Raw genomic sequence first — 72089 nt, 5'->3', positions numbered from 1 at the left:
TATAAAACCATAAGCCAATGATGTGTAAAACACTAAAACTAGCAGTTTAAGATTTATATCATAGGCTACACGACATACTATAACGTTAAACCTACCCAAGCATCATACGATAACGTATTCAAATTTTTAAAACTTATTATGTTTCCACTTTTCATACCAAGAATTGAGGCTTGAGTATGGCCCGACCTTTCATTACTTATTTTCTACAGACAAAACGCTATACCCACAAGAGATTTCCGACCCATTTTATCAAATTGCCCTTTCATTCTCAAGGCTGAGCCTACCGACACATCCCAAGTTAAGTGTGTTTTCTTTTATATTATCTCATATTATTAGTAGTTTGAAAAACCAATTTCCGATAAATATCATCATCTCCCACTTTAACGCAAAAACTAAATTCAAGGGACATTTTTTTAAACATTTTTCAATTTCTTTTAAACAACATCAATTTAAACTACGACTCAAATATCATATCCCCACATTTAAATTTTGCATTGTCCTCAATGCAAGGATAAGGATGACTTAAATAAAAATAAAATTAAAAATAAAGTCGGACTACAAAAAACTAAAAATCAAAAACAAAAAAAAAACAAAATAAAAAGTTAACAAGCTAGATAAAAGAAAAGACTTAGCTGGTAATATGCGCATGAAATATGATGTCAAAGTCTTCTTCCATGAATGCCCTCCAACTACGAATGTGCTCAGCAAATAGTAACTCCTTCTCTCACACACGAACATAAGCAACAAAACAAAACAAACATATCTAAAATATGTAGATTATCAAGCCGATATATGTTATGCAATTAAAGTGCTTCAATCAACCTACAAATAACACCTGAATAATTAGCAGCAAATAATAATGAACATAAAGTATACGGCTCCACTGCTCATTCCTCACACTTATCTGTTTCAATATATTCTTCCTTGGGGATCGTCTCTCTAGCTCATTCAATATCTCCTTTACCTAGAAAAACTCAAAATCACAAAACAAAGAAGAACTACAAAAAACTACGTTAGTGACTCAAAGAAAAAGAAAATAGAGATAAAAATAAAATATATAAACTCTACACTTGAGTTTTCACTCAAGAACCCATGCTATGCGAATCACGTGGCGGACCGAGTGGAGCTTCCTCCACCTCGGTAGAACTCCAATGCCCTCAAAGATATCGAATCATGATCCGACCATTTATCAACCTTTGTCTTCTTCTTTCTAACTCCACGAACCTTTTCAAACTTACACTTTCCACCACCTCTTTCTCCAACACATTTTACCATTTCTCGAGAACTAGAAACCTCTCTCCCCCTTTCACACTAAAACTCACCGAACGGGAATCGTCAAGACTAGGACCCATTCCCGAGATAAATGATTCTATCGAATAAACTGGATCACATGGATCGATAAGACCGTCTTGACCACTTTGATGTCTCATGGACTTAGCCAAATAAGTGGCACTATCATCACCGGCTCGAAGAGTGATTTTACCATCAAACACATCAATAACCGCTCTAGCAGTACGTAAAAACGGACGACCCAAAATGATAGGAACTCTCTCGTCGGCCTCCATATCCAAAACAACAAAATCCGCAGGAAAAACCAGATTATCAACCTTAACAAGCAAATTCTCCATGACACCCCTCGGATACCTAATAGAACGATCGGATAAAGACAACGTCATACGAGTAGGGGTGAGCTCTCCTAGGCCCAACTTTTCATACAAAGAATGTGGCATGAGGTTTAAGCTAGCTCCAAGATCGGCCAATGCTTGACACGTTGTGTCACTTCCGAAAAGACATGGAATGGTAAAAACATCGGGGTCGGGTAATTTTTCTGGTACTTTATTAAGAACTACTGCAAAACACTCTCCATTAAGCGGTACAGTCGATAGCTCCTCCAACTTATCCTTTCTTTTAAGAAGGTCTTTCAAAAATTTGAAGTATTTAGGCATATGCTGGAGGACTTCAACGAACAGGAGGTTAACATTCAGTTGGCTAAATACATTGAGAAAATGCCCGTAATCTTTCATATACTGTTGATGTTTTAGACGGGCGGGATACGGGACATAAGTAGGGTCAATGATGTGTGGTGGTGGCCGGACTCCAACCGGCTTCTTCTTAACTTGTGGCTCAATAATTGGTGTTGTACCTTGTGACTTACCCGGTTCTTCTACCTCTTTCTCTTCATCCATCAATTCATCGCCCCCATCTTTCTCAACTTCACTACTAACTACCTCCGGACCAAAAACCCTACCACTACGAGTGGAGATGGCTTTCAATTGATCAGCCGGATTAGTTTGAGGAATACCCGAAAACTGACCTGGGGTCCTTACTTCTAAACGACGAGCAATATCACCAACAGTCCTTTGAATATAAAGAATAGCAGATTGTTGATTCTTAAAAAGTAGATGATGTGTGTAGCTTGGTCTCTCTCCAGGATTTGCTTCATCATCTCTTCCAATCGTCCAATTCCACCACTCGAATCCTTCACATTATTTTAAACGTTAGTACTATTAGTATTATTATCATTAAAATACTGACCTTGTCCTATGCATAAGAATTTTAAAATCCGGGTGGTGCGCCTAACGGACGCTAGTTAGAATTATTCTGATTCGGGTTCTTGTAGGTGTTCCAACTCTGATTATTATTGCTGTAATTATTGGGAAACCTATTCTTACCAGCAACGAAATCGACCTGTTGATTCATCACCGGGCACTCCAACGTACCATGTCCACCTCTACAAAACTCACACCTGTCCACCTTGGCCTTAAGCTCCTTAACCTCTCGAGTTAGTGATTCCAAAGCAGCAGCCACACTAGTATCCAGATTAACCTGGTGTACACCTCGAGCGGATGAGGATGTACTTCTAACGAGAGTGGAATTCCCGCGATGTGGCACTTTGGCATAATCGGATTGAGCAAAGCTCTCAAACAACTTGTTACATTCGGTGACATTCTTCCTTGCCAGTATACTTCCTCCCGCGGCCGTGTCGAAATGAACCTGGGTTTCGTAATTCAGCCCGTTGTAAAATTTCTCCACGAGAGCCCATGGTGTGAGCCCATTCTATGAGCATCAAGCTAGCATGTTTAGAAAACGCTCCCAAGCATGACAATATTGCTCTCCCGGTTCCATGTGAAAAGAATGAATTTGATCACGAAAGATAGCCGCTTTAGCCGGTGGGAAGTATCTCTTGATAAATGCAGAACGTAGTGCTTCACAAGTGGTGAACGTGCCAGGTGGCTGAGTGTCAAGCCAAGTAGCTTCTTTACCTGCAAGTGAAAACGGAAACAAATGAAAGAAAATAGCATCTTCGGTAGCACCTTGTAAATTAAAAGTTTTAAGAACGTGGTAAAGTCGGTTAATGTGAGCCGGTGCATCCTCATCATCCCACCCCGTGAACTGATTAGTTTGAACAATATTGTTCATGACGTATGACGGAATCTGCCCCGAGTTGGGATTGTCGATCTGTGGAACAACGATGCATGATTGGTTCCCGGTTAAGCCGTCGAAGGCTTGAGCAGTAATTGTCCTTTCGTCGGCCATATGAACTTCTGGTTGGCTTCTCGGACTTTCTGGTGGTGAACTGGGTGGAGATGATTTTTGTGACGAACTAGCCTCGGACTTCAACGGAGAAAATTCAAGATCAGCCAGTGGTGGTTCTTGCGAACGAAGATGTGGCATAAACCTGAAAAACGCAAAAGACCAAGTGAGTAGACTCGAATACTTAAAAAAACAAAAATAAACTAAAAATTAAATTAGACTCCTACGACTCAAACAAAAATAAAACAAATAGCACGTATGTAGCAGATAAGTCCAAGTAAAGCTAATAACGCATTTGCTAAGAGTCCCCGACAACGGCGCCAAAAAACTTGATGTGCTAAAAACAGTCAATTAAATATCAACTAAATAAAACAAGTAATAAAAAACTAGACCTAAGACTCAACTACACAAAACACCGGCAAGTGAATCGATCAATTGTACTAAGATAAGTAAGTCCGGAATATTGAACCCACATGACTCTAAAAATTACGTTAATTAGCTAATTAAACTCTACTTACGACATGACTATTTATTATTAATGGTTTAAGTGGGTTATTAAACTAATATTAAACTAAGAAAATAAATAACAAGTAAACGAGAAACAAGCAATCAAACACAAGATCGAAACCAATAAGAGAAGGAGTCTACCTAGGTAAGAATCCTATGCATCAACAATCATTAAGCAATGGACAAATAACCTGATATGGAAAATGATTTCTAAACATATTCATCTAACAAACCCTAAAGGACCATTGACCGAATCAAACGACATCCCAAAGAATAATATTAGATTATTAAGCAATCAGTTATATTTATTTCCTCACAATTATCAAATAGGGTTAATTAATAGTATCTAAAGCAAGAAATCTCACGAAAAATTAAGCCCTAGATAACTTGATAAGCTAAACACGACATCATGAACAAGGATCAACACAATAAGCAAGAATATTGTCACTAATCTATCCTAGTATGCGATTGACCAAGACACATGAACAACTCCTCACCTTACAGCTATTGGAATTTAGCAAAACATTCAAAATCCTAATCAACGATTAACAAGCTTCTATGATCTAATAGACCTATTCAATCACAATAATCAAAACACAAAGTAATGATTAAACATGAACCCTAATATCTAAAGAACACGATCAATAGAAAACAAGATCCATGTGAAGCAATAGTTAATAATCAATCAAGATAACAAACATTCATATGCATCATGAAAACAAAATCAAGTCTTTACTATTAAATTAACAAAACCATAATCAAAACATTAGTCCAAAGCAAAAATCAAGAGTCAAACATGTTCGTCAAACCTAGGTAGACATGAAGTCTAGCCTAGCATAGTCATAATTAAAGATAAATAACTAAACCAAAGAACAAAGAGTAAAATCATAAAAGATGATGAACAAGAACAATGAAAAAGAACGAAAGAACCCATCTTAATCAACCCTTGAACACCCGTATGAAAGCTTGTTTATCGTCTTTGATTCCTAGCTTCAAAACTCCTCCAAAACCTTATTATTCTCTCCCAAAATCGGGTGCAATACTTCTTATTTCGTTTAGGTTTGCAATCATTAAGTTTATATAACGAGAAACGGGCTTGGAATTGCAAAAAACAGTTGACCAGTAGATCTAGGCGCTGCACGACCAGGCCTGGCTACCCCCGTCGCGCGGAGCGGCGTGTGCTAGGGAGAAACCACGAAATTTTCTTGTTGTTTATTGCTTGTTCATGTTAGATCTCTTCCTTGACTCTGAAGCAACGACAAGAATCTTCTGGAACTTCTTTTCCTTGACTTAAAAATCATCATCTACATGAAAACAAATCAAAACACTAAGTGGAGTAATCATGTAATCAATAACGAGCAAAACGAACTTAAACTTCACATGAAATGATAGAAAGAATTAGATTTAACATTCAAGACACCAACCGATATAAAACACGACAACCATAAAAAAAACTTGACTCAAAACCTTATTTAATAAAAGATAAACGAAACACGAACTAAACTGAACTCAAGACATTAAATAAACATAACCTTACAAGGGATTCGAGATGTATAAATAGATGTATATCACCAGGAATAGTGGATTACGTTAGTAAGTGCTTACCTTGTTTGCAAGTTAAGGCCGAACATTAGAAGCCTTATGGAAAGATGCAGATTGCAGCCTTTGGAGATACCTGAATGGAAATGGGAACACATCGCCATGGATTTCATAACTAAGCTACCTCATATAGCTAAGCATCATGATGCCATCTGTGTGATTGTGTACCATTTGACCAAAAGTGCTCACTTTCTGCCTATACGAGAGGCCATCTCGTCAGAAACGTTAGCAAGTTTGTTCATCAAAGAGGTTGTATGTAAGGCCCCGTTACCGGTAGCCCTACTTTAGCGTCGGATTTACTCATAAACACAGTTCTTCAAATCAGAGTTTATTAAAACTTTTCGCGGAATATAAAACATCAATCATTTGTTACAAAACATTAAATCTTTTCTTTGATACCATAACACAAAACTTTATATTTAAAACATCTTTACTTCTTTCTTCAGATGCCAGCCGTTCAATCCATGCCGTGTGTCATCCTCATGCTAACTCTATAATCAGCTCACCTGCGTGCATACTAAAAGTCAGCTACGCTGAGTGAGTTCTAGTTAATCGAACGCCATACAATACATACACATACACACATATCCGTAGATACATACCCATACTTCACTAGTTACCCTTCTGTTCTACATACATACTTGGTACCATACATACATACATATCTACAATCACTAACCTCAGTCTACCGAGAGTACGTTCATAGTTCACCGTCTATACCTGTACTCAAGGTCGTGAACACGTATAAGGTTCGCAGTCCTTACCTATGTTCACCATTTATGGTACGTACAAGGATCGCGGTCCTTCCCTATACCATAGTACATCCACAACACGTACAAGGTTCGCAGTCCTTCCCTATGTTGCAACCTAATTCATAGCACGTACGAGGTTCGCAGTCCTCCCCTATGCTACAAAATCAGCACGTATAAGGTTCACAGTCCTTTCCTATGCTGAAATACATCCACAACACGTACAAGGTTCGCAGTCCTTCCCTATGTTGCAACCTAATTCATAGCACGTACGAGGTTCGCAGTCCTCCCCTATGCTACAAAATCAGCACGTATAAGGTTCACAGTCGTTTCCTATGCTGAAATACATCCATAACACGTACAAGGTTCGCAGTCCTTCCCTATGTTGCAACCTAATTCATAGCACGTACGAGGTTCGCAGTCCTCCCCTATGCTACAAATACAGCACGTATAAGGTTCACAGTCCTTTCCTATGCTGACGCCTATCTACATTACGTATAAGGTTCGCAGTCCTTATCTACGTTTACATATATCATCTACTTCACGTATAAGGCTCGCAGTCCTTAACTACGCCATCACCAGCCGAGTCTATGTCCGACAGAAGCTAGAGGGATTTGACATCCTAACTTACTATGTCGAACGTAGAACTCACATGCCATTCGTGTACCTATATACACATACTTACATTATAACATAAGAACACTCTAGGCATTCTTTACCTCATTCATTTAACAACCATACCCCTTGTCGTTACGTGCAATATCCGAAGATCGTTCACGCCCCGACAAGTATTCATTTGAAATATTCATACATCTTCGATATATATTATTCGTACCTTTATTTTTAACCTGACAGTACGCGCAATATCCGAAGATCGTTCGCGTACCGACAAACAATCATTCATATCTATCACACATATCACATATGACATACACTTATCACTTAGGATAAATGTATTAACAACACATCGAGTATGCACACAGCCCCGAAAACATAACAAGGAATGGGGCTAGAAACTCACCTGAACACGGTTACGTTCACCGTTAATCGTAATCCCTTTCTTCAGCTGTGCACGGCTGACTGTATAACAAGTACACGTATCAAACAACTATCACTACTCATATCATCTTTCCAGTCTTAACTACTACCCACAACGAACGGGGGTCCGGGGGCAGCGCCCCTGGCAGCGGGGTCTAGGGGCGGCAGCCCCTAGCAGGGTCCAAAGGGCAGAGCCCCTGGCTGGGGTCGAGCTGCCAGGTCAGCTTGGAAAAATTTTATTTCCATTAACTGTCTTAACACATTTTTCATTAGATTTTTAATTTATTTTCTAAACGAACTTGACTTTAGGCGAAGTTAACCCTCGGGCGAACTTAGCTCTAGGCGAAGTTAACCTTAGGCGAACTTAGCTTTAGGCGAAGTTACCAGCTAGGCGAACTTAGCTTTACAGCGAAGTTGCCATCAGGCGAACTTGGCTTCAGGCGAAATTGTCATCAGGCGAACTTGGCCTCAGGCGAAGTTACCAGTTAGGCGAACTTAACTTTACAGCGAAGTTGCCATCAGGCGAACTTAGCTTGCAGGCGAAGTTCATCAGGCGAACTTAGCTTGCAGGCGAAGTTCATCGCTTTGAAGGCGAAGTTGCCCAGTTGCAGGCGAAGTTGTCCAGACCAGCCGCTGTTCGGTTTCTTTCCAGCATTTTGAGCGATTTTAACACCCTTGCTATGGTTCAATATCACCCACTACGCTTCCCGACCATTTTCGGTCGCTTATACACTAAAAAGCTTGGATCTTTAAACTTCAAAGATCAAGAATCATACATTTTTGAGCTTGTTTGGATCTCGTTTAACTTGTTAACACACTAATCGCTCTCTCTCTCTCTCGGATATGCCCGTTCCTCTCTTCGGCCCGGCGGCGGTGTAGATGGTGTGTGTGTTTTTGGAGTGTGTGTGTAGAAAGTAAGGAAATGAAGATATTTTTGGGTTTATGGGATATTTATATCCCTGAAATCCCATGGACCTAAGGCCCATTCTCATTTAACCCGTCTCCATTAATCCAACACTAGCCCGACTCATACCAACTCCTACTCTATTATTTATTTCCTGACAACCCGAGTAAACTTTCCCTCTATTAGTAAGTAATATAATTAATATCACTTTGAAATTTCGGGATGTTACATTGTATCTATGCATGGAGTGCCACTGTCGATTGTGTCTGATAGAGATACTCGATTCACTTCGAGATTCTAGAAGAAGTTCCATGAAGCTATGGGAACGAGATTGAACATTAGTATGGCGTATCATCCTCAAACCGATGGACAGTCTGAAAGGACGATCCAAACCCTTGAGGATATGCTACATGCTTGTGTTTTGGATTTTTGAGGAAGTTGGGATGATTATCTACATCTTGCCGAGTTCTCCTATAACAACAGCTACTATTCAAGTATTGGTATGCCGCCGTTTGAAATGTTATACTGGAGGCGTTGTAGAACTCCAGTTTGTTGGGGAGAGATTGGTCAGAAGAAAATGGGAAGCCTAGAGGTTGTGCAAGAAGCCACTTCAAAGTTTGATCAAATCAAAGCAAGGATGAAGGCCGCTCAAGACCGTCAAAAGTCGTATGCCGATAAGCGTTGATGACCGATTGAGTTTAACGTTGGTGACAATGTGATGCTCAAGGTCTCGCTGTGGAAAGGGATGATTCGTTTTAGAAAGAAGGGAAAGTTGAGTCCAAGGTAAATTGGACCGTTTAAGATAATAAATCATGTGGGTGAAGTAGCTTACAAGCTGGATTTACCCGAGGAGTTAGAAGGAATTCATTCAACCTTCCATGTTTATCATCTGAGGAAATGTCTAGCTGATGACACGTCTTATGTGCCATTGGTGGATATTGAGGTTGATGAACAATTGAACTACATTGAGCAACTGATAGAGATTGTGGATCGCAAGGAAAAACAACTTTGGCACAAGGTTATACCCTTAGTGAAAGTGATATGGAAGAAGAGCAAAGGATCGGACACTACTTGGGAAGCTGAGGATGAGATGCGCAAGTTTTACCCTAATCTGCTTAAGTAATAGTTAGGTTTCGGGGACAAACCTTTTTAAGGAGGGAAGACTTGTAACATCCAAAATTTTAATATTAAATAAAGGAAAGTTATGTTGTGAAACGTGTGCAAATATTTAATTAATGTTAAATATATTAAAGAGTATCGACTCGGGTGGAAAATATGGAATAAGGGATGGGATGGGCCTTAGGTCCATGGGCTTAAGAGAGTAAAAATACTCCCTTAAACCTCCCTAAAACCCTAAATCCCTCATTTCTCTCCATCTTATTCTCTAACCACTCAAAACACACACTTACACCTACACATTCACGGCCGCAAGTCAAGGAGGAGATCCAAGACTAAAAACCAAGATTAAGATTGATAGATCTTGGATAAACAAACAAGATACAAGGTTGTAGTTCATAACCAAGAAAAACCGTAGCTTTAAAACGAGTAAATGTATGTTCTTGATCTTTAAAGCTTATGTTTTTATGAACGGTTAGCCATGGAATTAAACCCTAGAGTAGATCGGGTATAAACGAACCAAAAAGTAGCAAACTTGATGTTAAAATGGACTTAACGAACTTATGGGCATGAACGGCTCGTTTAAAGAAACCCTAGATCTAGTTTTGAACATCTTTAGCCCTAAAGGTTCAAACTTTGTGGTCACTCGGGTCAAGTTTTGGCCGAAAACGGTTAGGGAAACATTTATGGGTTAATACCGAGCCATAGTAAGGTGTTAGGGTTAAAATTGGGTAAAAATAATGATATTAAAGGACCAACCCGTGGCCAAGTATTCAGCTCACTCTCTTACTTTCGATAAACTAGCTTACTTTTGATAAATTCGCTTGCAATTGATAAACTCGCTTTCAATTGATAAACTCGCCTACTTTTATAAACTCGCTTACAAAGACCAGACTCGCTTACATTTCTTGTAATCGCTTACAATATTGAGACTCGCTTACATGTATACTCGCTTACAATGTTCATTAGCTTACAATGTCCATTAGCTTAAAATGTTCATTAGCTTACAATGTCCATTAGCTTACAATATTCATTAGCTTACAATGTGGTCATTAGCTTACAAGGTGGTCATTAGCTTACAATGTGATCATTAGCTTATAATGTGATCATTAGCTTACAATGTGATCATTATAATACAAATGCATTGTGATCATTATAAAACAAGAGCATTAGATTAGACCAGACATAGCCATTTTGGATGAGATATGAACAATATAATTAGGACAAGTACTGATACATGTAATTATTATACAGTCAGCAGAGCTCAATTAAAGAAAGGGATAACGATTAACGAAGAGCGAAACAGGATCCAGTGAGTTTCAAGCCCTAGTTCCTTGTTGTGTTTTCGGGACTGTGTGCATACTCGATGTAATAGTTAATACACTTATCTTAAATGATAAGTGTATGCCATGTATGATTTGTATGTTATTTATGTATATCATAAATGTGAATGAAAGCTTCTCGGTACGTGAACGATCTTCGGATATTGCACGTGTTGACAAGGGAGGTATGTATAAGATAGTTGAATGTGTATGATAGATATATGTACAATATATGAGTATGAATAAATGATTAAAGAAAATATATGTATGTTACGGGTATGTAAAGACAATATGTACGAAGATGAAGAAGTGAGGGATCAGACTCTAATAATATCTGAGATTGAGAAGCAAAAAGGGATCAGACCCTAATAATATCTGAGATAGACAGGAAAGGGATCAGACCCTATAATATCTGAGATAGACAAGGAAAGAGGGATCAGACCCGAATAATATCTTAGATAGAACGGGCAGTAATTATATAGAATGAAAGTAACAAAGTGTGAAGGTATGTATGAAATTATGTAATGAAAGTAAATTAGTAAAGTAATTATTATGTATCTTCGGATGCATAATTGAAGGTAAGTGTATGTATTATATGATGTGTGATTAACTAGAACTCACTCAGCGTAGTTGACTTTTGTTATGCACGCAGGTGAGTACGATGAGACAGATGGCTTGAGCGGGGACACATGGCAGAGGAATAAGAGTTTGGCATCTGAAGACGCATGATGTTTTATATTTAATGTTTTTAATTTTGAAAGACAAGAATGTTTTAAGACATGTTATGAATTATTATTGTAATCTTATGGATGTTTTATATTCCGCGTAAAGTTTTAATTAACTCTTATATTTATGTGTTTATGAGTAAATCCAACATCCGATGTGAGGCACCGGTGACAGGGCCTTACACTTACCTTATGATTATATCATCCAACTTCGAAAGCAATATCGTGCTGATAACGTGTTGTAAAACAACAACCTATTAGCAGCCAACATTCATTGTAGATAAATATAAGAACATTATATCGAGAGTGATAGTATAAAATGATGAACTGGAAGAAGTCTTCTCATTAATTATTTAAGATCAAATACAGGAACTTTCTATTTATAGAGTCATAATATTAATACAAACTTAATGGTAATATGGGGTTAGAATGTGGATAGTCATCAAATCATAATTGTTCATAACATGTTGGGCTTTCTCATGAGCAAAAATACCCCAACACTTACATCATTCCTGTTTGTTATGACCGAGATATGACTCAATCTTTAAAGACCATTCTTCTTGTTAAATCTGAAAAATTAAAAATAAGAATGTTGTTGGTGTTTTGGAATGGATTTTGATGAAGACAAATTATGAACTATTTGTGGTATGATGAATATAATATGTTTGATAATGTATTATCAAAATCCTTATGGTTCTTGAATTAAAGTAAATTAAACACAACAAACAATTCATGAATTTAAGAACTTGTTAAGGTGTTACCAAAAAAAACAAAAGAACGTATGAAGAACATAAATTAAAACTTACTTGTAATAGGAAGAATGTTTCAGGGAGTGAAGTAGAGATTAATGAACAAGAAAATAGTGTACTTATTGTTACGGTAGGATTAAAACCTTAACTTGATGAAGAAGTTTAAAGGTTATCTTGGAGAAAAAGTTTGAATAAAAAGAAAATAATAATAATAATATTAATATTGATAATAAACAAAATATTAAAAGGGAGGTAAATATATTGCCGTCTACTTTCTTGTTTCTTTTTTATTTTATTTTTTATTTTTTTATTTGTGTTATGATAATAATATAATTATGTAAATAGATATTAACTTTTATAAATTGAAGAAAGAATTCTATAATAACAATAATATAGCAAATTGATCTTTCAAGTACTATATATTATAGTATATTATTTCATTTGAAAATAGTATAAAATAACTTTGGCTTTTAAACGGTTCGGGTTTTCGAATTCGAAAATTGACGAATGTTAAACCATACGAGCATGCTATCATTGCGGTAGCCCAAACCATCTTCGCAAAACATGTCCAAAATTCGTTATCATATCCAGACCTACTCAAACCAAACCTACCAAATTCAAATATATTAAGCCCAAAGCTTCCAACCGTAAGCCCAGCGCATCCTAGTTATTCTACCCCAACCAAGCCAAGTGGTTCAAACTCAAGTAAATCAAGCCAATTAGTGTATGCAAGGATACGTGTACATCAATGCAAATGAATTTCTGTTTAGAAATTATGGCACCACTCCACACTAGTCCTTGTGTCTAAGACCTACCTTCCTCGATAAAACAAGCGCCGCGGCCCGCATTTTTTTTCACATTTATTATTTTTTCTTGTTCTTTCCTTTTGAATAATATTTCAATGTACTATCAAGTTTTAAATTTTTTTTAATGAAATTATGTTTGCATTTGATATATCTATTTTCATTTACCATCCTCACGAAGCACCGAACACATTGCTTACACTATCGATAGAGTTATATTTTTTTCTCCTGCTCAACACAATCTAACGGCCTATGAATGACGACCCCAAACGTAATCGTTAATGGAAACCAGGGCCATGTACATGGATATATGCATGATTATCTAATAGGAACTGTAATCTAGGCTACCTATGACCGGATACTTTTGAACCGATTATATGTGCTTAGTTAAGGCATATCTATCTAATAGGAGCCCTATGTACTTATGTTACTTATTTTTTATGAATTATTCCATTTGCGACTTAAATTATCTCAATGCGAGCATTTCAAACTTAAACCCCGGCAGCATTTAAACTCCCCTATAATAACGTTACTAACGTCTTTGCGTAATTATTTCAATTCTCTCCTGATTCTTGACAATTTCTTATGGTTATCATGTCGAATTTTAGTATTTTATGATCCCAATGTTTCACGTATGTAACCTAACTATTACAATTCGTACTACTGTTGACTATATTTTCTTTTGACTTTAATACTCCTTTAATTTATTTCATCTTTCAATATTCTATCTCGAGACACGACATTTAAGCTTGTTCAATTGTTCGTTGGTTATTATAACTTTTGGTGTCACACTATTTATCTCGAATAATTGATTTCAAGAGTTTTATTTATTATTTTCATTAGCCGTTAAAATTTTATTCATCTTTAAATTTAAAATTTTTAACTTGATGTTCAAAAGATTTTCTTATACATGTACGTATGATTTTAACCCACACAATGAAACGAGCCATGCAGACCATACGATGAAATAAGTAATTATGAGTGCATGCGTAGTTACCGACACCTCGCATGGAAGTCATACTGGGAACATTGGTGTGAGGACAACTAAAAGACGAGTGACAAAAAGACAATGGTACAAATGATATATAACATGACAAGATCCTGATGGATAAGCTGCTGGTACATCCTATAAATAAGTAAACTTGTCATATTTGTAGCCTTTTTTGGCTCACTCGAACATTTGTGTTGTTTCGTTTTATTACAATTGTTTGTATATTGGTTTATTCTTATTGTAATATTTCTTTTATTCTAATTTCGGGAGAAATTTCCAAAATGTTGTGAATACTGTAACATTCATCAATTTCCGGACCTGAAATCTCAACCCGTTTAATTTTTTTTATGTTATCATGTTTTTATTCGAACTGTTGTCATTTCATTAAATCAATAAATTTGTTATTTTAGTTAGTTTTTGACCATTTAGTTCAATAGGCGTCATCCCGAATAGTTTAATTATCTCATAAAATATTATAGCTATCGCGCTATTGCAAAAACTACCCTTAACCATGTTCTCTCCTATCTTGATTAACCAACTAATAACTAGGGATCAGTTTGAAATTTGTTTTAAACTATAGTACACTTTTTTTATTTTGTTTTCCTTAACTTGACGACATGATACCCCCCCCCCCCACCCCATCATCAAAATAAAACCTCAAATCAATCCGTAGATCACGGATATGTCAAAGGACCAATTGTGCGTCTAATCACAAACTAACTATGTTAATTTTACAGCTAATTGACTCCGATATTGTAGTATCAAAACCTCACCAGTAAATATGTGTTTAAAATGCAATTAAATTGACCTGCACACTCCCTAATGCATTTCGAATCCAATCCCTAAGACAATTGCAATTAAGAAACAATTATAATTTCATTTTGATTGAAGTTCTTGGTCGTTAACCTTAGAACTTGGTTTCTCCATCGATTCAATATCATAATCGATAATTATATTATGCATTAGTTTCAGATTTAATCGTTTAACGAAAATCCTCTGTCAATTTTTGATTGACAGAGGGTAACCAAGTTTCAATTTGGGATTTCTCGTAGATTAGGGTTTATAAACGGATGGGGATTAATTTGAAATTGTGAATATATATATTTTTCTTTATAACATTTTAACAGGTGAGGCACCGGGCCAAGTGGCTAGTGCCAATTTGGATAAGGCTCGCTACCAGGCAGGGGCGCGCGTTCGAACCCTTCTAGGACCGGTTCATTTTATTTTATTTTATTTATTCATTATTGTTATTATACATATAACTAATATTATTTTATCCATTAAACGGACCAAACCCCATTAGGCTCTCAAAATTTAATTTTCGTTATACGTTTACGCATACACACACACACTAACTTTATAAATTTGTGATTACACGTCGCCGGAGTAAGTCAACACCGTTTGGTTCGAGGGAAATGGCACTTTTATTTTATGTTGTTTATTGGTTACGAATTCGTTCGGGTAGCCATGTCCTTAATCTAGTGGCATGATAAAAAAGACACGTGTACTTGTTTATTGTAAGACCCCACTCCCGGTGCCCTACATTAGCGTTGGATTTACTCATAAACACAGTTCTAAATATCATAGTTAATTAAAATTTTGGCGGAATAATAATAAAATTCAATCATTCATTACAAACGTCAATAACTTGTCCTTTTTAAAACATAACATAAAATGTAGTATCAAACATCATGAAAAATCTTCAGATGCCAGCCTCTTCAATCCTGTCATGTGTTCCCCCACAAGCCAGCTGTCTCAGTCTATTTACCTGTGTACATACTAAAGTCAGCTACGCTGAGTGAGTTCTAGTTAATCAGGCAACATACAATACATTCTTATACTTACATATATACGTATCCGAAGACGCATATTACATACTTAGCATGTTACCTTTCTTTCGTTCGTACATACATACTTTCTTTCTTTCATACTTTCATTCTTTTAGTCTGTGCATTTCATACATAACTAACTATTCGTTTTAAAGAGCATTTCGCCCTATAACCTTCACAGATATTATTAGGGTATGCAACCCTTTAACCTTCGCAGAGTTTAGAAGAGTCTGCAACCCTTTAACCTTCGCATATATTATTAGGGTCTGCAACCCTTTAACCTTCGCATATATTATTCGGTTCTGCAACCCTTTAACCTTTGTAGATATTATTAGGATCTGCAACTCTTTAACCATACATCCCATTTTCCTCATATAACATACTTTTGTACATACTTCTTTCATTACTTACCTTCATACATGCATATTTCATACTAGACATACTACACATTACTTTCCCTGACGATACGTGCAATATCCGAAGATCGTTCACGCACCGAAAAGCATTCATTCATAACATTCATACGTATTATCACATCAATCATCATAGCATACACTTACCATTTAAGTTAAGTGTATTAACATTCACATCGAGTATGCACACAGCACCGAAAAACATGACAAGGAAATGGGGCTAGAAACTCACCTGAACTCGGTTCTTCTCAGTGTTAATGGTAACTCCTTTCTTTAACTGGGCACATCTAACTATATAACGATTACACGTATCAATTAACTATCACTATCCATATCGTATTTCTAATTAATGTAATCCCACAACGAACGAGGGTTCGGGGGCAGCGCCCCTGGCAGCGGGGTGCTAGCGGCGGCAGCCCCTAGCGGGGTCCAAGGTGCAGAGCCCCTAGCTGGGGTCGAGTAACGAATGATCTGATTCGTTATATTAACATAGCGAACGAGTGAGTAACGAATGACCTAATTCACTATCTTAACATAGCGAATGGGTGAGTAATGAATGACCTGATTCGTTGTCTTAACATAGCGAATGGATGAGTAACGAATGATAGCAATTTGTTCAACATGACGAATGGGCATCAGTCTAATCCAACCTTTGACTCAGAGGTAAAAGTCAAAATTGATAAGAACAATAAACAATCAACAGATAGTGGATTTGCAGTTAACACTCAAATCGCAATGAAACAACACGGGTTTGATATCAATGGACTCGCAATATCAGCACCTATAAACCCTAACCATCCAATCATTCAAACATATGGTTTAAATGCTGCGTTTGATCATTGTTTAAACCTGATTCTTCAATCGATTAACCCATCATATGTTAACGAATTTCAGTAAGATTTGTTGCGTTGGATTCGTTTTTACCATTTATACATAGATCTAGGATTACTAAACGAGCCGGACACGTTTTCGTTATAGAACGTACCTTAAACGAGTCAGTTTAATGAACACGATCTAGCTTGGAATAGGTTTTGGCTCGTTACGATGCTCTAACACTAACAAGCTCGTGTTTTCACTTTCGGATCTTGGATCGAGATAAAGGAACGTGTGTATGTTTTTGAAGGTGTAGGCTATAGTGTAGAGATAGATAAAAATTATTTTTACGCATAATGCAGGTTGTTATGTGAAGTGAATTGAAGTGAAGAACTTAGTTTGGACTTTAGGCTAAAAATTATAAAACTTTAAATTTTGTATTAATTTTTTTTATTCGAATTATTTGTGTACGATTTTTAGCTATGACACAGATTATGTTGCACATCGACATGTTTCGCCATAGGTTGGGGTGTGACAGAAGTGGTCCAAAGATCCACCAGGGTCTTCTTTGATAGCCTCCTTGAAGAATCTTCTTTTTAGCTTCTCAAACCCAACCCCTGCTTTGTCATGTATAGGTATAATGGGATCTCTATTAAAACTTGCGTGGAAGGCAGATATGGATATGATGCTAACCCTTATGGGTTTGGCTAAAAGAAACATTAGCGTGAGCTCGTTGGCATGTAGGTTTTGCGGGGAATGAGGCGAAACAAGCTAGAATCATCTCATCTCATGTAATCTCGCCAATTTGATTTGGAAATTCGTTGATGGTTGGTGGCAGATTCCCCCTGTATTTGCTTTCTCGGTGCGGGATCTCCTCAGATCCACGAGTCAAGTAATGTCGGTCAGAAAAAGAAAAAGGTGATTCATGGTATCATTCTCACAACTTGGTGCATTTGGAAGAATCAAAATGAAGCTATCTTCAAAAACAAGTCGCAAACATACATAAAACCATGGAAGTCATTATTCATTAAGTCATATGGCTATCTTTGATCAAATATAGTCATCCCTTAATGAGTTTGATATAATTTCATTGTTTCGTTTGGTTAGTTTATGTTTTTTCCTAACGCCTTGCTAGTGTTTTCTTTAATAAAATTTATCATTTCAGAACAATTAAAAAATAAGAAATTGTAAAACGTCACCATATTATCTTGTGTGTTTTTTAGTCCGCTATAGTAAATGCATTCAAACATAGCTTCATACAATCCAACGAATATCGGTTGTTCATAGAAACATAACTTGCTACAGTCGTTGTGAAGATGTTGATCTACTTTTCAACCTACTGGAATGACTCGTACTCGAAGTGTACTCTTCAAATAATGGTTTCTCTGGGTTCGTATTCGTATGCACAAAAAATGCAGGCTCAGAAGGGATAGGGAGGGTTAGAGATAAGCTACTAAGCATGAGAACAATTGAAGCCATAGTTGGTCTTTCATTTAGGTCTTCTTGAACACATAAGAGACCAATGTGGATACATCGAATCATATCACGCAGAGAATTAGATCTGTCTCTCAATTTAGAATCAACTAAACTTGAAGTCGTTCCATCTCTCCAACTTTTCCATGCCTGGAAGCATCAATTTGCAATATGGGAATTTAATGTTAACAAAAAACTATATGTTTGAACATAAAATAAATAAAATAACTCACACGACTAAGAAGATCTTCAACCACCACCCCGTTCTGAAAAGTGTGGTTCTTCTGCCCCGTTACAATTTCGAGTACTAGCACACCAAAACTAAACACATCTGATTTTACTGAAAACTGACCATGCATTGCGTATTCAGGTGCCATGTATCCACTAGTGCCAAAAAGGTCTTGTCAATTACTAAACATTGTAAAGCAAAATGAAAAAAAAAACATTTTGTTTGTAGGGTGACTTACTATGTTCTAACAATACGATTGGTGTTAGCTTGGGTTTCTTCAGGTGTGAATAACCTTGCCATACCAAAATCTGCTATTTTTGGGTTCATCTGAGAATCCGACAAAATGTTACTAGCTTTCAGGTCTCGATGAATAATCTTTAGTCGTGAATCTTCATGAAGATACAAAAGTCCCTTTGCGACACCTCCTAGAATTTTGTATCTTTGTTCCCATTCAAGAGATGCACGCTTTGTTGGATCTATACATTTAAGATCAAGCATAAGCATATTATCGACGTAATTAGCGTCTATAAATTCATCATCATTCGTTCTATTTTATAGTTCTATGAATAGTTAACATACCGAATATAAACTTATCTAGACTTGCATTTTGTACAAACTCATACATCAAAAGTCGTTCGGACCCTTCTAGGCTAAATCCTAGAAGTCGAACCAAGTTTCGGTGTTGCAACCTCGCAAGTAGCAAAACCTCGTTCTTGAATTCTTGTTCGCCTTGGCCTGAATCTTTAGACAACCTCTTCACTGCTATTTCTTTCCCATTTTGTAACTTACCCTGACAAGTTTAGTTCCAAATTAGATGTTATTGGTCTCATTAATAATAAATAATTGTTTCTAATGTATTTCTTTTACCTTGTAAACCAAACCAAATCCACCTTGACCGAGCTTATTGTTTTCTGAGAAATCATCTGTTGCTGCTCTAATTATACTTGAGCTATATTGCAACGATTCAGCTGTGTTAATTTCCTTGGTATCCCCATCCTCATAAACTAAAATTATCAACATGAATAATAAGAGCTAGAAAACCCAAAATCGTATCAAGATTGTAAGAAATAACTAAATAAATAGCACACACCTAAATTCTCTAACGGGCGTTGTTCCTTCTTTCTTTTTCTTCTCATGAAGACACAAGCGTAAACCACCACAAATATCACAAGACTTAAGGTCGCAACGACAACGATGACTACAATAATCACGGTGTTACTACTATTGCCTGAAAATCTCATAGCATGTTAGTAAAATTGTACATATTCTTGTAACATAATTGAATCTCGGACGTTTCTCAAAAAAAGTTTGAAATTAAAACCCCACCCACCACCACACAAAACTTTTAGTAAAACTGATATGTAGTGTACATCTATTGTTGGCAATGTGTAGTGGGTGTGGGTTAAGGTGAAATTTGGATGTGAAGGGGCGCGAATACCGCCCCCCCCCCCCCCTCACCCCCGGAGATAAGTGAGCGAAATGGGGCTGGGGCGGGGTTTATTTGTCGCCGGATTGTTTGAAAAATAATATTATTATATTAAAATGGCCGTTGCAAAGGTCAAATGTAAAATAATAATAATAATAATTAAAATAATATATATATATATGACGAGTATCATTACAGAACAGTTAAATTATTTAAGAACTTGAAAGAACTCATAAAAACTAACGTTTTTTTATAAAAGTTATTGTATGTTAATGTTAGTTGAGTGTAGCTTTATCATTTTTTATATCTATGTTTATGATTACAATTTTGAAAATTAGTTTTTATACAAATTTATGTTTTGTTTTACACTTATGTAAATTTGTTAGTACATAAATTTTACACATATGTAAACTTGTTATTTATATATGTAATCAAAAATTTTTATATAAAATATGATAAAACTACTCTTAAATAATGTTAATATATAAAAAAAATTAAAAAAAATGTTTGGTTGTGTAGAGTTCCTAAGAGTTCTTAACTTTTTTAGAGTTCTTAAATGATACTAACCCTATATATATATATACATATATATATATATATACATATATATATATATAAACATACACCCTTCTTCTCCATTTTATACACAATTCATACCCAAATTCTTACAAAAAAATTAGCAAAATGAATCCTAGAAACAACCCAAACCAACCGAACTAGACGTTGGAATAACTTCAAATGAAAGAAGACTACGAATCCCTCAAAGCGGAGGGGTTTCACGAGGAAGCCGCATTATTGTTTCAACGACGACGTGAAAAAATGCGCGAATATTACGGACATTAGTATGTTTTTTAGTTATGTGTTTTATTTTTATTTTTTTCTTTAGTTATGTTTTTTTATATTTTTAGTTATGTATTTTTTTTAGTTATGTTTTTTTTAATTTCTTTTTAATTTCAATGCATTTTTTATTAATTATTTAAATAAATTGGTTTTTATTGTTTTGTTTAATTTTAAAAAGAAAATAATAAAAAAAGATACCGTGGGCCCAAGGTGTAGCCCCTACACCATTACACCCCAAAAACAAATTTTCACTCTTTACTAACTGGGCGTCACGTGTCACAATTTGCCCCTATTTGTAGCTTCTCCACTACGTATAGCCTTAGTGAGGTAAATGATCCAAACATTGATTCAACATTTTTATTACTTAAAGAATTGTTATAAATAGTTCTTTTAAATCCAACTTTTAAAGTGTTTTAAATATTTATTCTAAAAATAGTTTAATATCTTATTTTAGTTCTTTATTATTTTGTTAAAATACCCTAATTTATAAATCAACTTATTTGTCTTTCAAAATTTTCTTATTTATTTTATAATTTATCTATATTATCATGAATAGGGTTATTAAAAATATAACGGTTTTATAAACATTCATCTTAAACTTGAATAATGTTAAATGGAAATTAAAAATTGCTGGAAGTAATTTCAGACTCTAAGTCACAAGTCGGTGAACTAGAGGGGCCAAAGATGACAAATCGGTCATAGTTGGTTATATTTCCTAATTATAATATGTTTCCTAATTGTATTGTAATTATAATAGGTAATGTCTTGGCTAGCAAGTTAGGGTTAGTCTATATAAACAAAGTCATGGTTAGACATTATAGAGTGGTGGTGTGAGGTGTAACCGAGTTAGGGTTCATCTAAATGTAACCGACTTAGGGTTTATCAAGAGTCAAACCAAATTAGGGTTTGAGGGTTGTAATCAGTTTTTAGAGTTATATTTTCTGATTAATATAAACGAGAGTTATTCGTTTAATTCGTGTTTGATTATCGATCCGGAACTTGAATTGGTATCAGAGCGGTTGCGCTCTTGGTGTTTAGGTTGCGCTCTTGGTGTTTATCGATCAAAGTCGTGATTGATAAGGAGGAGGCTGAAGACTCAAGACGTCGATCAAAGTCGTGATCGATAAGGAGGGTTCGGTCAAGTTTTGATCGAATAATCAAGGCAAGGATCGGCGATCGAGATAAGGGTTGGTGATAGGCTGAGATTTGGTGATCGGAAGCACCTTCTAGGCGGCAGGACGATTATTCTAGCGGCGAACTCGGCAGAGTTGGGTTCGATCAGTTTTTATATGTATTTGTGATAAAAGGAGTTAAGGGTGGTCACAAAAGTCAAGCGCTAGATTTCTTTTTGGACACTGGTTACGAAAAGGAGAAGAAGCAACGCAAAATAAACATAAAAAGTCCTAGGAGTTATTCTAGTAAGGCTGTTCAAAACCGGATATCCGAAACTGATATCCGAACCTTTCGGATAGTGAAAATTACTATCCGAATCCGAAACTTCGGATATCCGAAACTCGGATATCCGAATATCCGAAAAGGAAATAAAAAAAACTTGATTAAATAATAAAAACCAAATAACACACAATGGCTGGGACGACGACGACGGCTGACTGGCTGGACGATGGCTGGGACGGCAACGGTGGGTGACTGGACGATGGTGGATGGCGACGGTGGCTGGCAACGGTGGTGTTGGATCTGCTGGTGCTGCGTTACTCTAATTTCTTTTTGATTATCATTACAAGCCATAACAATATGAGTTTTAAACAGATACTACTAATATATATGTATAAATCATTACTCTCCTTATGAATTACATTTAGAAAAGAACAACAGTTTCAAACCACTGGTAGGTTACAAAAATTATGAGGGTTGGTGTGTGAGGGATGGACTGATGGAGAGGAGGCGCTCTTATGCCTCTGCTTGTGTTATGTTATTATTGTTATCTAGGGTTTTGAATTAGGTATAATATAAAATAAAATTAAAAAATATTATAATTAAAATACCGGATAATTCGGATATTTCGGATATCCGAAAAATCTGAAAACTGCTATCCGAATCCGAATCCAAATTTTCGGATATCCGGGATTCGGATATCCGAAATTTCGGATAGTTCGGATACGGATAGTCGGATAATTCGGATACGGATTCGGATTCGGATAGTTTTGAACGCCCCTAATTCTAGGTGGTGACGAGGATATCAAAGAAAAAAAACAAAGTTGGTTTATTTTTCTTATTTACTGGTTTAACAAGTTTGGTTTAACCATTAAATTTTGATTGTTTTTGGGTTGAACAAGCGGGTTCAATTCAGAGTTTGTTTTTTATACGGATTGAACGAGTTATGTTCTGACCTAAGGGTTTGATTTGTTGGATCAAACCGGGTGCTCACTAAGAAGAACAAGAAGACTGATGTTCGCTCGATTAGATGACCGGGATTGCAAACAAAGGCGTGGTTATGCGAGTTCATACGACCGAGAGAATGGTTGGGAACAAGGTCATGTAGGTAGTCGAGTTCGGGAGAGCCGGAAGAACATAGTCATGGATCAAGAGGAGTTCCGGGAGATCAAGACCAAGATGGTTGTGAAAGCCGAGATGGTCAAGATCGTGGGTCATATCAAACAGGGCACAAGAGACATGCTCGGAGTTGAAGAACCACTTATCTCGAGTCAGAAATTAGGGGGTGATTGTTGGAAGTATTTTCAGACTCTAAGTCACAAGTCGGTGAACTAGAGGGGCCAAAGATGACAAGTCGGTCATAGTTGGTTATATTTCCTAATTATAATATGTTTCCTAATTGTATTGTAATTGTAATAGGTAATGTTTTGGTTAGCAAGTTAAGGTTAGTCTATATAAACCAAGTCATGGTTAGACATTATAGAGTGGTGGTGTGAGGTGTAACCGACTTAGGGTTCATCTTGAGAAACAAACGAGATGTAACCGAGTTAGGGTTCATCTAGACGTAACCGACTTAGGGTTCATCAAGAGTCAAACCAAGTTAAGAGTCAAACCAAGTTAGGGTTTGAGAATTGTAATCAGTTTTTCGAGTTATATTTTCTGATTAATATAAATGAGAGTTATTCGTTTAATTCGTGTTTGATTATCGATCCGGAACTTGAAAAATGTAATCAAGTTGATAGTAATCATAGTACAAAAAATTAACGACACTCAGAAAAATAGGTTTTGGGTCCGTCCCATGGATACCTGAAGGCGACGGTACTGGTGGTGGCGATGGCTGCGTTGGTGGTGGTGATGGGGATGGTGTTGAAAGATCCACCGTAGTATCAAAGAATCGGGTATCTTCATATCTAATAATGCAACTAGGATAATACACTCTTGCTCCACGTCGACCTTTAGTAATAGCATTGACTGCAATATTCAAGCAACTAAAACACTCATTTTCTGATAAGTCCGGTGTACACTGCATGTAAGCGAAAATCCTCGTCACCCCAGGTCCGGTTATGTTGTTTGATGCATATTTACGAAGCGAGCCCCCACTCGAAGCCTCGGTTCTAAGTTGATCCAATAGTTGGTTCAATGCTTGGTTAAACTGCTCAACGTTGGACGCGTTACTACGGTTAATCAATGATCCTATAAGCCTAGTGTCTGGATCAACTCCCAAAATGGTCACATTAGAGTACCTTAACATGCAATTGTCATACCAACCATTGCACCCTTTTGGTTAGGACAAATCTCTCGTAGTCTAGTACCCGCTTCGTTTATGCAACTCCGGCAATCGGCTGGCTCAACATCACCTCTACATAGGCCGATCACGTTGACCTGATCGGGGTTTGACCAACGGACCGGTTGTAGAATCCGTACCTGATGTTGGTATCAGATGTTAGAGTCGACAACGCATCGTCAAGGTTAGTTTGGTAAATATCGTTTGTTGTGAATTTACCGCTCTCGTCACATGTAGGGAACTCTATATCTTGAGACAACGAAAGACCGATTAAATTTAGGAAGAGGAGAATGAAATATGATTTCTTGGGTACCATAGACATGATGTTGCAAAAATGAAACTTGGATTATAGAAATGAAATGAGAATATGATGCAACTCTATATCTTGGTTTTATTATTGATTTCTTGGTTGACAAATTGATCAATTTTAGACTTTGTCAAATTTTGCAACTCAAATTAAAGTTATATTTGATTATGTGTTTCAACATAATTAGTCAGAATTATGGGTGTCTATAACCTTATAGGTGTCAATTAGCTTTCTTTTTTTTTAATACAAAAATGTTGAAAATAAGACTATGATTAAAAAAATTGCGTGAATGTTTCAAGATGTGATATCCGAGGACGGTGGTATTTAGTCATGTTATTATTATACCATATAAGTTAAATATATTATAACTAATTATATAATTTATATTATCCGACTGAAAAGAAATAAAAGATATATTATCTGATACATGGAATATTATTCAAGAAGAAAGTATCATTAAACACGTTTAGGGTGATGACGAAACGTCGTTAATTAACAAATAACAGCTGAACTAATTGTATAGAAAGATGGTTGATCGATGATGACTTGGTCGCATTTACTCACTCTTCAAGAATACAATAAGAAATAAAAATAATAAAAAGTATTAGAAAAAGTGAAAAGTAATTAACACGACGTGCAGTGACTACACGTCTTAGAGCATTCCCAATGAACCTCATTTACCATTAAATGTTCATACTACAGTAACCTTAATTATGATACGTGTGGTGATCCTCATTTACACTATGATTGTCCATACAAGGATTCTCGCTTTATTTGTTATAGATGCGCTGGTTGTCATATGACTCGTGCATGTCCATATAATCGTACTAACCCTTCTGTGCAGCCAGTGCAAAATTTTTCACAGGGACCTTTTTCGTATTATTTTGATAATTCGTATCATCAACCTCAGCAAAACCAGGAGCAGTGTTATGATCAATTTTCTAAAATTCTCCATGTCCATTTTCATTTCTAAAATTTAGAAAAAACATCTAAATAATCATTTCAACTCATTCCCTATCTTCAAACTCCATCTCAAAATTTTAGTGAAATGATATAGGAAGCCTCCAAATTTAGAGTGTTGACAAACTACTCCATTTCCAACTACCCTTCTATAAATATATATTAGAAATCAATTTATTTTAAAAATGATAATAAAACAAAATAGTTAGGAGTTAAAATTATAAATGAAAGAATGAGAAAAAAAAAATATGAAGATGGTAATGGAGAATGGGTTGAGGAAGGCTATTAGAAATGATGTATAAATTAAAGAAATTATATTTTTTAGTTAAATTTTAAAAACAAAGATAGAGAACCCATTAAAAATGCTCTTAGACTCAATATTAGAAAATTTCAATCTTTTCCTTCACCACATGTACCCCCTTTACAAACATTATGAATACTTAACCGGAACTTTTAATTACATATATCCTTAATATAAAATAATAAAAGAGGTTGCGCATACCTTTTTTAAATAAGCTGAGATTTAAATAAAAAACTCATTGTACATAGAAATTTAAATAATAGTCGAACAACACGGAAATAATATTTATAAAACCACAATAACTTTTTTTAAATCACTTGTTCCGTACTTTGCATAAACAATGTTATTTGATAGATATTGTGCTTAAAACAATGTTGAAAGTGAATTGTGAAAGTTAGAAAGATGGTTGATCGATCAACCATCTTTAAAATGACGGTGTTGGTGGCGGGTGGTGGTGGCGGACATTGGGTGGTGGCGAACGTTGGGTGGTGGTGGTGGTGTTAGAGAGTGATAGTGGTGGGTTGTGGCGGTGGAAGAAGGCGGTGGTGGGTGGCGGACAGTGGTGGTGCTAAACTGTGGCGGCGGCAATGGGTGGTGGGGTGGGCGGTGATGGGTGGTGGACGATGGCGGTGGGGTGGGCGGTGGTGGCAAATAGTGGGTGGTGGTTGTGGTAGCGGACGATGGGTGGGTGGTGGTGGACGATGGTGGTGGGTGGTGGGGTGGGCGATGGTGATGGCGTTTAGTGGGTGGCGGTGGTGGTAGCGGACGGTGGGTGGGTGGTGGTGGATGGAGGTGATGGGTGGTGGTGATGGTGAACGATGGGTGGTGGTGATGGGGGGTAGTAGGTGATGGTGGACAGTGGGTGTTGGTAGGGTGTGGTGCTTTTACCTTCTGCGGACCTTATAAGATCTTAGAAGTGAATAGGCCAAGTCTGCACCAAGAAGAGTTTGTGCAAACGTTTTTTAATGAAACTTCTTTGAAAAAACAAACAATCTATAGATAACAATGTTTGCGCGTGATCTGCACGGCGCGGGCAAAAGAGGCGGCACGAACCTTTTTTAGAAAAACAAACATCACCTAAGTCATCCTTTTTTCATACACAACCTGTACACACCCACGCTTGAAAGTTCAAACCATACATGCTTTCGTTTTCCAGGTGCTATTAATGACAAGGTTTAAATCCTGTTCGTTTTTCTTGGTGTGATTAATGCTGGTTTGAAGGTTTGATTTTGTTTAATCCATGTAAAGCAGTCTTTAGGAGCTTAGAGGGTGAAACAATTTCTTTTCGGGCACGTCAAAAGGTAATAAGGGTGAAAATAAACCAGGTATAAGACCCGCAAAACTAGCGAGACCCATCAGACCTGAACCCGAGAAACTTGTTTTTGATTAAAAACGATCGGTTCCCAGGTCTAGCATGTGGATATAATCAGATCTTGGGGCGCGTCCGGTTTTATAAACAGGTTTGAAGAAAGACCCACCAAACCCGATTATATTTCAAATCAAATAAATTATTTAGTTTTTATAGTAGAAGATTATGATCGGTATCTAGCCCTATAATATATGAAAGTTATTAATTTGATAAACCCATGAACCCTAATGTATAGTAATGTAACTTTGGAAGAAAACAACATATTCTCTATATATTCAAGAAAAGTAATCTAGACGTTGACTTTTAAAAGAAAATGTGAATTTCAAAAGAAGAACTGGCTTTGTTTGTGAATCAATTTGAATTTTTAAATACAGTGATGAGAATTGTAAGAATAATAAGTTGATATTCTAGAGTCAAGTTGATAAATTTCAATATTGATCCAAGTTCTTACAATGAAAGGCTCAAAGATATAATTTGACCAAACTTATGTCAACATATTTGTTAGACCCGTGTAAACGTGGACGGGGACCCGCAAACCCTATTAAGACACGAACCGTATACATATGGTCGGTAATCAGTCACTTGGTCCATGGTTTGTTTCTATTTCATACTCTGTTGTTATACATGCAGGGTTCGGCCGATGTCTAGGGCACGTCTCCGGCATGAGGGCACGTCTCTCCGGCCAAATGATTCCCCGGTAAAAAGAATATTGAAGTGAAAGGAAAAGGTTAAAGTTTTTATAGCATAGAAAATTGTCTGGTGTATTTAGAAAGATGAAGAAGATAAGCTTATGAAAATAAATTATATAAACTAGACCTAGAGAACTATTGACATTGGATAGGTCATTGTTTGATTTAATCTAAATCTCAAAGTAGTCATATTACTATTTTTATATTTTTAAACTTTTAAAGTTTTTTTTTTCTTACTTTATGAAGTATACACTTTTTTTTTAATTAATTTATGATAATTTGTTTTAATTAGATAATTTTGTAATAAAAGTTTTGGTTTAAGCATGATATAATTTAATAGGAATTTGGATTTTGATGATTTAATTTATTGGTGTTAAGTGCTAAATTATTAATCAAGTTATTATTTTATAATTGTTTGTTTTATTTTTCATATTTGTGTTGGGCACTTAAAATTTTGAAGACAGCCCTATAAACAACGGTTGCCAGATGAAGATTTTGTTTATTATTGTCACACCCTCAAAATCCACGAACGGAGTTTTATCGTCAGAGGGTGTGAACTAACAGGATCGGATTCATTAGTTATAATCTAACCATAAAACAAAGTTTCAAAACCATGAAAACGTTTACGAGTAATTAAATGCGGAAGCGTAAAAACCATAGAAATCAATGTTGCGTCACGCAGGACGACTTAAAACCCAATGATAACAGTTTAAAATAAGTTTGCATAATTAAAAGTGTTTCAAGCAATGCATGATCCTAAACCGCGAGCCCGCCTCGGCTACCTGAGAATAACATACTAAAAGTGTCAACACAAGGTTGGTGAGTTCACAAGTTTATATAAAATAAAGCGTTTAGCGTTTGCGTTCAGCGTTTTGCGTTAAACGTTTTGCGTTACAGCGTTTTGCGTTACCAGATAGTGTTATGTCAATTATATATCTATAGGTACCTAGCCTATAAAACAAGTATCACTAAGTGTTCGACACCGAAGCTGACTGTTTATCATTTGCCTTGCCACCAGGTCTATCCCGACCATGGTATGTGTTTAGCCAAGATTACACCCACTCGACCTCCAGTCGAGTTTAGCGTTGGGTGGGGTTTGTCAAACCCAGTAGTACTACTCAACAATGACTCGCTATTATTCAATATTAAACGGTTCGATGTGAATGAAGGACTTTAGTTATTGCGTTTGCCACTTAGTCTTTACAAGTGATATATAATCTATATTAACAAAATCTTAAATGCGTTTTCGGAGTATGTTATCTCCCCCAAGTGAAAAGCGTTTAAAAGTTTAAAAGGGGAAAGTGAAACTCACTGTTTGCGAAGTATTCCCAAAATAATTCACCAAGATGCGCGTTACAGAAAAACTCTCTCTAGCGTTCTAAAACAACAAAGAGATTTTTCTAAGTGTCGGAATATTATCGAGTCTCTAGACCCGGCACATAATACCTATGCAAACAACATGTTTCGTGTTTCGTTTGTGAATCGTGTGTGACTTTAACAAGTGTATTTGTGATACGTTACATGTGTAAGCAATTATTTACGTGTCATGTATTCATAATGTACATCACTAGCAATTACTCCCCGTAAGGGCAATTTGGTCAACACATAACAATTAAATAGCAATTATTTCCTATGAGGGCAATTTGGTCAAATCATGACAATCAATTAGCAATCACGTTGTTTCATGCAACTTTCACAAAGCTCAGCAACTAGTTTCTTAACGACAGAATTCTACTTGAAAAACTAGTCTATCCCACCGATCATAGCATCACAATTAATTTACCAAAAATCATCACAAAAGCATATATGTCTTAGGTTTCCAGAACATATTTTATTATATTTTTATTCCACATAGGTTTCTCACAATAATCAAATCATTACAGCAAACTCATAACAGTCAAATTCATGCGCAACAGAATGTTATTTGAAATTCCCGTTAAACGAAAAATCCAATAAATGCAAGACCACTTGGGTTAGGTTCCTAACTCAATAAGTCAACTTCCAGAAGTGGAACCAACCCAATTGGTCTCGTAGTTCATGAGATATAATATTTACAAAACAACCTAACAGCAGGTCTAACAACTCAGCTTTGCACAACGTTTTTGTAAAATCATAAAAGTTAACTTTTACACGTCCAAAAATTGCAAATTTATATTCTTTAGAAACTAGACTCAATCTAGTTTACTGTAGTATCAATAATCTCAACCAATTTTCACATTTACACCCCGTTACAGTCAATTAAACATCAATAACACAATCTGTCCAGAAACTGTTTGCATCCAAACTTAACATATTAACTATCTATGGACCATCATTCATTCATATAACACTCTAGACTCCATAATCACTATCCATGCACATCAATTACACATTACATACATGATTAGGGTTTTTGTTTGAACTCAAATCAAAGACACAAGCAATTAACATGTAACAATATCCATTCTAGTTATCAAATCATCATCAAATCAACAACAATCATATGAACACATTACACACATAAATCGGCCCCTAGGGTTTTCAATTAACCCATTAAACATCGAAATTAAGTATAAGGGATGCAAGGGATAGTCGTTTATACCTCCTAGCACCTTAATCTTCAATCAAAAGCTTGAAAACTTGGTTGTATGTGTGTGTGTGAATGGCGGCAGCCAAGGGAGCCAAGGGAGAGGGGTTCCGATCGGGGTAGAGGGAGGAGAGAAAGAATGAGTTAGGGTTTAGGTTTATTATTATTAATAATAATAATATGTTACACTCAAGTCCCTCAACTTTCAATTGTTGCTTTTCTAGCTTAACTAACTAGTTCTAGTACATTGAGTTAACGTTTATAACGATGTTATCACACAACACATAAGTCTAACACATAATTATCACATAATTACTGTTTTGACGTTTTTCGTTTATTCACCAATCATTTGCGTCAACTCGTTTGCGTTTCGGTGCAATTCCCGAAAGACTACACATGTAGTAAGTGTTAAGCGTCATTTAAACCCTAGTTTAAATGTAATGAGGTGTGCGTTATAGATTCAGTGATCTTAAGTTTGAATTGACGGAGTTGAGTTAACGGAGTTAACCTGAAATTGACGATTGTCACATTTATGACTTGATTCATTGATTGTTGAATTACTAATCATGTGCGTTACAAAAGTCAATTCCAAACACTATGGAGTTAATATTGTTTGTTTCTGGACATAAAGTGAGGGGTGAGGTGGTGTTACCGATTCAATTCAATGTGTGGTAGTCTCTTAATCTTACTATACTATTAAAATATGCGCACATGGCATCATTCTAGGATGTTCACCTTAATGTCATATCATTTTGAAGTCACATGTTTTCTTTTTTATTCATGTCAAATCATCTCATTCACTGTATAAACTTTAAGATTAAAAACCTTATTAATCATTTTAATCTCTCTCTCTCTCTCTCTCTCTCTATATATATATATATATATATATAGGTTAAGGATCCTAAAAGAACCTTTTGCAAATTGAGAACTTTGACAACCATTTTGGACCACTAAAAGCACCTTTAAAAAAATATTTTAAAAAATCATAAAACAAAAAATAATAAAAATTTAAAAAAAAATAAAAAAACCAAAATTCTTATATTTCATTCCGGTTTTATTAAAAAAATAAAAAAAAACGTTGTATTATACACATATGTATAATTTTATTTAATCTTTAATTACGTAATATACACATATGTACAGCATCATTTATCATAAATTATACACATGTGTACAAAAAAAACATGTAAATGTACATATATGTATATATTATACATATGTGTATATAATTTAGTTAAACCGAGTTTTTTTTAAACCGGGATAATAAAATAAGAATTTTGGTTTTTTTACTTTTTTGATTTTTGTGTTTTATTTTATTTTATGATTTTTTTTTATTTTTGGGTTTTTAGTGGTCCAAAATGGTTCTCATAGTTCTCAATTTTAAAAAGGTTCTCTTATGATCCTAATATATATACTAGTATGTGCCCGCGCGATGCGGCGGCAACAAAAATCTACAACACGTACTTGTTTTCGTTAATTTATCAACCCTTTTGATATATTGTATAGTAATTTTTTGAGTCCATGCTTGTATCAATTCGAGCTTTTAGTATGTTGAGCACAAGTCGATTACGCCATAACAAATACTTTCGACCTCTACAATTATATATATTTTAATTTAATAACCATGTTTTTGTAATAAATAATGCAACACAAATACACAATTTCAGTGGTATCAACTCACGTCCCAGTTATTTTCAATTGAACCTCACTATCCTTATGAATTTTTACCTCAATAAGAACCCAAAAACACGACAACATCAAATTTAAATATGCATCACTAATATGTGAATTACTACAAAATTTGCAATATTGATTCATACATGTCCATTTGAAGTTGTGTAATTACTAATTAGGCATATCCCCATATTGAAACTCTATGTCATCACGTATCAACTAATAGAAAAGGAAAGAACAATTAAGATGGCATATAAGTCTCCTAATCAACACGCATCGTTATGTAACTATCAATTAATTAGAGGATTAACTCACATGGTTTCACAAAAAGAATAGAACATCAGCAAAAATTTGGCAAACAATTACTTTATTAAGCAAAAATGTTTTTTTATGAATAAAGCATTATGAGTATATAACCAACAACCTTATGCAAAAGTCCCAACCAAAATGGCGAGGGTTAAACTACATGTTTCATTCCAGGATAATGTGGAACCTGCTGTGAACAGATAAAGATGGCTGCACGAATAAAAAATTTTATTTCTAAATTACCTTTGTATCAAAACAGGCCTGCAGTCTGATGATAATATGTTATAACTACCCCCTTTTTAGAATACCAAACTGAGTTGTCCCTAAGCCACCATTAAGCTTTAGCACTACACAAGAATCCAACAGACTCTTGGTTTGAGTACCATCTGCAATCTTATTGACTTGTTAATGAAAATAAATAAGAATATAGTATAGATATATAGTCAAAAATCAGCAAAATAATCCAATAAAATGGCAAAGAAATCTAATTCTGCTCAGGAAATAGACCCTCATGAAGTTGAGTGTAGCCATAGAGCACTCATGAAGTTAAGTTTAGATATATGAAAATGTTATGTTGACTGACCTATACAAAAGAGTAATGCAATAAGGATATAGATATGTTTTCACGGGCAAAAATATTTAACATTATAAGTATGTAAAATGGAGGATAAGTTCAATAAGTGTGTCTAATCTGTTATGTTTGCGGGTCCAACCCGACGCGAACCTGAAATTTTGTCACAAACTTGAACACAACCCGGACCCGAAAGTAGTGTTAGACGGGTGCACTCTACCGGTTGACTCGAACACGACCCAAATATTTTTTTGTTTTACATATTAATACTTTAAATATACAATTGTACAATAAAAAAACACATTTATATAAAGACTCATGGTACTTTAAGAATTTATTACAACTGTTAATTACTTCTCAATTTTAAAACGAATTTCTTAACTTTATTTGAAAACAGTCAAAAAGAAAAAGGTTTTGATACCGACCTAACCTTTTTTATGAAAACAGGACCAGATTTCATGCAAGTTTTAAACGAAGTGTAACGACATTTTGGGCCTAACTTTTTAACTCCGTGCCCAAATGATAACCCCAAAAAAATCTAAACCAAACCAAGAAACCAAAACCGGACGAACCCAAAACAAAAAACTGAACCAGATTTGGTAGATTTTGGCTCGGGTAAGAATTCATATCAGTTTCTTATCAATTTTGGCTCAAGGGGCATTTCTGGTAGTTTTGTATTTGGTTTACAAGTTACATATTTGAACAGTTTGGTTGTAAATTATGTTCATTCGTTTATGCTCGTGAGCAGTTAGTTTTTAAATATTAACAAAGGAACACGTTAATTTTTTTAACGAACGAACACAAACAAGAAGCCCTTGTTCTTTTAATTGTTTGTGTTCAATTATTTGTTCAGTTAAAGTTAAACGAATAGATATGATGATGACCCACTTGTGGTCGTTCAGTGCATTTTACAAGCCTAAGAATACATAAAAAAACATATGCATGTGCAAACCTCATAATCATCTCCAACACTCTTGATGTTCACAGTTTAAATTTTATTATGCTTAGCCCAAATAAATCTTTCCATTGTTGTCCATGCTAGCAACAAATTTGGGAAATTAATCAAATTTTTTAACCTGATAATGAGTAGATTTAGTGTATTTATTATTGACGTGTATTGGTGGGCATAATAAAGAGTTGCCTAAAAAAAGAATACAACATACCATTTTCTTCTCTCCAACATAAGAATGAACTGTTTTGATAGAAGAAAACGCCTGCTTGGCTATCTCATCAGAAACCGCATAAGCTTCTTTTAGTTTTGTACACTACCCCCAAAAGCAAGGTTTCCCATCCCTGTGATCTCTTGATGGGCTCACCAGCGAAGCTTGATCGGTTGCCAGTTACAACTGCTATTTCTGAAGTGCTACAGGTTCATGTATTGCGGCTGTTTATGAGTCGACGTGCTGCATATACAAATATAAAATCAAATTATTAAACATTTGATCAAAAATAGTTGGTTACACAAATTATTAAACTCTTACAAAATAAAAAATGAACACTCATACAATCGGTTCGACTTTTTTTAAAAAAAAAATTACACACAAACCGGAACCGAAGCAAAAATTCAGCTTTTACAGGAAACATTAAATCAAATCGTCGATTATTGTTTGGGTTCGGTTATTCGGTTTTTCCGATATGGGTCAGTTTATATAGGTTCATGCACTGGGGGTATTATAAATGGTCAAAACAGGCTAGTGTCTAGGGTAGATTTGATCAGAAATTTTCTTAGCCATTTAGTTAAATTTATAATGTATAATAAACTTACCAATTCTTTGGATGGTGTTGTATCATCTGAAGATCTATGTCTCAAGTAATCACTATGTAAACTGTTACGCTTGGCTAATGCCTCGGTTGTGCCTGAGAATCTAGCTCTAACCTCTAGTCTCACAAAATGGTGATCTAGTGAGTATTGACCTCCGTAGTGTTTCATCGATGAACCTTATTAAATGGTGATTCATGCACCGATTTCAGTTTTAGTTTTTGGTTTCATCTCAGGTCCGTTTCGACTTTTTCAGTTTCCAAATAGCATTAACTTGACCCTAAATTACCCATGTTCCACGTTGGTTCTAATCAAACGGGTCAAATAAAACGTCCAAGCCAACTGGCATAATTAAAACTTTTTAGCCAAATGAGTAGGGGCGTAAAAAAGAATTGTTAAAGCATTTTGATAGGGGCGTTATTCAAGAATTTGCCCTTAATAGTTAACAAACACACCAGGACTCTGTGGGAAGTTTTCGCATAAAACTTGAAAAAAAAATACCATTTCTTTGGATTCCAAAAGAACTTCAGAAATCCGCTTCTCATGCTTTAAAAGAAGTTCTACCAATTTTTATCATAAAATAGAAAATGCTCATTGAGTTGATAAGTAAAACACGTATATTTCGATAGTCAAAGACATACAAAAACAAACAAATGAAAGCCCTAAGCATATACATTTTTTAAACTGTTTTCCCACTCGATGGTCAAATATTTTTTTACCTTCACACAAACATATGTATATGTAAAAAAAATTAAAAACTATTTATAACATGAATATATGAACATAATGTAATTATAAAACTACAAAATTTATTATTTTACATAGACTAATATTTGAGCTTTAGTGTCAACAAGCCAAAAGACCACATAAACAAAAGCCTAACAAGCGAGCCAACAACCCGAGCTTAGCTTGGCTTGGGCTCGGTTAGTTTACAAATTGAGCCACATTTACTCGTCTTGTTGGCAAACCACCCCTAAAAAGACCAGATAAACAAAAGCCTGACAAGCGAGCCAACAACCCAAGCTTAGCTTGGCTTGGGTTCGGTCCGTTTTCTTAACAAACAAACACGAACAAGAAAGCCCGTTTGTTTAATCGTCCATGTCTGATCATTTGTTCGGGTAAGGGTAAAGTCATAGTTATCAAATGCGATAAGCACTCTAAAGCGTTGAGGCTGGGTATATTGCCTAGGCGATAAGCGCAAAAAAAGCGCCCGATTTTAAAAAAAAAAAAGCCACATTAAAAAAACAAAAAATTAAACTTCAAAACCAAAATCCAAAATCCAAAATTCAAAACATGAAGTTGTTCAAAGTACATCATAATAGTTAGACAAACAAAATACCAAAACATAGAAAACCAAAAACTAAAACAACTCAATCATCATCAGTCGTGTCATCAACTTCCACCACAGTACCTTTGGCTTCCTTCACTTGATCATCAGAATCTTCATCAACTAATAAAGTAGAGCGCCTTATACGCTTTGAAGGTCTACCTTTTGAAGTTGAAGGTTTTGAAGATCTCGTCACCCTAACCTCTCCGGCTCTGCTGGCTTCACCCACAACATTCCATGTCAAGTTTTCATCTCCATCAAACACTTGATCTTCATACATCGTTCCTGTAAGCCACTTGTTGCAATCGTCAATTTCATCCAATGAAATCGGGTCATAAGCAGCTTTAGAATCACTTCGATCTTTAAGCGTGTAGTTGTATTTAACATACACAAGATCGTGCAATTTTTGATGTTCTAGAGGATTCCTTTTCTTTGAATGAATCTGTACAAATGTAAATATATATATATATATATATATATATAATAAAATCAATCAAACTTTATTAATAAATTTTAAAGGTTTGATCTTTTACATGCTCGAAGGTGCTCCAATTCCGTTCGCGGCCTGATGCACTGCATGTCAAACTTAGCACTCTAACAGCAAATTGTAGCAAATTCGGGGTTCCTTTCCCGTAAATTTTCCACCATTAAGCTGTTAGAAACATATAATCAAATTCAATACGTATTATATATTTATAAATAAATAAACAAAAGGAAGATAACTTACCGGGTGCAATTTTGTGATGCTGTCTCTTTGCAGCTTCTAAACCAAAAAAACCTTCTTGGTTAATCCATTGAACCAACTCAGCCATGATTAGATCTTGCTTCGCCTTGCTCGGGACAAGCCTGCTGATGCAATCATGCAATCCTAGTGACACTTCTCTATCACTTTCAATCTTCTCATTGTAACAGTAAAATTCAGGATTCAAGTAATAACCAGCTGCGTGTAAGGGATGGTGAAGCTGAGAGTTCCATCTTTTGTCAATTATTTCGGACACAACAAAGTACTCATTAGTGTCTTCTCCCAAACCTTTATCAATTGTAAATATACCCAACAAGAAAAACTCCTTTCTCAATCGTTTTTTTCACCTTTTCAATCTTACCAATATCCTCTAGCATTAGATCCAGACAATGTGCCGCACAAGGTGTCCAAAACAGATTCTTTCTCTTATCCATCAACATTTTTCCTAAAATAATATTATCAAAATATCAAGGTTCATTATAGTTCCTGCCATTAGCAGTAAAATTGCTATACAAATATGGAAAACATATGAAATTAAACTAACTAGCTAGCTTGAAGTTGCTACCATTATCGGTAATAACTTGCACTACATTCTGTTCACCAACTCTCTCCACAAAACTATCCAGAAGTACAAACACTTTTTCTCCTGTCTTCATGTAAGATGATGCATCAACTGATTCCATAAAAACTGTTCCCTTAGCACCATTGACAAGGAAGTTAATAAGTGTTCTTTGTTTTCTATCAGTCCATCAATCAGACATGACAGAACAGCCAAACTTTGACCACTCGGACTTATGCCCTTCAACCCACTCATCCACCTTTTGTACCTCATTCTTTAAGAGAGGAACACGTAGCTCATGGTAACTAGGAGGCTTTAGATGTGGCCCGTAGTTTCCAACAGCGGAAATCATTTCTTTGAAGCTGTCCATATTGGCTACATTAAACGCGATTCCAGCTCGATAAAAAAAGGCAGCAATGGTCTGAATAGTTCTGCCTCGCATCTCTTTGTCACACAAATCATTAATGCTTTTCTGAACTAGTTTTCCTTTTCCTTATTCTGCAAAGTGAACAATATTCATTTAGTAACAGATTATGCAAAGTGAACAATATTCAGAATATTGTTTAACATACCTCGTGTCGTATACCGATCCATTGGGCCCTTGACATTCGGCTTATTCTTCTTGTTTTCTTGTATCTCCATTACCTCGTCATCATCACCATCATCTTCAAGGGCATTCAAGCCTACATTTGTTTTCTTGGCCTTTTGATCCTTCATGTAGGCTTTCAACTCTTGTTTAACATCCTCGGGACAATTTTCACAGTCCTTGACATTTCTGTCACCTCCGATTTGATGTAGTTTAGCTCTAAAAATACCTCCTTTTGTTACCTTTTGGTAGAATTTGCATGTGATGGAGTTCTTGTCATTTTCATTTTGAATGAAATTGTATTTCCAGCCTGGATCTTTTCGGTTGAATTGGGAGGTTGCAACATCAAACTGAGAAGAAGCCATTTGCTGAAACAATAAAAAAGTTATCATAAGATTATAATAAACAAAGAACAAAAAATGCATAGGAAAGAAAGAAATCCGAAAATAGGGGATTAAGAACAAAAATAACCTGTAAATGCTTAGTTTCTTGTTGATTTTGTGTGATATAATCTTGAATATGGAATCCCTTAAATAATGGAGTGTTAGGGACTCTTAGATAATAGGAATGGAATATTAATAGAATTTAATACGCATGGGGGCTTTGGGAGAAATAATACTGCGCATTTAATATCTGTTGCATGCTAGTCGCCATTAATGCGCCTGGCGCTTTAAATGCGCCTAAGCGCAAAAAGTGCTCGCCTTTCATAACTATGGGTAAAGTTGAACAAACGAACAAAAAAATGCTATGTTCGTGTTTACAAGCCTAACTTCAAGCAATGAACATAGGCATGTTGAATTTTAATCTCTTGAAATTCTGAACCTCACCTTCAACAAATAACTGTTAGTTAGTGTGCACCAAAATACTCACCAATCCCCTAAGAAAAGCATCATCTAAAACTTGGCTTATTTGTTGCACCTGTGTGAATAAAAAATGCGTTAATTAAAAGTAATAAAAATATAAAAAAGAAAGTAGTTAAGTTGCTTACATTTTGGAAGAAAGAACTAATCTCCTCTTCAGTAAGGCTTGCTACCACATCTGCAGTTTGTTCCCAACAAATTGCAAGCCAAGCGTGTTCTACCTCTAAACAAATAATACCATGAAGACCGAATATCAATTAGAATTTTATATCTCAAAGAAACATAACACAATGTGAAAAAGTATCAATCTTACTCAACCAACATACATAATTAAATTTTAATAACCACAGCCATATAATGCATACAGCTGGATCTGCCATTGAACTCGTTTCATCACCTTCTAAATCCAAATTTCAAATCGAAAATTAAACACGAATTTCAAATAACTGAACACGATTAACAAAATTTAGGCGTATGTGTACATTCGAATGGACGGAGCTTCACACATCATCGTAAACCCTCATAAATCAATGGGTCACACCATTGACACCTTAGGTTCGTAACATTCAAGGAAGATGCAAAGATGATTGATTTTGGTACTGAGAGAGAGAACGAAGGAAGAGTTTTATGAATCAGAGAGCCTGAGCCTCATAAACTTGAATCAAAGAGCAGTCAGCGTCACGTGTTTGAATTTTGAAATGGGGTGTTAGGGTTTCAAGCTTGTGTTTGAAGCGGGAGTGAGTTTGACTGGGTGAGATTTAAGGGATTTTATGGGCTGTACTGCCTGTACATCTTGCTATAAAAGTTGTAAACTCTTAATTTTAAGAGTTTTGTATAAAATTACTATTGTGTCCTTACTATATGCATTTTAATATAGTGTATATATATATATGTGTGTGTGTGTGTGTGTGTTTCAGATTCCTACCTCCACCATCGCCTATTCCGGTAAGGGACACCATATTCCGATAGGTGAGATTAATCATTTTTCGGTAAGGTTTTATTTGATACTCTAATGGCTTATTATCATATTATTCATTATTTTATTGACAATTCTTTTTTTTTTCGTTTTTGTTTGTATTGATTTTAATTATTATATGATTTTCTTATAATCTCTTTAAGTTATATATCAAAATCCAAGATTCAATGGAAATCTTGAACTATTACGGTTTTCCGGTAAGGTTTTAAATGATATACAATTGGTCGATTCTTATATTATTCATTATTTCATTGTCAATTTATTTTCTTTGTCATTATCTCATATTATTCATTATTTCCAGCTACTAGTAATTATTCTAGTTATACTATGTAACATTAATTTTACATTTGTTCACATTATTGGTGATTATTCCGGTTACTAACCAAAATTCCGTTTACTCAAAATAATATATTGGTAATTTTATCAAAACAATTATATATTAATACAATTTACCTTATATCATGATAATATTACAAAAATTCAAACGATTTGACTATTAATGTTTTCTAAAATAGTTATAAAATAATTTGATTTGACTATATTAATGATTTTCAGGACAGTTATAAAATTTAATGATTTGATATTAATGATTTTCAAAACACTTATAAATATAACTGATTTGACTATGTTAATGCTTTCCAAAACACTTATAAATTTAACAAATTTGACTACGTTAATGCTTTCCAAAACACCCAAGTTATTTTTTTATAACTACAGAGTAATAGAAAGGCGAAATAAATCACTCATTACTAATTATGGTTAATATTATTTCTTTAATGTTCAAGATGATTTTGTTATTAGTATTCCTGTTACTTTACTTTACTTTTGATGCGTTGTGATTCATGATATGTTATATTTGTAAACTATTAATTTGGTTTGATAAACTTAAGACCACTTTAACAGACAAACAACGTCAAAACTACCATTTTAGTTAAAGGAACCTGTCAAGTTCATCATTTTTTTACTTAACCGGTCATGATTAAGATTTTTAGTAAACATATCAGGATTACCATTTTTATATTGAAATTTGACTATTGTTTCATATTGTTACTATTTGAATATACTTTCTGAATTATATATTTATGTTAACAATGTAATTTTATAATAAAATGTACATTTATTTATTTCAGTTTTTATATATTTTTATGCTTAAATTTTAAATGAAGATAGTTATTATAAACAATCTTCTATTTGAAATTCAAATTAATTATCATAATCATATTAATTACTTTAAATCTCGCTAACATTATTTGACCAATCTCAACAGAATTTAAAAACTTTACATATTTTTCAATGTCAACCAACTTTCTATTTGTTTATATTTGACCAATTTTAATTACACTTAAATGTTAAAATTAATGTCTAAAAATAAACCTCTCAATTAATAATTCCAATCTTGTGTTCGAAGTTCTAATTAGCATACTCATTTAATGTTATTAAAAATATAATAAGTTGTTTCTAAAATACGAAATTTGAAATTAATCATTTCAAATTTTTATTTAAATTTCAAATTTTAAATAGTTAGTATAACTACTTAATTTATGGTTAATACTCATGACATATTTAAACCCGATTAAATACAGAAATTTACAAATTAAATACCTACTTTTAAAGCTTTCCGTAGTATTCAATCTCAACAAACTTTCTATTTTCTTATATTTGACCATTTTTTTAACTATACTTAAATGTCAAAATTAATGTCTAAAATAAGTCCCCGATTATAATATTTCAAGAATAAAAAACCTTTACGTAATTTTTTGAAATTGACTAATTAACCAACTTTTTTTATATTTTGTAATTATGTCAAAATTATTTAGTACAAGACAACTGTATTGTTTTGATTTTTTTTATTCATAAATTTGAATCATAACCTTAGATTTTATATATCTAACTACAAATTTAATGTCTATAAAAAAAAGTTAAATTATAAATTCATTTATAACAATTTGTACATATATTTATTACGGTTTTTGTATAATTATATGTTTTTGTTCATATACAAATCATGTATGTATGTGTGAATTTCATTCCAAATTATATTAAGAAATACTATAATTCTAATTTGTCAATTAAAAATCATATAATCTAATTGTAGTTGTATCACAATCTCAGCAAACATTATTTGATCATTTCTTTGGTTTTTAAGTATATTAAGTTTGTGTAAGTATTAAGTCTTCATGTACAGAATCTGAATGTTTAATATTTTGGTACAAACTTATGTTAAATATTTGTCTTGGTTTAAAATGTTAGTTTGAAATTTTATGGTTGTCTATATTTATATGTTGTTTATATATTTTTCACACGTGTGTAACACGGGCAATATCCTAGTGTTCATTAAGATGTTACATCTTAATGGTCTATAACATTTTAATGGTTAAGAGGTAACCTTAAGTCTAAATGGTGTCTAATAACTAACATCTTAATGGCTACCTCTTACCCATTAAAGCTTAAAAGTTATTTGTTAACCATTAAGAGGTTATGAACCATTAAGATGTAACTTAATGGTTGTTAGTGCACGGTTTTGCGTCTCGAGTCTTTTTATTTATCGATTATGTATTTGTCATTTTATTTATGTAATAAATTATTAAGTTATTAAGGTAGTTCGTTAATGTAATAGTCTGGTTCGTTAAGGATGTTTAACGAACTAGATCTATGTTAGTATCCCTCCTAATTCGTTAAAGATGTTTAACGAATCAGGGGGTGATTCGTTAAGGATGATTTCATTTAAGTGTATGTAATGAAGTGGATGCTAGTTCGTTACGGAATGTGTAACGAACTAGATCCATCTCCTATATATAGTGGCTTTAGTCCAATGTTAAGTTAAGTTTTGAGATTATATTATTGAATTGCTGCCCGATTACTCTCTCAAGCTTCAGACTAATATTATCATACACGTACATACAACTAATATATACATATATAACATACAATCAAGAGTAACAAAGAACTAGATCTTTAGGTTAATTATATATATACATATCAGATCTGTGATCTGTGTGTGTTAGGATTAATCCCAAGATCAAACAAGTGGTATCAGAGCTTTCGGTGCTCTTTTGCTCTTGATTTTGATAGTTAATTCGTTATTACGAGTTTATTAATTGTTATTTTGGTATAGATTGATAATCAGTTTGATTTTGGATCGAATTGAGTATTAATTGGATTGTTTGGATTGGATTTGAGTATGTTAAGGTATTGGGAAATTGTAATGAACTGGAATTGAGATTTGGTGTGAATTGGTGTGTTTATTGGACTAGATCTGGTTAAGCCGTAAACAGGGGTTTGGTTTTGGTCAAATCGGATACGAGTTAAGTGTTAATTAGATTTACGGGATGATGAAAATGGATTCGCGATGTGGTTACGAGTAATTTGGTAGTTTGATTGCGCGATTTGGTTGAGTATTGGTTAAGTATTACGAATTAGTTTTCTAGGTTAGTGTTCATAAGTTTTCCAGAAATCTGGAAAAATAAGTTTGAAGGTTTGAATATTCAAATCAATTTGTTAACCTTTAAGTTTGAATCGTTAACATTTAAGTCTGATTCGTTAATTTCTCAGCTTATTTCGTTAATATTTTAAGCTTATTCATTATGGGCATTGATTGATTCGTTAATAAATTCGTTACACTTTCTGATTCGTGTCCACTGATTCGTGTGACACATGTCTCACCTCGTTAACTGTTTTATAACAACTTTTGCCACATGATATTTGTTGTCAGAGGTTTGTTACAACCGTTGTAACTACCTAATTCGCTATCAGTTTGATTCGTTATCAACTGTAGTCGATTCGTTACTTAATTCGCTAAGGCTACACTTAGTGATTCGTTTAAGACAATCATCTGATTCGTTGACAAATTAATTCGTTATTTGATTCAATTTGTGAACCAGTTCGTTATAAACTCTTTCTAATTCGTCAAAGTTACTGTTTTCTGATTCGTTGACATCAGTTCTAATTCGTTACATGAACAATCTTAACTTCGTTAAGGTGTGATTCGTTACTGTTGTTCCGAGCTCGTTATTACTGTTCAGAGTGTTAATATCATTTTCTATTTTAACCCATTGAAGTTTGAAATTTGTCAAAAATGGCTGGCATGTATGCATTAGCTTCCCAAAATATGTTAATGCAACAAATGTTGCAACTGGATACCGAGATTAGTTCGCATTTGAAATGTCCGCGTTTAATGAAATTTAGCGATTTTGCTAAATGGGAACCCCGTTTCTATGCTCATTTAGGATCAGTTCATCCTGATTGTTCGTACTGTTTGGATGAGGTTTACACCGTTCCAATGATTGGGAATGAGACTATTGGTTTTACACCTAAAGCTATCTCACAATATTTGGTTGAAGAGAAGAAAGCATTGGAAATTGAAACAAAGGCTTATTCTACTCTTACTATGGCTTTACCTGAAAACATCTTTCACCAAGTAGGGAGTATAAAGATTTGTGCCTCATTATTCCAACATATTAGTATGAGAAGTATGGGTAACACCGCTGAAAGCAAAAAGGTTATACTCAAGTTTCAATTCAGATACTTTAATCTACTTAAGGGTGAGACTGTTGAAGAGAAGACAACAAGGTTTAATCATTTGAAAGCTGAGATGGATAAGATGAGATTGGAAACTTCTGAGATCGATAAAATTGATACCATTAAAAGTACACTACCGAGTTCCTACTCAACTTTCTTGATGGTTCTGAAAGAGAATAATTATTTCAACAATGAAGATTTGACGGCATCGGAATTTATGCAAAAGATCGAGGCACGAGAATACGATCTTAAATGTCAAAAGTCTTCGAAAGATAGTCAAAATCATGCATTTTATGGTGGGAGTATGCCATTAAGTTCAACTATTTCACCTATCACTGCATTTCTCACACAAAATGCAAGTGAAAATGCAACAACTATGTATAGCGATCCACGTGCTTGTTTCTAAACAACTGGAAATATTGAATTCTCTGGTGTTTCTGGTTCATCTGGAGGATCTGGATCTTCATCACCCACAAATGTAAACATGAGGGAGGCTGAACAAAACTTTGCGTTTTTGTCTGCCTTCATGACTTCATATGAGAATTTGGATAGTAGTAAGATAGCAAAGAGCGATCTGACAGATGAAGATTATGATCAGATTGATCCTGATGATTTAGAAATGATGGACTTAAAGTGGAGCATGGCTATGATAGTCAGGAAAGTGAAAAAGTTTATGCAGAGAACGGGTAAAGATCTTCCGTCTTTAAACAAGAAATTGGGGTTTGATAAATTAAAGGTCAAGTGCTACAATTGTCAAGAGTTTGGACATTTTGCCAAAGAATGTGATAAGCCTAAAAAGGAGTATACCGGCCCCAGAAATCAAGATCAGAGCTCATCGGGTTAAAGTGGAAGTGATTTAGGAAAGTCTTCTGGAGTTAAACCGTCGTCTTCCGGTTCTCAAACAATGTTGTCCAACGTAGATGGAGATGACTGGTCACAAAGGCTGCTATGTGGTAACAATCAAGCAAATCTGGCAATGTTTGGATTTCCTGAGTACTTTCAAGATGTGAGTGGAAGTGAACTATCTTCGGATGCTGATACTGAGTCTGATTCAGATGATTCAAGTGAGAAGCTTCCAACTACTTTTGCGTGTATGGAAAAAATCAGTGATTCAACCACATATGCTTACATGGCTAAGCAAAATGAGGTTAGTACTTCTACTTCTTAGATATCATGTGTTGATTGTGAAACCAATAAGCCTAAGATAGATGCCTTAAAACTTCAAAATGATAATTTGCTAAAAGAGATTGTTTCGTTAAAAGATATTTATAGGCAATACTTGACCTCTCAAATGAATTCAAGAGAGAAAATTGAGGCCTTAACTCTAAGTAATCATGATCTTAAGGCTGAGTTATCGGTTAAAATAACTATCAATGATCAAAAGTTTCAAGAAATTTTGAAACATAGATCAAAGATAACCGAGCTTGAAAATGAGGTTCTTGACTTAAAGAACAAATTGGGAAAATTCAGAAACTCTTCCTTTTTGCTAAATGAAATAATTGAAGTATCTGGTAAGCAAAAAGATTCAAAGAAAGGAATAGGTTTTCTTGAGATTCCACCACCTTTTCAAAATGATTACAAACCAAATCCTTTTGCTAGAAGAGAAGAGGATGTGATTGTTAAAGAATCTGTGATTCCTGAAAAAGCAAAACCAGTTAAACCTGAAACTGTTAAAGCCGAACCTTCAATTCAGAAACCTCATGTTCAAAGCAACAAAGTCTTTGTTGAAAATGTTGACAAAGTTATCATTGAGGATGTGTTCGAACCTGAAATAATGCACAAGAACAAGAACATTCCAAGTTCTAATCACATACTGTGTGAACCTCATGAATTTGAGGAGGCTGTGTATGGTTCACACACAACTAAGGTGAAACAAGATGCTCATGCTAATGTCAAACCAGTAAGGTCTAAGAAACCAGAAAAACCCAAAATTTCTGATGAGGATTTGTTGCGTTTCATAAATCCAATTTTTTCCAAGACATCTAGTGGTAGAGTATTTAAATTGAAGGGGATTGACATGATGTTTACTGACAAAGACATTCCAATAAGTATCATTAAACCTGAACTGATTGAGAGTGTTTTTCACAATGAAACCTCCAAGATTCGAGAACTTGAACGTTTGTATGCTCAAGCTAAAACATTAGCTTCATCTGATCCATTTACTAAAGCAAAGCAAGTTTTAAAACAGGCTAAGAAAGTTCAATTTGTAAAGTCAACTGGAACAGATACTTTGAAAAGTTTCTCAAACTGTTCTAAGTTAGATTTTTATTTGAAAAAAGAAATCTGAGTTATCTGATGAGTTTGCGAAGAGCTTGACCAAGAATGTGAGTTATCATCAACCATCTTATGCTAAATCTCAAAAGGATCGAGTTGGCATGCGAAGTTGTTTTCTTTGCGGTCAACATGGTCATGTAGTGAGAAATTGTGGACAGCAGAAATTTCAAAATCTTCACCCTTTTGTCAAGGACCATTCCAAACCGGTTCCTTTGATAAAGGAGATTCTGAAATGACCTGTGTCGTATGTTGATGATACTCATATTATGTTCTCAAACATGAATCCTCGAAAAGTTGTTCATGTGAATGAAACTCATGGTTCTGTTAAACCAAAGTTCATTCCAACTGAACCGTTATGCAAAAATGTGAACTCAAATGTAGTTCAAGCCGCTTATTTAAGACAGAAGTCTAAGAAGCCTGTAACTTATTCTCAAGTTGCTGAACAACAGTTGAATTCAACTAAGTTTAACTTTTCTTAAGAAAACCAAAAGGTGCCCAAGACTGAGGCCTGGGCTGCCTTTTTGAACTAATCATTTTCGTTTGTGTGTAAGGTACATCCAAGACCATCTTTGGTGAAAAATGGATTATGGATAGCGGATGTTCTCATCATATTACTGGAAATCTCGACCTCTTAACAAATGTTAGAAATATTCAAGGGGGTTATGTGGCATTTGCGGGGAATTCTGGAGGTATGATCACGCAGGAAGGTGAAGTTTCGATTGGGCATATTACTTTTTAAAAGGTTAACTATTGTGACAAGGTAGACCATAATTTATTGAGTGTGTCACAAATCTGTGACAAGAAATACACTACAGTATTTACAGATAAAGAGTGTCTGATTTTAAAACCGGGGTATGTGATTCCCAAGGACATGGTTATCATGATATCACCCCGATCAAATGATATTTATGTCTTAAATATGAGTTCTAAAGTATCCACAACGATTGAAACATGTTTTGTCTCAAAAGCAACCGAGAAAGATTCTATTTTATGGCATCGTAGAATGGGTCACATTCATGTTCGTAAGATGAACTATCTAATGGCAAATGACCTAGTCGAAGGTGTGTATTTGAAGAATTTTAAGTTATCCAATCACTGTGTTGCTTGCAAAAAGGGCAAACAGAAGAAAAAGTCACATCCCTCTAAGTTATTAAATTCCATTGATACTCCTCTTGAGCGACTTCATATGGATCTTTTCGGTCCAGTGAATCGTGCGAGTATTTCTGGAGATTGGTATTGCCTGGTAGTTGCTGATGATTATACACGATAATCATGGGTCTTGTTTATGAGTTCGAAAGATCAAACACCGGTTCTCGTTCAGAATTTAATCACTAAGATCGAATCACTATACAAACAGAAAGTGGGGAGAATTCAAAGTGACAATGGTACTGAATTTAAAAATACTGTATTGGAATTCTTTTGTTTACAAAAGGGAATTCATCGAGAATACAGTGCCCCATACGTACCACAAAAAAACGGTGTTGCTGAACGAAAGAATAGAACGTTGATTGAGGTTGCTAGAACGATGCTTGCTGATTCAAAGCTTCCTATCCATTTTTGGAATGAGGCGGTGAATACGGCTTGCTATACACTCAACCGAGTTCTAACTGTTAAGAGGCTCAAGAAGACAAGTTATGAGTTGTTGAATAATCGTAAACCTAATTTAAAGTACTTGGAACCATTTGGGTGTCCTTGTACGATGTTGAAGAAGGATGTCAGAAAGTTTGATGAAAAAGCAATTGAAGGGTATTTCTTGGAATATGCTTCTCCAAATAAACGAGTATTTAACTTCACGTCTAGTTGTGTTGAAGAATGTTACCATGTGGACTGTCAAAAGTACACTACTCCTTCTCAAGGGAAAGGTCCCGACTGGATGTTTGACTATGATGGTTTATTCAATTCATTCACACCAACAACTGATCAACCAGATGAAGATTTAGTCCGTGCTTATTTTGAAGAACAACTGGTAATTCCAAGATTTTCAAGTTCTAATGATGTTGAAGTTCCAACCGATGTTCCAACGGAAGATCCTGATAATGATTCTCCAGTTCTCTTCGATAACGCATCTACTTCGTCTGATGACACTCCATTTGTTGATCAAGTTATCGAACTTGATAGTGATGTTTCGTCTCACGACCTGGGTGAACACTACACTAATTTATTTGAAACTGTTGATGTTCCTGAAAATCCCACTTTTAGGATTCATAATTATCACCCGAAAGAAAAAATTTTTGGAGAACTTAATGTGGGAGTTCAAACACGTCATCAAGTTGCTTTATCAAGTGAAAATAATGTATTGTGTGCTTATGCAGACTTACACTCATCTGGGATTGTAAACCTTGCTAAATTTACTTGTTTTCTATCCCAAGTTGAGCCAACGACTCCTCGTATGGCACTTCAAGATTCTTCTTGGGTAGAAGCCATGCAAGAAGAATTATAGCAATTTGCAAGATTGGGTGTTTGGGATCTTATTGACAAACCTGCTAGAGTCAAGAAGGCGATTCCGACTAAGTGGGTATATAAGTGTAAGAAAGATGATCGTGGGGTGATTGTGAGAAACAAGGCACGTTTAGTGGTGCAAGGTTTTCATCAGCAAGAGGGTATTGACTACACTGAAGTATATGCTCATGTTGCAAGACTGGAATCAATACGAATCTTTCTAGCCTATGCAGCTTATAAGAACATAAAGTCTACCAAATGGAAAGTGCTTTTCTCAATGGTGAACTTCATAAGGAAGTGTTTGTTTTACAGCCTTCGGGTTTTGAAGACCCTGATTATCCTGACCGAGTTTACCGCTTAAACAAGGCATTATATGGTCTACATCAAGCCCCGAGAGCTTGGTATGGCACGCTCGCCGACCATCTAACGGATATTGGTTTCAAATGTGGGATTGTTGACTGCACTTTGTTTTATAAAAATATTGGTGATGATCTTCTCCTCGTCCAGATTTATGTTGATGACATAATCTTTGGGTCAACAAACGACACGTTGTGTAAGGAGTTCGAGAAATCAATGCAAACCAAGTTCGAGATGAGTTCGATGGGAGAGATGAATTTCTTTTTAGGGTTGCAGGTTCATCAGTCTGCGAAAGGAATCTTCATTCACCAGACAAAATATGTGAACGACGTCTTGAGCCGATTCAAGATTACTTCCGGAAAAACCCCTTCTACTCCTCTCCCTGTGGGTCACAATTTATCACCGGATGAATTGGAGGATACTGTCGATCCTACCCTATATCGAGCTATGATTGGGTCTTTGATATATCTTACTGCTTCTCGACCCGACATAATGTTTGCTGTTTGTTTATGTGCTAGGTACCAAGCTAATCCCCAAGTGACTCACCTGGCAGAGGTCAAGCGTATTCTTCAATATCTGAGGGGCAATCCTGACACCGAGTTATGGTACCCCAAAGATGATACTTTTGATCTTACCGCTTATTCCGACTCAGACTATGGAGGATGCAAGATTAATTTCAAGTCTACCACAACGGGATGTCAATTCTTAGGAAGCCGACTTGTTTTCTGGCAGTGTAAGAAGCAGATAACGGTCTCCACTTCAACCGCCGAAGCTGAGTATATTGCAGCCTCGAGTTGCTGTTCCCAGGTTTTGTGGATACAACAACATCTTCGCGACTACGGTTTGAAGTTTCTTACTACTCCCATTTTAATTGATAATTCTGCGGCCATTAGCATCACCAAAAATCCCGTACAAAACTCTAAAACGAAACATATCGAAATTCGTTATCATTTTGTACGGGATTATATTGATAAGAAATTAATTGACCTTGAGAAAGTACATACAGATTTTCAAAAGGTTAACTTACTTACCAAGGCATTTGATAAAACACGTTTTCAATTTTTGCTTGGTTTAAATGGCTTAAAGACCCTTGCTGATATCCTAAAACTAGAATAAATATCTTTATTTTAAGTTTATTTTATTTTAAATTTTATTTTGGTTTTGGCTTTTAGGGGGTAAAATAGAAAATACAAAAAGAATGTACTTTTCGTTTGTATAGATAAAATCCAAAAACATTAAAAATTTAAAAACTTCAAAAATAGTGTGTTTTCATGTCTATAGTTTTCATGTTTATTAAGTTTTCAAAATTTGAAAAATCCAAAAACATATTAAATATTTGAAAAATCAAAAAGATTGTGAAATTTTTAACTTTAGTTATAAGAAAATTTTGAAAAAGTCAAAAAGTTTGTGAATTTCTCGTTTCTAAAGAAAAATCCAAAAAGACAAAAAGATTGTGTTTTTTACTTCTATTTGAAGGACATATACGTGTATATGTTTGGTCCTGATAATTTCTTGTAAATATTTGGGTTAGCCATTCACCTGAAAATGGAAAGTATTTGGGGCGTTCGTTAGGCTTTTTACTTTATTTTCTCGCTGAAAACTTTGTCAGTTATTTAAGTTTGTGGAGCATGCTTGCATGTTTTAGTCCTGTTATCTAAGTGTAGTTTGATAGGACAACCATTAATTTATAAACTTAAAGTAACTGAGGCGATTAAATTTATTCTGTTTATACTCCTCAAAATTTTGAGTTTTTGAAGCAAAAAGAGAAAATGATAGTACATTGAATATTTGACCCCAAATCCAGTAAGAAATAAGCTTAAAGGACTGAGTGCTTAATCATTGGTGCATTGATAGGTCTTAAACAAGCTGTTAGAGTAATATAGGTGATATGATCATAAAGAAAAGCCAAATTGAAAGAGGTGCTAGTCTCTAGCAAAAATCTCGGTGAGGATGGAAGAAATGTAATAACCAGCCATACTCAAGCCTTATAGTTGTTGATCACCCAAAAATATAATAAAGCAAATAACAAGCGTTACGATTCTGGATGCTGTGAGTCTTTATGCGGATTAATCATCTGGGTATTCATAAGCATGAATATTTTACTCACTTTTAAAGCAAAACCAAAGTCATTAAACTTGATCACTGTTGTACTTCGTACAATCCAAGTTACTGACTTGATCAAAATCCGTTGTTAGTCATACAATTGTTCCTCCCTTGCGTGCGTCTCATTACCAATAAGAAATGGACCCCAGGGGATACAATGTATGTAAGCCGACAGATGGACTTGTCCATACTCACTCACACTAAAGGAAACTTAATGCATTGCTCAAAAGTTATAAAATCCTCTAAATTTTTGATCAACGCTATAATGGTTTAAGTCAAGTTGGGGTGATTTGGCAAAAATCAAATTAAGCTTGAACCGAGATTAGAGGCTGATAGTTTCTGATATTTTGTGCGTTAATTGAACCATTAATCATATCACAAAAATGCTTGAAGGCTTGTTATAAGATTTAGGTGGACAACAATATCAATGACCGACATTACGCCAGTTATAATATCGCTGAAATATAAAACTGTGATGGAAGAGCATATTGGTCAATATGATTCTCTGTTCAAAGTCAACAAAAATCCAAAAATATGTACCGCTTTCGAAAAACTATACAAAAACACAAAAATATTTTCTGTTCTATGGTTTTTAATTTCGGATATTTTTTGTGTCAATATTTCAAATCAAAAGATCAAAATAAAAAAAGATTTTACATATTATTTAATTCATTTAAGTTATCGTTTTCAAAACGGGAAACGATTTAAAGTATTCGATTAACGAGGTATGGGGTCTCGGTAATCCTGTTAATTTAAAAGGGTCACTTAGTGAATTCTTTTATTTATTATTTAATTTATTTGTTTAAATTCTTTAATTTTTTATAAAAATTTAATTCTTATAATTATTTAATTCATTTATTAATTTATTTATTCATTTTAACGAACTACATCCTAGTTCGTTACCCTAATTCGCTTCCACACTCTGTAACGAATGACTTCAATTCGTTATGCATATGTTAACTAAGTATACAAAAAAATAAAATCTGATTCGTTATGACACGTGTTAAATGAATCTAACGAATCAACTGATTCGTTAATTCAAATTTCAAACGAATCATCTGATTCACTACATTGGAAAGCGTGTCGTGTCGTACTATATAAGGAAATGTGAGAGTGGTTCGTCACATTATTCACCTTTCATCTTCCCCATATACAAAGTTACTCTGCTCAAATTTTTCAGAATTTTTTAACTTCAGTTTTCTGTGTTTTGATCATATTTCGTGTTCATAAGGTATTGATGATTAAACCATAATACTTTTCGACAAAAATAATAGTGTTTTGATGGGTTAATTAATCTACTTTGTTATCTGGTGTTTGATGTTTTTATGAACCTTAATTGTTAAGCTGTAATGGACAATTATTTGTTACCATTATCATCGGAATGTATTTCCGAGATTCATGGTGATCTTAGATCATGTTTTGATTGTTTATTGCTGGGTTAATTATTGATGATTACTATCGGGTTTTACACTTGGTTCTAACCCCTAATCTATTTAACTTATATCATGTTTTGGACCATCAAATCGATACCATTTTAATCCCAATGGATTTCTGAGACCTTTGTGGTCATTTGTTCGAATATCCATCGACGATAATGGGGTAATTGACATCAGAGTTGCAATTTTGACTTATGGTGTTCTTGGTTAATTTTGACTTTGACTAAAATTGAGTCAAAGATTAAGCTTTTTTGGCCATTCGTTATACTTAGCGAATTGGAACTACTTCGTGTCCAATTCGTTAAGTAATTCTAACGAATTAGAATAGCGAATCAATTTTATTAGCGAACCAGATGTGTATTCGTTAATTATAACGAACTAGGTGTTAGTTCGTTACTCTTTAATAGTAATTCGCTATTTCTTATTCGTTATTTATTTACTTGATAGCGATTCAGTTGATTCGCTACAATATTGTAACGAATTAGATTGTTTCTTTAACGAATGACATTTCGCATATAATCTTTTAAATATTGTAAAATCATTTAATCATTTAAAACATTCTAAGGATCTGACCGCGTCGATACATCGATTATACATACGAGATCTAAATTTTAATTAAATACATAGTTTATTGATAGATACTTAAGTGTTCAAATTTTATAAAACTTGTGTTTATAAATTTTCATATTGCTAATCTTCGAAATTATTTATCCAGTATTATGGCTGAACAAATTGACCAAGATCCACCGGTTGGTGATCAACAACAACAGCATCAACAACAGCAACAAGTTATACCGCTATTACCATACGACAAGAAACACAATATTTGTGCTTTCGTTGGTACAAATTTTGCATAAGAAAATCTCTTTGGAGGATTATTATATTTTCTTCGTCGTTCGCGTATTCACTACTCTATCACTACTGATCCTGAAGTCCGTCTTAGTATCATTCGTCAATTTTGGAATACGCGAGATACGTTGAAGCTGAGAACCACATCGAAGCTACAATCAATCAAACTCTTATCATTGTAGATACTGATGTGATTAGACGTGTTCTTCGTTTTGCGGATAATATTGACAATCCGTGTGAGTTTGACAAGAAATTGATCAAGGGTCTATTCCGTCGTGTATTTTATGGTGGTGACATCGGAGATTCACAGTACAACAAGAATGGATTGTGCCCGACCTACAAGTATCTAATATATATGTTGATTCATTGTTTGGGAGGTCGTAAGCGTGGATTTGATGAGTGCCCTATCATGTTGCAGTCGGCGTTTGTGGCACTTGTTCTTAACAAACCGTTTAATTTCTCGGAGATGATCTTCTACCACTTTAAATAACAGTGTCTGTAAACGGTCCAGAAGAAGAAGTTCCTGATGTATCCAAGGTTCCTTCAGCTAACTATTCAAGACTTGATTCTAAATTTGGTCATCGATCAAACATTGGTAGATGATGTGCTGGAACTAGATCACATGACGGCTGACACTATACGCAGAGTGAAGATCTATCGGAAGGAGAGACCGAAGAACAAACGCTTGATTGGTCATATTGTGAATCCTGATTATGTATGTCCTCCCAAGGATCGCTAGATCCATGATGATTCGGACTCCGAGCGTGAGGGAGGAGAAGGTGGGAACTATGGTGGTGATGATGGTAATGATGGAGGTGATGGAGGTAATGGTGGTGATGGTGATGCAGCTATCTTAGAACAACAAGCTGCGGTTGAAGCTGCGTTAGCTGCTCCAATTGCAGCTCAACGAAAGAGAAAAGGAAAAGAGTTGGCCACTGAAGGGTCTGCTAAGCGTCGAGTGTCAGCTGGTGCTGGTGTCTCGTTTGGAGTTCAACCTCTAAGGTCGTCCACTCCTCTACGCCCGGCGGTGCCACTTACTACTAGCACTCCGGAGCTTACTTTGACGACTACGCTCACGTCAAATCCAAGGCTTGAATGATTCCACATTCTGTACTATCTACATTGCCAATGCCTTCTACTGCAACTTCGGTGGTTTCTCCAACACCGATGATGCTGCCTCCACCACCAACGGATATCTCGTTCTTGAGATTGAGTCGACCACAGGGGCCTATGCAACCTAATCCTGCTTCATTTCATGCCATGCCTCCAACTCAGCAGACAAACATGTTGTTAAGTCTTCTTCATTTGTATGAAAACCAAATGTCTCCTGACCATTTGAATCAAGAACGCCTCATGGAAAATCAAAATAAACCGATGAGCTACATCTCCTTTTGTCAGAAGGAAACGAAATCCCTTCGTGAAATTGTTACGTCTCAGTGGGTGAAATTGAAAGAACAAGAAGATCTCATTCAACAACTCACGTGTAAAGACGATGTGTTGAAAAAGTTGAAGAATGATGATGAGGAGGACCCTAATGCTTCAGGTGCTGGGGGGAAATGAGCCGAAACAATCTCATGGTTCTTCCTCTGGTGCAGGCACTAGTGGAGCTGGTGATTCGGATAAGCAGATCATTGTTTTTCATGATACGACTGCTGCTAAACCGATTGAGATGATTGAAGCTGATACAGTTATATTTGTGGATGAATCGGGGGTGGTCAGGAGTGTGGTGAATCGGAATGAGATTGAAGTTGGGAAGTTTGTGCAACGGTCTCTAACACGAAAGCAGATTTCACTACTGCTTGGTTTGAATGATGAACAGTTGACCGCGTTAGAGGCAGAGCCGGATAACCCGAGTGATGCAGATATTGCAAGATGGTTTGGGTATCGAAGCAAGAGAACCCGTAAGATTATTAAGGCATACAGATATGTAGATCAAGAGCAGAAGGATGAAGCTGCTGCTCATGCCAAAGCCAACCAAGTGACATCATTCAAGAACGTGTCAAAGGTTCAAGGTGATATCATTTCTTGGTTATATGATTCTGATCTTAAAGTATGTATTGTGAAATGAGAAAAGGGGTTTCAATATTATGAAAAGATAATGGATGTTCTCACTTTACCGCAATGGGATGTTCGTACCTTCGCGTGTCGTCCATTTATCAACCAGGGGGTGACTAGATAGCAGATTGGTTCCATCAACAATTGTTATTCGGGGTCAGTTCTGGTTTCAAGTTTCTCAAGCCCCAGGTTCCAACCAAATTGATCCAAGGACGGGTTGGAGAAAGTTGATTCTCAAAGTTAAGCCTCCAAAGACCATGAAGCGGGTACCAGTGAAGACTTTGAACCAACACATGCATCTATCTTTCAACAGCTGGTATTACGACAACCGAACCGGCGAGGCCGTCATTGTTCTGGGCAAAGGTTTAAAGACCTAGTTGATCAAGATCATTGATCCGATGTGGCTTGTTAACTTAACCGAGACCGACAACGACGTGCTACACAAGAACAAGATTCTGTTCGAGCGCAATGAAGACTATGATAGGGCTATGCAATTCCAACGCGTTGTGCGTGTATGTTATGAGGACGGGATTCATAGTTGCAGAGATTGGCAGTCCAAGCGCTTCAAGTAAAGTAAAGACAAAGAGCTCAAGACGTGGGGGTGTCTGTTAGTGCACGGTTTTGCGTCTCGATCTTTGTATTTATCGATTATGTATTTGTCGTTTTATTTATGTAATAAATTATTAAGTTATTAAGGTAGTTCGTTAATGTAATAGTCTAGTTCGTTAAGGATGTTTAACGAACTAGATCTATGTTAATATCCCTCCTGATTCGTTAAGGATGTTTAACGAATCAGGGGGTGATTCGTAAAGGATTATTTCATTTAAGTGTATGCAACGAAGTGGATGCTAGTTCGTTACCGAATGTGTAACGAACTAGATCCATCTCCTATATATAGTGGCTTTAGTCCACTGTTAAGTTAAGTTTTGAGATTATATTATTGAATTGCCACCCGATTACTCTCTCAAGATTCATACTAATATTATCATACACATACATATAACTAATATATACATATATACCATACAATCAAGAGTAACAAAGAACTAGATCCTTAGGTTAATTATATACATACATATCAGATCTGTGATATGTGTGTGTTAGGATTAATCCCAAGATCAAACAATGGTTCATTGAGAGACAACCAAACAGCCGCTTATGGTTCAAGTTTGAAACCAAAATCAATTTGTGATTTCAATATATACAAGTATATACTCTATGTAACAGTAACTGCTAGATTTCTTTTTAACAGCCAATTTTATTGAAAACAAAGACTAACATGAAGCTAGTCAACAAAACAACAAAAACACCTACAAACAATACACCTGAGAACAAGATTATAATCAAAAGGTAAACGAACAACAAGATTCCCAATCTACCTGTAACATCATGAAATTTTCGGATAAAAAATGCCAAGTCTTCAAAGTCCAAGGATTAAAAAGAAAAACCTGTTTTTCCGTCCGATCGCGATACGCGATCCATCAAGACCCAACGTTATCGCGTATCGCGATGACGTGGTCTGAAAACAGACACGTGCCCCGCCACGTGTCTCAATGTGACACTGCGTAGCCAGCCACGTGGTACACGTGGCAAAGCGATACGGCAATTCATCAAGCCTAGTCGTGATACGTGACGGCCTTCCTTTGGCCCATCGCATATCGCTACCTATTAAACTAATATTTAAAGATCCGTTAACCCATCACTATACGCGATGGAGCCTTAATAAGACCCATCGTGTATTGCGACGGGTCAACTGATCAGCGCCTATAAATAGGGCCATTAGCCCTCATTCTTACTTCACAACTTTCATAACTCACTCTCTCACTAGAATCTCACTCTCTCACTACCTCGTTTTACGTGCCACCGACCCTTCTCGTAGTCCGTGCCCAAAACCAACGTTACCTCGAATCTTGTGCCATAAAACCGACGGTGTTGCATTGAAGTAAGTACCGTCAAGAGACGAGCCGACGTCCCGCCTCGAAGTGCGTGCTGATGAAGATCGAAAATGGACGTGCCTCGATTTGTGTTCCAAGGAAGTGTTGATCAAGATTCTCAAGAAAACGTAAAGGCGTCGAAATGTTGCTCGAGTGTCTAGGGAATAATAAGCCAATCAAGGTAGGGATAATGCCCGAATAAAATATTAATACAATTAAATGGCTTAGACCCTAGTCGAGGGTATACTTAATACCTCGAGAATAAATGAAAGAAAATATAAAATAAAGAAATGAAAATATAAAGTAATTCTTTGTTATTTATATTATTTAAGTTTTTAATTTAAATAATATGTAAGAAAATAAAGTATACGTTTCTTCGAGAAGAAGAAACGTAGTGTTTAGAAAAGTAAAAAGTAAAACTAAAGATTTAAACTTGTAAAATAAAAAGAAAAGTGTTTTGAACTAAAGGTTCATAAAGAAAAGATAATCTAGCTAAAGATTATACAAAAATAAACTAGAGGTATTAAGCCGGATTAAAGATCTGGTAATAACAAACGGTTATACTCGTATTATAGGTCCGAGATAGCTAAAGAAAGACTAATTGGTCAATGAAGTGAAGCTGATCCTTTAAAAGGTGAACACGCCCAACTTTTATAACTTGTTTATCGAGTAAAACAAATTGATTACATGAGATTATGTATCTCTAAAACATTGTGAACAAAAGTAATCGTTGGCCCTCAGGTTGTCGTGTACGTTTGTTTAGATCCTTACATATGTGGCTAGACAATGGGCACACCGCGCCACACCTAGTTATAAGCCTCCGCCATGACGGGCTGGGCCTAAGTTATGTCCGAGAGAGGGTAATCATGTGTATACTGATGGTAGTTAAGTAATCTCGAACGCTGCGGTGTTTGCTGAGTGGTTTCAAGTAGAGCTTAAGTTTGTAATTGTGTTTTATGTTTTAACTTGATTATTCCTAAGCCACGATGGGCCGAGACCTAAGTTATGTCTTGAGGGGTAATTAAGTATATAAAGTATTTTATGCGTCAGCTTATTCACCAGCATGTGTTGCTGACGTATTTTCAAACTGTTTTACAGGTAATGAAGGGTAGCCGCTTAAAGAATCGAAGTTGGAATAGACGATCTGATGGCTCAGATCATTTTTGTTAAATATTAAACTTAAAGGTGGTTTGTATAAAATAAGTAATCTTTTGTAAACATTAACGGGTATTTTATAATCCCGTCTTTTGACATGTAAATATTAATATTTTAGTCCACACTAATATATTTCCGCATTTAATCCGCAACTCTGATTTAATTACAAGAACAGTACCAACTGTTGGTCACACGCCTAGGCTCAAGATGAGGGTGTGACACTACCCCAACTAATTTCCCCTTGTCCTTCACCCAACAGTAACTACTAGATTAATAACATTCATCATAATCTCAATAATAAACAGATTACTAATTAAGGATTGAATTAACCAAAATTGCAAAATTTACTACGAACCGTAATCGGCTTTTTGGGTCTACTGTTAATACCAAAACAAAATGAGGCCATAAATCAAAACTAGTACTTTTACTGGAACGATATGATCGCTAGGTAATGATACGGTCAGTGGCGGAACTTGAAGTTTTTAATCGTGTGTTCAATAATAAAAATTAATATAAGGTTCTTACACATAAAAAAACCAAAATTTTTCATCAAATGTATCAACATATTCTGATAAAGTAAAATAGTTGAGGACACACGTCACTTAAAGATTCATTTTTAGCCAAAATTTTCAGCTCAAACTATTTTTTTATTCTTAATAAAAACTTATTTATGTCAATATAATCAAAACATATCATTTAATCAAATAACTAATTACCTAATTATAGAGGTTAAAAATATGCAGGTATTTATGTAAGTATTATAAGAATATGCATATCTTTAATGAAATCATATCAATATATTTTTTATTACTCATTTCAATGTAAAAGATGAATGTGGTAAAAAATAATGAACGATATTTATAGATATAAGAAGATAAAATTATTAACGACAAGAAGAAATTATGAATGAATAACAATTCTATTTTCACGTATTCAGTCAACCTCCATGGATCTATGTGATTCTCATCCATCCCTTTCAAATATGTAATACAACAGCGTGTTTCAGTCATCTTAATTTTATATATGATGCTTTTTTATGTCATTTATAATGAAACATCTTATCAACTTTTGTTATAATTCGATATTCCATTAAAATATAATTACAACTTATAAAATCACTTGGTGCATCTTTTTCAGGATTATGAAGAAATTGCATTAAAATGCACAACGTATTCGTATGAATATTACATTAGAAAATATAATTTGAACTTATTAAACTATTTAATTTGATAAAATATAGGTTTTTTAAATTTAATCATTTAATTTCTATTGTTTAACTGTTTTTTTATTTAAACTTTTCATGTATCACACGGGTTCTAAAGCTAGTATAGTAATATACATCATAAATTCTCAAAAAAAAAATAAAGAGTTTCTTTTAGTTGGTTTAGTTTGGGCTATTAAAAATCATATAATACCACTATTAGTCAAAAAAAACATTACTTGATATATTTGGGTCATATTTATCAAAAATATATAAGCCATATTTAGAGGTTCCGAGCCAAAACAAAAAGGATCAAACCCCTCCTCGCCCCATAAAGGTCCGCCCATGGATATGGTACCGGTATTTGGTTGTCGTTGTTCACCTTATGTTTTTCTTATCGAATATATGCATTATAGCTACTACAAAAGCAGCCATAAGATGCGGTGATTTTGGCCAAAAGGTGCGGTTTTAGGACCGCACCAAATAGCATCGAATCTTTAGATATAGGAACCACACCTTTTAAAAAATCGCATCATCTAACCTGTATAGTCATAGCCACACCTTTTACATCCTAAACTGAATAACCAAACCGCATCTTTTAACATATGAACTAACCGCACCTTTTAGCTTAAATTCTTTTTTTTTAATTTGTTGGAAACAATATATATACAAAACCAAATGTCGTACTGTAACTCGGTTGATCACTGGTGTAAAATGTATAACTGTAACTCCACTATTCTGCACTACCCTTTTTTTATATTGATCACTGGTGTAAAATGTATAACCGTTAATGTTGTACCCTTGTTAAGTATCAACTATAAATCTGGACCTTGCCCTAACCTTTTTACGGTTTCATCAACATCAGTTTATTTTACCTTCCTTTTCATCCACCAGCATGACCATCAAGTCATCCTGAGTGACGATTTTTAGGAATACGAACACTGTCAAGACCCTCCACATAGCCTATGAAAAAAAACAAGTTATTATATTGTAATTTAACACTAATACATGTAATATAGCATTGATAGCATTACCTTGGCAGAACTCAATCGCGTCTTCAGAAGTATACCCTTCAATAATGCTGCCCTCTGGTCCTTGAAGATTTCTTACATAACCTTTTAAGACACTCGTATATCTTTCAAAATGGTACATGTATCATAGGAACACATGACCACAAGCCTTAATCTCTTTTACGATATGAGATATTAAGTGAACCATTATATAAAAAAATGATGGTGGAAAATACATATCTAGTTCACAAAGGGTAACCTAAACGTCTTTTTTCCATTTATCCAGTTGTTCTACATCAATAACATTTGAGTGGATGTTGTTAAACTACAAACAGATATAACATCCTGAAATTTCTAGAATAATAATTATAAATATTAATTGAGTTGGAAGAATTAATTTGAGTTAGTAGAGATATAATAAAATAATAATAATAATAATAATAATAAGATAAAAAGATGGTGGGCTTTAATAAATAGAGATTAAATATAGATTAAAAATGAAAGATGGGCCTAAGGTCCATGGGATTAAGGAGTATAAATACCCCTTAAACCCTAATCCTTTACATTTCCATCCATCTCTATACCATAGCCTACACCTTCAAAACACACACAAACACCCTCCTTTATCTCGGACCAAGATCCGAAGGAAAAGACCCGAGCTTGTGGGTGTTAGAGCATCGTGACGAACAAGACATACATCAAGACTAGATCATGTTCGTGAAACCAATTCGTTTAAAGTACGTTTTATAACAAAAACTTGTTCGTCTATGCATAGCTCGTTTATTACCCCTAGATCTGTACAAATGATAAAGAGAAGTTAAACATGATTATTCTCGTTGAAAACCATTAACGTTTAATAGGTTAATTAATCAAATGTTTAGTCGTGTGTATATATCTATCAAACGCACCACTGAAACGCGATGTTTAAGTGTTCGGTTGATTGGAGCTTGTAGGCGTTGGGTTTAAGAGTCTAATGATACCAATTTGGTGTTGTTTCATCGTGATTTGAGGGATAATTGCTGATCTGGTGTGTGGTTGACCATTTGTGTTCTTGGATATTTTGACTTTGACAATCGAGTCAACGATGGATAATTACCGATGTTCATTCGTTATGTGAAACGAATTATTGGTCATTCGTTGAACGGTTATAATGAATAAACCACATTCGTATACTCTTGTAATGAATGAACCTCTCATTCACCTCCGAGAATTCACGAATGGTCTTACTCATTCGTTACTCATCCATTCGTCATGATAAGACAACGAATCAAGTCATTCGTTATAAGATACACTTGTATGCTCTTGTAAACAATGAGCCTCTCATTCGTCTTATAGAAAGCACGAATGGCCTTAGTCATTCATTATGCACTCATTCGTCTCAGATCCAGCCATCCGTTATAACAAACGGAACCATCCGTCATAACGAATGGGATAGCAAATGATTCTTAACCATGAATAAAATCAGTACTTAAGTAGTTTATGAGGATTGGGTTTTAATGAAATTTTAGTAAATAATTGTTAAAGGAAATAAAAGTTTCCCAAGCTGACCTGGCAGCTCGACCCCAGCCAGGGGCTCTGCCCCTTGGACCCTGCTAGGGGATGCCGCCCCTAGACCCCGTTACCAGGGGCACTGCGCTTGGACCCCCGTTCGTTGAGGGTTAAATTAAACTAGAAGTACAATATGGGTAGTGATAGTAAATTGATACGTGTAATTGTTATACAGTTAGTCGCGCCTAGTTAAAAAGAGGAGTTACCATTAACTCGGAAAGGAAACGAGCTCAGGTGAGTATCTAGCCTCATTTCCTTGTTATGTTTTCGGAGCTGTGTGCATACTCAATGTGACTAGTTAATACACTTACCTTAGGTGGTAAGTGTACGCCGTATATGATTTATGTGAAAGTTATTGAAGATATAAAGGAATGCTTGTCGGTTCGTGAATGATCTTCAGATATTGCACGTATCTCCAGGGAAGGTGATCGTTATAATATTAATGTGAATGATACCCAGTGCATCTGTATGTTATGATGTGGTATGCTTGTTTACGTGGGTACATTCTATGTCCGACATAGTAAGTTAGGATGGAAAATCTCTCTAACTTCCTTTGGACATAGACGTGGAATGTAATATCATAGATAAGGACTGTGGACCCATTAGTGTTGCTTAGATGGATATTATTGTGACTAAGTGTATGTTTTTCTTATGGATAATAAACGATGTTCCTTCTATGGATAATATATAGAGTTCCTTGTATGGATAGTGAATATTGTTCCTTCTATGGATAATATATATAATGTTCCTTCTATAGATAGTATGTAGTGCTCCTTCTATGGATAATATATAGTGTTCCTTCTATCGACTATGGTAGATATTCCTGTAATGAATGTTGTGTAATATTCCTCTTATGGATATTTAAGTACAAAGTATTATTATGTATCTTCGGATACGTATATATGTATGCATGTAAGAAAGGTAACAGGTTAAGTATGAATATGTATCTTTGGATACGTATATATGTATGATATGTGAAGGTATTGTATGTTGTTTGATTAACTAGAACTCACTCAGCGTAGCTGACTTTTAGTATGCACGCGGGTAAATAAGTTTAAAGAGCTAGCATGAGGATGGCACACGGCTAGAATCGAACGGTTGGCATCTAAAGATGGAAGAAATGATGCTTTAATACGGTGTCTTGTGATATCTTTTAAAGACAAGACATGTATGTTTTGGAACGAATGATTAAAGTTTTATTTATTCCGCGAAAGTTTTTAATAAACTCTTATTTGTAAAACTGTGTTATAAGTAAATCCGACGTAAAGTGTAGGGCACCGGGAACGAGACCTTACAACTGAGCTCTGTGATTGTATGTCGGACGTTTTCTGGTAACACTCCACGAATTGCGATAGGAATCATATGTGTCATCAAAATATGACAATCATGAGACTTCATTCCAATCAATTTACGGTCTTTCATTGACACTAATTTTTAAATGTTTGAAGAATAGGTTGATGGAACCTTAATATCATGTAAACATTGACAAAAATGTCTTCTTTCTTCTTTTGTTGTATTATAACAAGCGTGTGGTAGATAAATATGGTCGCCTCTTTTTTCCGGGTGAAGCTCTTTACGTATATTTAGAAGTACCATGTCTTTTCGAACCTTAATCCCATCTTTCGTTTTACCCTTAATATTTAATAATAAACCTATCAAGCTGTCGCAAACGTTTTTTCTATATGCATAACACCTAGACAGTGTCCATCCTTTAAATCTCTTCAATAAGGTAAATCCCAAAAGATAGACCTTTTTTTCCAGATGGCTCCTTTCTCAACACGATATCTTTTTCCCAACACAGTATTTAATTTTTTAACTCGTGAAAATGCATTGGACTGTGTCTTCATCGTTCCAGTCTCGATATTTCCATCAAAGTCAACCGTTTTATTCCTAAAAATGTGACCCTTTGGAAGGAATCTTCGATGTCCCATGTATACATGTTTTCTGCAATTTTTAACCTTGTCGCACTTGTTTCATTTTCACAAACCGGGCAAGCTTTCTTACCCTTCGTAGTGTATCCCGACAAGTTACCATAAGCTGGAAAATCATTTATAGTACATAAAATCATGGCATGCTATACGCATCATATACGTTTACACCTGAATCCCAAAGGGTTTTTAAGTCATCAATCAACAGAGACAAGTACACGTCAATATTATTACTCGGCTATCTCGGAGCCTGAATCAACAATGACATCATAATGTATTTTCTTTTCATGCATAACCACGGTGGAAGATTGTAGATGCATAAAAGAACCGGCAATGTACTATAAATACTACTCAGGCCCCCGAAAGGATTGAACCCGTCTGAACTAAGACCAACCCGTATGTTTCGTTTCTCCTTCCGAAGGATACTTGTTATCAATTGTACGCCACTTAGGTGAATCCGAAACATGTCTTAGTTTCTGCCAATTACACGTTCATCTGAATGCCAACGTAATAATTTTTCTTCTTTTTTGTTTGAAAATAACCTTTTCAGTCTCGATATGATAGGGAGATACCACAACATTTTAGCAGGCGGTCATTTTTTTGCCACCTCATCGTCATAAACTTCATCCGAATCATTTTTTGTTTATACCTCGATGCACCGCACACAACACATTTATGTTCATTTTCATATTGCTTTCTATATGAAATACAATTATTTGGACACTCGTGTATTCTTTCAACTTCCAATCCCATCAGACACATAAGCTTTTTTGCTCGGTATGTCGAAATTGGTAATTCATTGTCTTCCGGAAGCATGCGATCATGCAAAAACACTAATAGTTCCGTGAAACTTTTATCGATCCATCTGTTTTTAGACTTTAAGTTACTCAAATTCAACATCGCGTCAAGTTTATTAATCCTAAAACCGGTATAAAACACTTTTTCTGCATCTTCAAATAGGTGTTGTAAGTTTTCTATTTCAGCGTCGCCCATATTAGTCTCCATATCATGTAACATTTCATTTAAATTATCACTGGGGCCATTCAAGTGGTCATCATTCTCATCAAGGTTTGATGAGTCGTTGTTGTACGTACTATTAAGGTTCGATGCGTCGTTTTTGCATGTACTGTCATTAGTGGTCGACGACGTGCTAAAAGCAGCTAATGATTCTCCATGTCTTGACCAACAGTCGTATCTAGGCATAAAGCCATTTTCGAACAAATGTGCCTCTATTTCAGTGACATCCTCAAAATATTGAATTGTTTGATATACAGAACAAGGACAACAAATTGACCGACTTCTTTTTTTACGCGATTTGCTTCGGCGACACAAAGAAAACTTTGAACATTCGTTGCATAAATTTCAGATGTATGTGAAGCTTTGTACATCCAATCACGATCCATCTAGAAATAAAATATCCAAACAAGTGATGTAAATGTATTTCTCAACTATTAATTAATATATAGTTAACAAAGCCGAGTCCGAGATGAGCTTTGTGAAATGGAGATCGAAACGATGAGTTCAAGCTCGAGCGTCAAACTCGGGCTCGGCCATTACATAAGCTCAAATAATAAACAAGGCCGGGCTTGAGTTTCACTTGTCGAGCTCGCGGGCCTAAGTTAACAAGCCTATAAGTTTTATAATATATGTATTTACCAACTATTAATTAATATATAGTAAACGAGGCGAGACTGAGGAGAGCTCGAGCTTTTAAAATAAATATCTAAACGTGCTGAGCTCAAGCCTAGTCGAACTTGGGCTTGGCTCGTTTGCACCTCTACACACACATATGTATATATATTATTCACACAAATAGGCATAAATATGTATATACGTATACATATAACAAAATATATGCACATACTTATAAGCAAATCAACAATAGATGCAATAAAATTAAAATTTTCGATACCTTAATTAAGTTGCTTGGTATTTGAATGATATATCTTGATCACTAGACAAATCAAACTTTATATCTGTATACATCAAAATATATTTAATAATACATAAAATATAAGTTAAATTACAGATTTATAAAAATAAATGATGCGTAAAAATTACTATGTACGGGGTTATGGATATAACAAAAGTTAGAATAAAGTGGTATAAATGGATGCATGACCTTTTTATGTATTAACTAAAAAAATGTTTATTTTGTTTAATGAAAGTGATGTATTGATGCAAGAAAATACACCAGCAAAAATCTAGAAACAAGATCAATAAAAGATACAACCCAACTAGGGCTTAGGTCAATTAAATTTACACTAATTATTTCATTCTAAACAATTATTCTTTTACTTACTTTTCATCTACAAGAATAGCAACTACTTTTATATTTTTATGTGTTCATAACTAAAAATATATTAGAAGAAAAAAGGCCTTTTGATGTTACGTACCAGTACCAATTGCAGCAGGTTGGTTAAGTTCCATTGAAGAAAAATAGGAGACAAGTTCGAATATATATAAGATATTAGTTTGAAGATATAAGAGATTAGTTTGAAAGTTAAAATTTTATCCATTTGGGTTGGTTAATCTATATGTGAACCGCACCTATTTTATTATCCGCTATCAAAAGGTAATGGTGATGTTTGATCGCATCTTTGTATCTTTGTGAACCGCACCTTATGTGCTAATTTAGTTTAAAAAACGTTTTTATGTCAAAAGGTGTGGTTGAATGGCTGAACCGCACCTTTTGCGTTTTGCCTATCGCATCTTATGCCTGTTTTTGTAGTAGCGCTATACATCTTTTGCGTTCTGCCTATCGCATCTTATGCCTGTTTTTGTAGTAGTGCTATACACCTTTTGCGTTTTTCCTATCGCATCTTATGCCTGTTTTTGTAGTAGTGCTATACACGTATATAATACAAAGTAATAAAAGAAAAATACATCATTACAAGAAGTATACAAGGCAACCAACCATAAATGTAAAGTCACTGACTCACTTTTATAGTTCTATTTACCTCATAAATAAAAATCTTTTTACAAAATTTCAATTGATAATATACGGAGTAATGAAGTATAAAAATTTCAATTGACAATAACTTCATTTCATCAAATGGCAACTTCCTTTTAAGTTATGATCGATTTTTTAAGTTCTCAACTCCTCATAAATCTAGCGGTCTCGTGCACATTTCCTAACAAATTTCTGCTTGTGCAACTCAATTCCAAACCAAACCCAATACAACTTGTAGCTTGTAGGAAATTATAAAATTGTAAAGTTTGTCAACTTCATCGGGTACTAAATTCCAACATTGTACGACTGGTGCTACCTCATTTTGTTCATTACTTTATCCCTTGCAAACTTTGAAAGAAAACAAAAACTATCTTCATAATTTGAATCAAATAAAAATACTTTTATAACATTTTTCATGTTATTTTCCTTTTCTTAATATCTATTGAGTCAAGAATATGGTAAATCAAGACTCCATAATTCAAATCAAAGAATTGTAGTACTCAGTCAATAAGAAAACCAAGATTACAAACTATACATGAAAGCATGCATACTCAAAATCAGTAACTCTCGTAGAAGTCAAAACTAACTGTTGTAAATCAATTTGATAAACAACAAAGTACTTGATGTAGGAGATAAAACAAAAATTTAGACTCAATTGGAGAACTTAAAGAAGACTGTTAAGATGAAGAACGAGCGACGATGTATTCTTGATAATAATCTGATGGAGGCTAGAAGACAAGAAGAGACGAATCAATCTCAAAAGTATTAGCTGATCATTTGTTAAGCCAGTCTAATCTTCCTTTTATCATATGCAAATACGCAAACAACAATTCCAGCCCATTCAGCCTTAAGCCCACGAACACCGCTACAAGCCCGTATCCTTTTACCTGCATCCAATCCCATTAGCTCCCATTAACCGGCAAAATAGGTCATGCAAAGTTGCAAACTACACTAACAAACATATAAACACGACCAAAAAATTTAGATACAGGTTGAAAAAATAATGAGAATACTTCATATTTTCTAACATGTTTGTGATAAACTTCATGCTTAGAACCTCTAAAAATGTATTGTTGCATGCTTACGTAAGAATAGACTGAAGTCCAAACTTTTACGACAAAAAGCACGAAGAATAAACAAATAGGCAAATAGCCTCCAAAATTAGTAGATATTTTTTGCATATCAGTTCTTCAACATTTTCTCTTTAGCACGCAAATAATACCTTCTATATGACATTTGAATAAATTTGATCTACTTACAAAATCTTGAAAAATATCTATTATGTGTACTTTACTTGCGAGCAAAAACGGAACCAACTTTGGTATAAAAACTAACATTGTTTTTTTTTTCAAGACAAATATGCAACTGAAATACATAAACATGTTCATAGGATATGTGTGGTCCAAGGTTGCAAAAGTCACTATGCGGACCCTAGGCGGCCGACTGCGGAGTTGGGCGTACTTAGAGTACTCGGGGAGTACTCGGAAAGTACTCGGAAATGGTAAATATAAAGAAAATTAACTTTTGGATATTATATATATGTCAAATATCATAAGTTTACTAATATTTATAACAAAATAAGTGAATATAAATATAAGTAATATAAATACATTTTTAGATACTAAATTATTCTAAAATTTGCTAATCATTAGTTAAAAAAATTGATATTATTTTTTAATTATTATAGAAATATGAATTATGTGCTATTTCTTAAGTAAAAATCGGCTCAAGTTGACCAACTATATGCGATTCTGGCTGATGTTGACCAGCTTTGATCGATTCTTAAAAACTAGACGGATTTAGAGGAACTCCCCTCGGCGCTAGACCTTGTAGCGAGTACTTGGGAAGTACTCGGCCTTGTAGACCTACTTTTACAACATTGATCTGGTCTCGCTCAACCTTTTCCAGGCCTAAAACGAATCCTAAGTTCGGGGCTTTTGCAATAATAAATAACTGTTTTGCTTATAATCCTAATCCTTACATCATTACTGGATTACAATTTAGAATATAAAGTGTAAATTTTTCTTTGAAACAAATTCAGAGCGATATCAATTATATTAAAGTATAACTTAGTTGAAAGTTGAAACCTTAATCATTAACGGTGACTTGAATTCCATAGTGAGAAGTTGAGAGGAGGATCTTTTTAAGCGATTTTTTAAATCAATTAATAAACCAGATATAAATCTTCAATATAAATGCAACTTTGTATATCAATGATCAGTGATTGTAAGGCCAAGTATTGACAGCTAACTGAAAGGGCATAGCGTTCTGTCATGACATTGTCATGTAGAAATTGGATTTTTACAACCCCATCATTAACTATCACCTTATTGGTTAACTGTAACTAAATGATATAAAAAAATTTTGATTGGTGGTTAATGGGTGACCTCACACAAAATCCGTCATAATGCTCGACGCTCGTTACCATGTTACTGCCCACTCTAGAGCCCATAAGACTCCAAAGTCCATATAGATAAATTAGTGAAAGTGCTTTTATGTTTTGCTTACTTATTCTTAATTCTCATTTCTCCACAAACTATACATGAAAATAATTTCTTAATGCTCATCATAACATTTTTCATATTATTTGCATCTTCCTAATATTTGTTGTTTCCAATAAAACTTCATGCTTACCCCAAAAAATTGTACTGTTACATTATTACATTAAGAACAGATTTTCAGTCGAATCTCTAAAACCATAAGCTAGGCAACAAAAATGTGCATTATTGTGTTGGTACAGAAAATGAAGAAGCTAGTCATTGTAGTCTAGTCTGTCTAACTCACCACAACAAAACAAAGATGTAGCAATGGGGTACTATTATGTGGGTTGTATAGCACTATATAAAAAGGAGGTAACGTACAACAAGCACTAATCATAAACAAATATACTCCACAAAGTTATTTGATATATTTCACATATTAGTTCTTAAAGTCTTGCTCATTAGACCATGTGTAGTCGTAAAGCTTCACATTCAGGGGTTATGCGTCACGTGGCGCCCAGTCAGAGTTATGGTTTTGTATAAAAAACAAGTGTAGTCATAAAGTTGGCATAACTTGGAGTGGGGCGGTGTTTCCAGAGTTATACCCATAAAGAAATCAGCGTTGTATATAAAACGCTGGAAAAATTGAAATCAACATAACGCAGGGGGGGCGGTGTACCCCCTGCGTTTTCACCCATAACGCAGGTGGCAAAGCCACCACTACACATGGTCTTATAAAGAAGGACAAAGAAAATACAATCTATGAGACGTTTTAACAAACAAAAGTGGATCTACAAAATCTCAAAAAATAATCTAGTATATATTTAAGATAAAAACTAACATTGGTTTTTTGGTTTAGAAAAAGATGCAACTGAAACACGTAAACATGCCGGCCCACGCAAATAGATTGAAGTATACGTTGTATGGAATAAAGTGCGTCTATAGCTCAAACTCCTCTGGAGCATAAAGTGTGATAAATTTGAAACCATATAACCAAAACTCATTGCTTGAAAATCTTACTACCCAAATTCGTTATTTTTGAAAAACCACAAGAGTAACCGTATAATTAACACTTTTATTTAAACAAATAAAATAAATCAATTCTAGGATTCAAACTTGTAAAGATTTCTCAAAAAATAACGAATTTTGGTGCTAAGGTTTTTAAAAATTTCAAGTACCGGGTTTTGATTGTTTGGTTTCAAATTTGTAAGGTAAGGCCAACGGACGTTAAATTCATTGTATAACATCTAGGATATAAACGCAGATATGTAAATTAGCGAATGGTGATTATTATTATTTCGATAGCTTATAAGACTATGAATAGACAAGTTGACAAAGTGGAGTCAAATCTTACTATCACATATGACAGAAACTCTAATCCTTAAGTATTATTTAGGCGCCTATTTGTAAGTTGCGAGCAAACATACCTAGTAGACACGTACAAAGTTATACATATTAAATTATTAATCTTAGTAACAAACAACCAAAGGTTAATAAGAAAAGAACTAAACAAGTGATGATAGTTGATAAGTAAAACGAACAATCATAAAATGCCGTTAAA

General features: G+C 34.8%; 1 long non-coding RNA gene and 1 pseudogene across 2 annotated transcripts; both read right to left on the bottom strand.

Moving 5' to 3' along the window:
* Window positions 1-18379: 18379 nt before the first annotated feature.
* Window positions 18380-25222, bottom strand: LOC143560666 (cysteine-rich receptor-like protein kinase 15; annotated as a pseudogene). Its single transcript, XR_013140163.1, has 7 exons — window positions 24259-25222; window positions 19885-20022; window positions 19662-19798; window positions 19374-19584; window positions 19033-19270; window positions 18799-18949; window positions 18380-18715 (listed from the first exon to the last, which is right to left on the bottom strand). The product of XR_013140163.1 is annotated as a cysteine-rich receptor-like protein kinase 15 (transcript).
* Window positions 25223-36596: 11374 nt separating this feature from the next.
* Window positions 36597-37597, bottom strand: LOC143560670 (uncharacterized). The gene is made up of 3 exons (XR_013140165.1): window positions 37293-37597; window positions 37099-37217; window positions 36597-37007 (listed from the first exon to the last, which is right to left on the bottom strand). It is a non-coding gene; the product is annotated as an uncharacterized LOC143560670 (long non-coding RNA).
* Between the last annotated feature and the right edge of the window lie 34492 nt (window positions 37598-72089).

This window comes from Bidens hawaiensis, unplaced genomic scaffold, assembly GCF_021521415.1.
Source record: "Bidens hawaiensis isolate Kalapana, Puna unplaced genomic scaffold, B.hawaiensis_p1.1 tig00020420_1, whole genome shotgun sequence".
In the NCBI taxonomy this organism is placed as follows: Eukaryota; Viridiplantae; Streptophyta; class Magnoliopsida; order Asterales; family Asteraceae; genus Bidens; species Bidens hawaiensis.
The sequence above is the reverse complement of the archived record's forward strand: the minus strand, read 5'-3'. Positions and strand labels throughout refer to the sequence as shown.